Source organism: Saccoglossus kowalevskii, chromosome 9, assembly GCF_978046115.1.
Source record: "Saccoglossus kowalevskii chromosome 9, keSacKowa6.1, whole genome shotgun sequence".
Classification (NCBI taxonomy): Eukaryota; Metazoa; Hemichordata; class Enteropneusta; family Harrimaniidae; genus Saccoglossus; species Saccoglossus kowalevskii.
Window position 1 is genome coordinate 24,355,599 of NC_140649.1, and position 72,089 is coordinate 24,427,687.

General features: G+C 36.5%; 1 protein-coding gene across 3 annotated transcripts; it reads left to right on the forward strand.

Annotated features, from left to right (window-relative positions):
• Positions 1-38,485: 38,485 nt before the first annotated feature.
• Positions 38,486-60,274, forward strand: LOC100372720 (GTP-binding protein Di-Ras2-like). 3 transcript variants are annotated; one of them, XM_002734129.4, is made up of 2 exons: positions 38,486-38,756; positions 58,602-60,274. In XM_002734129.4, exons 1-2 carry the CDS (start codon positions 38,700-38,702, stop codon positions 59,229-59,231), a joined length of 687 nt encoding a protein of 228 aa, XP_002734175.1. In that variant the 5' UTR covers positions 38,486-38,699; the 3' UTR covers positions 59,232-60,274. The 3 variants fall into 3 exon arrangements, with proteins under 3 accessions (XP_002734175.1, XP_002734176.1, XP_085359447.1); XM_002734130.4 differs by lacking the exon at positions 38,486-38,756 and adding an exon at positions 56,271-56,417; XM_085503321.1 differs by lacking the exon at positions 38,486-38,756 and adding an exon at positions 57,764-57,778.
• The last annotated feature ends 11,815 nt before the right edge of the window (positions 60,275-72,089 follow it).

Consider the following 72,089-nt stretch of genomic DNA (forward strand, 5'->3'; position numbering starts at 1 on the left):
TCGTGACGACATTGACTTTCGTGTTTGTTTAACAGTGTTGGCTTTTCGTTTCCCTGATATTCAAGTGAATAACGATCATTAAAGTGGGCGACTACGACGATGACGTCAACAATTTAAACTGTTCGATATGTTACTATAGTATTCAGAGATTAGGGGCTTAACTATTAATTTGGCAGGGGTGCTAGTATGAAAGACAGAAGGTATTTCCAGAGAAAAGGGCACGGCACGGCACCCACCCCATCAGAAATAAAGGTCCGGCCCTAAGGCACGGCATTTGAACGCTCATTAATCACTGGAAACATGGCAAAACGGTATTAAGATTTGGTATTGAGAGCACGATTTCACCTACACTAATATCAAGATTATTAATTCCAATCCAATCTCAGCACGTTTCGGTCCGCGCTCGGGGATTCAACTCCAAATCGCCCGTCCCCCAAGGGTCGTTATTTTAAAGCGATTTTTACGAGACACGTGTCCACCACCGAGGTTAGGGCCATTGAACTAAGTCAAGCAAGAATACAATCTACATATGTGTACGTAAAATCACGAAATTAATCAGTAAAATCTTTATCATGGTACTATCTCTCGCAATAAATAGATAGATAGGATATTGTAAATCTTTCGTTACACTCTCGGTATATATATATTGCGAAACGCGAGTCACGTTTTTTGATATGGCTCTTAAACCATCACTATTGCTAAATAATACCACGTGAACATCGTTTTATTAATCACAGTACATTTAATTGTTCGTCACTTTAGAATGAATTGCGATGAGAACGGTTAAACAGTTTACCATATATGGGTGGGTGGCACTGCTAGTACACGGGTACTTTCAACGAATCAAATTGCAAAATTAGGGGTGCGTGAAATGTTATGATCTAAATGCAATTCAATTCTTTTCCGTGTACGGGTAAAAAGAAATAGCCCATTTTATCCCCGTTATTCGCGGAGACGGGGTGTTGCTGTACCGTGACATTTAAACAGAAAATCGAAACGATTACTTGAAACAAATGCGATTTCTTTTTGTGATAAAGATTATAATGACACTTTAATATTCTGATGGTCATCCCATGGTCATATCTTTTCTCAATAAATGTGAATTTTGATAACCCACGTGTTATACATTTTCTAGTCGTTTGATAATCTTCATGAAAAGATGTGCTTTGATCCACATTTTGGAATCTGTGTCAACTTTACTTTAAACCCTTGAAATTTCCACTAGAAACGTTAGGTGAACTTTTTAGCTCCGCTGTCGAAAGAGTTAATTACTGATTGACCGTCGTCGTCCGTCGTCGTCGTCCGTCGTCGTCGTCCGTCGTCGTCAACTTTACAATTTCAACTTCTTCTTCGAAACCGCAAGTCAGAATGTTTTCAAATTTGATATGCAAGTACCTTGGGTGGTTCTTTCTCAGATTTGTTAATTTCATGTCAAAATCTCAAATTCTCAATTTTTGGTGAATATTTTTGTCATTTTTTGTAAAAAGTGATATTTTCGTTTTCTTGTAAAAAAACAGATTACTTTGATGTTACATGTACAAGTACTACATGTGAAACTCTCTCAGATTTGTTCATTTCGTGGTGATATCTTCAATTATCTAATTTTGATGAATACTTTTGTCTTTTTTGGTAAAAAGTGATACTTTCGAATTCTTGTTGAAAACAGCAAGTCCGATTGCTTTGATACTATACATACTGTTCATTTTCTAATGATATCTTCAGTTCTTTAATTGAAATGTGCATCGCTAACAGCGGAGCTATCTCAGCCGACAGTCTGCTTGTATGATACATGTGTTATTTATAATTCCTCTGCAGACTGGGAATGTGTTTGTATTTTATAATACTACATCAAAGTTGAAGTTTGTTTTAGTTATTTTGTATCTGATTTGGAAGTTATAATTAACCGTCTTAGGAATCAGTTGTGATTATTTGAAATGAACAAGTGCATATAATGCTGACTAATGGTGTTTTTTTAAAAATATAGGCCCATGAGTCGAAATCCGTGGAAAGCCGGGACTCTGAAAATGACTGATAAAATATTCCTTTATCGATTGTTGTAAGATATATCTCAGTGGTCTCACTCATAGCCTAATATCTTAATGAATGAATGAATCTAACGCAATATCTATTTCGTGCGAAAATGTTCATAAAGCAAGCAGTGTGATGGAATTACCATTTATCCAGTGAATATAGTGAATACTAAAGATGGACATTACCGATAAAACATTATTGTAAATGAGTCATATCATTGATAGGTGTTTGGCACCACTGGGAAAGAGTACCTACCTTTTTAATTTAACAATTAACAATGTCACAATTTAGTAAGTATTGTTGCATTTTCAAATTTTCCACCTTCAGATTGTATTTCAGTGTTTCTTATTAATATTAAAGAATTGTTAAATAAAGAATATACTATAATATCAGAAAGAAAAGGTGAACCATATTTTGATAAATTTGTTTAAAAAAATGGCATTCATGTATTTTATATTTTGAATAGATTCAATCACTCCTCTTATTATTTTTGTAACTTTGTGATTTTTTTAGTAATAATGTAACTTGTTATGTACCTTTGTTTTGTCTTGTTAAAACTAAAAATAAATAAAAGAGAAAAAAAAACTATGTTTGATAAACAAAGAGCAAAACATTAGATACAAACACGTATAAAAATTATAACAAATTAAAACTATAAATATCACGTTAATGTTTTGACGGAAAGATAAAGGAAGTATTGTAACTTCATATATGATATGTTCAATTGGTTGTGTTATTTGTGCATTTAGGAATTGGCTGGTGAAGATTCCGTTTTTGGAAAAAGATGCACCGAGAATGATTGAAAGCCGAGACCATAATTTACCAGCATGCATTGCAGTTTATACTATTTTTTTGTAGTAAAAAAAAAATAATCATTTCTACGTAAATGTTTACTACTAAACACAATACATAAATATATTCATTAACCGATAAAGAAATATATGTGTACGTAGGTTAAACAAGTGAAACAGTTCAAGGGTTGTTTCCTGACTACAAGCTTGGAGTGGACTGAGAAGTAAGTAAACTATAGCTACATTGTGCATCAATAAAGTCAGCGTTTAGGTTTTGGGTAGATAATAAAAGAAGATTATCATAATCCTGTATATTATTATAAATGTTGAATAAGACAACAATTGTTAATTTATGTTCGCATTTCTAAACATAATACAAGTCCGGATTTATTGAGCAATTTCGAGCAAACAACAAAGAGATTTGGCATGGCTGTAAAAAAAAGCCAAAAAGGCGTCACAAATGTGGCAAAATCCTTCAGTGTATATACCCGACTACCTGTGTGAAATTAAATTACAGATAAATTATTGTAATTGAAGCTATTTATTTAGAATGCTGATGCCAGGCACTTTGATGATTGGAAATGGGACGCAAATGTTCTCATAATCATGTATTTTAATGTACGTGTGATCCAACCGGCTTTTGGGAGATCGCGAGAAAGCACTCTCACGCGATAGAGGTTAAATAAAACATGCAGACGAATCGTCTGGAGGGTGGATGTGAGTGTTGTAGCCGTAAGAGCAAACTATAACCCTCTAGTGATACAATTTTGTGTGTGAACATGTTGATTGTGCAATAATATTGGAGAAATCCAGGTAACGGGAAATATTCGTAAAATATGAGAAACGTGAAATGTAATTTCAATTTAATACATTAAATAACCTGATCATATGTGTCATTTAATAGTTTGTACGACTTTTCCAAAAAACATTATCTTAAAAAAAAATTATTAATTTTATGAACAAATGCAGCAGCAAACGGTCTTGTGAGCAACTGGTCGGATACAAATCTCCCTATTTCCCGAATTAATCATGCGAAGACCTAACGCCCGCGCTCAGTAACTATAACAAGAGAACTCTATGTTCCAATAACACTATGAAAGTTGGTTCATTCGCATATTTTTGCCCTTTATTAAATGATTCTCTTTTTGGATGACTATTTGAGTACTTATGATGAATATTAATCAATTAGATCTCATCTTCTGCAACTCTAAAATGAAAACCACAAACAGCAAAAGACTTACATCCGAGCCAGCCGACATGTTGTGTGTTCAGAATGTTTGTTTTTTCTGCATCTAAAATTGATTTCTGTAGCTATTTTCTGTAGCTCATTGCTCCCATGTATATTCCCTGTAGTACAATTCAATTTGTTTAAAAGTTAACCTGAGGAAAGAACGTCAAACAAATAATAAATAAATAAATAAATAAATAAATAAATAAATAAATAAATAAATAAATAAATAAATAAATAAATAAATAAATAAATAAATAAATAAATAAATAAATAAACAAACAAACAAATAAATAAATAAATAAATAAATAAATAAATAAATAAATATAAATAAAGAAAGAAAGAAAGAAAGAAAGAAAGAAAGAAAGAAAGAAAGAAAGAAAGAAAGAAAGAAAGAAAGAAGGAAGAAAAGAAAGAAAGAAAGAAAGAAAAGAAAGAAAGAAAGAAATTGGTCACGTGCCTACCCCGCCAATTATCGTTGTTGAATCGTGTCGACTCTTTGCAATTGAGTGCGCAATATGAAAGTCTGAATGCACTTTGTGATGTCAATTAAGACCTTAACGACTACCCGAGAGTACTTAGACGTGGTTCTCCTGCCACTCGATACAAGCATTCAATTCACACACGTCTCATTGTATGGGTATGCACGCAATAACCAACGTTATAACTTTAATCATGCTGGTATTTCCCCGAGGCTGTAGCAGAATAGGTCATGATAAAATGTGCATTTTGGCTAAGAGAGAGGGGGGACGAAAGAAAGAGAGAGAAACAAATGGTTTCAAAGTGATTATACAATTAGGTAACTGATATGCAATGTCGCCATATATTTATTTTTTGCGATCTAACCATTCATAACTCAAGCATCGCCGTACAATCGCCAGATTCGCTGAATGTAATGAAAACTCGTCGCCTAAGGCAACTCTCAAAACCTTCTGACGCGATTTCCGTGGCTGCCATAGCAACCACCAGAGTTGCGAATTAGTCGCAGAGGTGATTGTTCTTGGCTCCTTCGCAGATTGCTTGTCATTTTTATTACAATCCCATTAGAACTGAAGTTGCTTCACCGTTGCGGTTTTCAACAGAGACCATCGCCAAATACGCGAAAAATTATAGAGAGGAGGGCTCGCCTTTGAAGTTAGCCGATCGTCTTTGGAATTCCTTAAGTCTTCTCAACTCTTCTGCAAATATCCCGGATGTTATTGGCACAGAGAATGGTACTTTTATCACGCTGGATTTTATAACTTGAAATACACCTGTGAGGCAAGCATTGCGACATAACTACTTCAATATCGACCAAACACAGTGTCGAAGTACCACACATTGTCGCCAAAACTTTATACAAAACCTTACATAATTGCGAGATTACAATAATTGTATTTGTTTAGCGAAGTTGAGACAACTCACTATTTTATTGTGTATGCGTATTCACGTAACTGTACACATAACGCTGCTTGATACTATCTTCAGACCACTTCATGAACTGGACAGTACTTTCCAAACAATAGCGTAATTTCAGGACGTATACGGTAGGTGTGTTCCAATCTTGTTACATTATTATTTAGGACTGAGTACGTAGCACGGTTGTATTTGACTCTAAAAATGAGCGTATGTGCATTTTAGTTTGAGTATTCACCGAGTCAAAAATACTCACATTAAAAGAAACGTGGGTGAATGAAAATGCCACCGAAGCTTGCTGTCCTGAATGTGTCATATTTTATTGCAACATAACACTTGAAGCACATGCATTTCACGAATGCTAGTGATTCCGATATTATTAATGAACTTCTATTAAATAAAAAGTAAGTTTAAAATTTTATTTTACATCAAACTCAGTCGGCATTCCACTAAGCAACAGAAGCGCCTAACTTGCGTATAGTGACAGTGCAGTTCTAAATAAAAAAAAATATAAATTGACCAGTGGCCACTGTTTCGAGAAGGAACAATTGCAACACGCATCATGGAGTCCATTAGGAGTATTTTTGGGTCACGCATCTGTCTCCGCCATAGTCCAGGAGAGAGTACGTTGTTATCTGGGTAAAGTACACGCTTCTAAAAGTGCTTCTAAAAGCCTGAAAAGCCCAGCATTTCCTTAGTCAAACAGTCCTTAGTAACGAACCTAGGTTCACTAGAAAAACAAAAAGGTTGAATATCGAGAAATTAAAATAATCATTATAGTGTGAAAAATCACAGAAATATAAATAAAGAAATGATAACCACATTTAAAATTTCAAGTATGTGCACATCTTTTCATTTAATTGTATAAGAACAGGAACATAACAATGTTGCGTATTACGCACTCCTCAAAAATATTACATCACGTGTTGGCAAGTACATTAAAAAAATGCGAAATAATATAACGGAATGTAAAAAATGGTATCCATGACACCAACCTAGTCTCAGAGTTAGCCATACCATTATTTAACAACCAGCGTAGAATTGGCGAATCAGACATGGTGACCTTGACATACTTTTAGTAACGTTCGCTCAACATTATCATTTTGAGTAGGTTAGTATTTTCCAAGAATCTACTCTGACTATTATTCCGGCGATAACACGACCGGCGTTAACCCAATTATATATATATTATACCCGATAATGTAATAATACATTTTCCATTTTTTATACACTAACGTAATTACACTGCGCGCCAATAAATTGGCACAGTCACTTATAGATCGACGATGTTTGCTGAAACTATATTAGGAACGCCGTAATTAAATTAAAAAAAGAACTTTGTTTAACTGGTATGCGTACCTTATAAAATTATTCTTTTGTAATTATTCGTATGTGACTGATTGGCTCGCTGCGTGTCACTCGAGACAGTGCAGTTGAATATATGAATACAGAGCCAATACGGAGTTACGTGCAAAAGCATGCCTGAATGGATATCTAATCTAACAACCTAACGATCCGACCAATGAGAGAACAGCTTGTTTGACGTATCAGATTGGGCCTTGTTTATAAGCTTCGATCCAACTACGAATGGACGACTTCGTCGTGCAGACTTTGCACTCTTGTTGACCCTAGTGTGTATTCAGTTGCCGAATTTATTATTCAGGGGACTGTATGCCATTTCTCATTTTGGGTTAGTTTGGGAAAATTGAAACGATAACCTTGATCGTGGTGAACAAAATAAAATGCATGTACTCATAGATACAAGAGAAGAGCTTATGATGTACCACGAAATCGGCTATGGACGCGTCTGACAAAAACAAAACAACCTCACGACAAAATGTCCACCTTACACGCCTCAATTGGCACGGTACCTTCTTCATGTGGAGTAAAATCTATATAAGGCAAAAATTGATACGTCGAAAAAACTGTCAACAAACAAGCTTCTCATTGGTTACGTGTTAGGGCTGAGTAGCCAATCAGACACAATCATGTAAGTATAGCTTCGCGTTGACTCCATATCTTTGATGTCGTGCGTATCCTGTTACAGGATCGAACGTAATTTATACACGATTACGTCGGAATTTCTTCCCTGCTGTGTGATTGTGGCACCATTCATGTTGCAGAATACTTTTCCAAAATTTTGAGATACTAATTTCCCAAGGTAAATGAAAAATAGTGAGAAATAAATTCAGTTAACGATCTGTTTGGGGCCTCGGTTCTAGTAAACTTCCTGTGGGCGCAGAGGTTTACTAAAACCCCGACTACAATCTACCGCTAGTGTCCACATAGTCGTACTTTAACTATCAGTAAAATTTTTTTTTTCATTATTTTGTATGAAATTCACCAGGAATCTGAAAAATATACACAATATTGTTGTAAAATGCATACGTTTTTATTTAAAACATTGCTATAAAATATTGTATTTTACGTTTTGACCAAAAATGAGCAAAATATTGGTTACAAAATTCAGAATTATACTCAAGCGATGGAACAATCTGGGAGAACCATCCCACGTACATAAATAGTAATTATTATGATTTTTTATAAGAAATCGAAAAAAATGCTATGGCAAATAAATTATTAACTTGAGGGATATTCGCTGAAAAAAGAAAATCAGAGATTGACACTATCGAATTTTTAAAAAAGAATGTTACACTAAATTAAATATGTAAATATTTCCTGCCCCGAAAGCGATGGAAAAAAAACACTTTTTATGATAAACAATTATACATGTTCTCAAGGCCAGAGTTTGCGTTGGATCAAAGTCTAAAGTACGATCGTATGAAATGCATTTGTCACGATACGATGATGTGTGCACGGATCAATATTAACATGAATTGCTTTTATTCCTATGGAACTACTTCCTTCAATTAAACTTTGGAGAGCGTTTTGGAAGATTCAATAACTTTCTTTTACAAACAAAAAAATCGATTTTTTCTACGAATAATGCCACTTAAAGGCGTACATTTTGGTTCTCAATCCATCAAAACATGTCTAGGACAAGCTGGGCTACGCCACTACAAACAGACAATATTGTAAAAAAAAACGAGGTCAAAACGTTTTGCCACAAGGGAGTCATATTGACCTGATTTTGCAGTTTCGCTGACTATGACTTTGTTTCCATGTCAGAACTACGATGCATGATCAAGTTGTGTGGTTGTCTCATCCTGTGCAACTATATAGTCTAATTACCATATCACTGCCCATATTTGGGCACATGTGTTACGTCCGTGCCTTACATTGTCAGACAAAGGAAAACAACGTATTAGTCGTACTCGCTATGCCGTTCTAACGCTACGGCCTAGTCGGGGCATAAGTATGGTTTTGGTCGTAAAACTAGCTAAACCATTCTAGATTAGACACGTAACACATAATAATATTAGATTCAGGTCGAGTCTACGATCGATATAGTGTACCCACCCCGGTGTTCCGACTATCTTGACAAGGCTGCATTGCAAAGTGTGTTGGGGGGGGGGGTATCAGTTATATATTTTTACGCAGAAGTGTGAAGTCGATTCTAATTCAGAACGTTAGTCGACAGCTGCGTCGTACATATTTGACATTACCCAGGCCTAACTACGACATTTACGTCGTACATATTTGACATTACCCAGGCCTAACTACGACATTTACGTCGTACATATTTGACATTACCCAGGCCTAACTACGTCATTTACGTCGTACATATTTGACATTACCCAGGCCTTACTGCGACATTTACGTCGTACATATTTGACATTACCCAGGTCTAACTACGACATTTACGTCGTACATATTTGACATTACCCAGGTCTAACTACGACATTTACGTCGTACATATTTGACATTACCTAGGTCTAACTACGACATTTACGTCGTACATATTTGACATTACCCAGGTCTAACTGCGACATTTACGTCGTACATATTTGACATTACCCAGGTCTAACTACGACATTTACGTCGTACATATTTGACATTACCCAGGCCTAACTACGACATTTACGTCGTACATATTTGACATTACCCAGGTCTAACTATGACCTTTACAGTAGATTACATGTATCTGTATTTTCACATGTAATGTAATCTGAAGGAATTAGAAATGCGCAGGAATCCACAACCAATGAATATTCGATAAACACGCATGCGTGCAAAATTGAAAGCAACGACCATGCAACCTCCCGCTTGCGTGTTAGAAGCAACTTGCGTGTTGAGACGAGGGTTTCTAGGCAGTACAATAATGCCGTCTTATTGCAAAATGTGCTATTAATGGACATTATAGAAGGATTATATCAGAATAAACCTTCTGTCTTCAAGCATTTCAACTTTGCGTCTTAGGATAATACGCTCGCACGTAAAAGCTTTTCGGGTCACTGAATACTGACTCCTGAAGTCGTTTCTGTTCAAATGTATGTAATATAATAAAAGAAGATTGTATATTTTTAGTTTTTTTTTACAACACTATATTGTAAAACACGATGACAAGTAAATCCTTTGCGTGTTTGAAGTATGTTGTAAATCTCAGTGGGCATTACTGCGCCACAGACTCGTTCAGGGGTTTATTATTCGCATTGATGACTTTTTAATATTGTTGAATCAAAGATAATCACATAACTATATAACTGAATATCGACAACTTGATTATGGCTGCTCGCTGTTGCATATCTGTTAATCAGTCCTGGTCATGTTTGTTAAATTTGGGACACGCTGGTGTAATTTAAACAACAAATTCAGAACGTAATACTATGTTTGTAATGTTTATTGACGTTGAACAAGCATAATTTACAGGTACTCCCAGACATCAATATATCCTTTGCAGTGTCTTTCATGCGTGTTATACGTATTATAAAAACGGTGTGTACACTAGAACTGAACATACCAAATTATTTCAAATATTCATATTTATTTATTTATTTATTTATTTATTTATTTATTTATTTATATTAATTAATTAATTAATAATCATAAAGTTAATCTTGCAACCATGTTGTATTTAAAAAAACACAATTAAAACGAGCCGTATTACTTTCACTACAAACGTTCGGCTTCTATTCAGATACGCCATTCTTTAGATTCAGAGGATCTACATAAATTAATTTGAATGCATTTTTTTTTAATTTTTGGAAAGGTTTGGGCAAAATTTACAATTGTATGTTTTGCTTTTTATTTGGAAATTCACAGAGATTGCGTGATGACACTAAAGCGACTATATAACACCGTCATATTAGTTTATATGTTCAAATCTACAAAATGTTATGATTACTCAAGCATGAGACAGCCAATGTTATTGGCCAATAACCTCTCGCAACTTATGTATTGCTCCTGGCGCCATTTTGTGTTTTGCTGGCCTCTGATGTCATCATATATAGATGCAGATGATATAGAAATGGATGACACTTTTGAATGCGTTCCTTCATTTCGACTAATTTTGATATTATTTCGAAAGGTTTGCGTTTTGGCTCACTGTGTTACCTCGCTTACTAATTCGTTTTTTTTTGGGGGGGGGGATAATAAAACAGGTATTGGTTTTTTTTCGACCGTAATCAAGAATTATCGTCCCCAAGTAATTGTTATTGCCCTCAGCCTTCGTTTTCGGTCAGACGATAATTCTTGATATCGATCACGGGGGGGGGGGGAATAAGTAAAGTAATACTATACGGGAGATTTGAAGCAATGTAAACGAGAATATAGGAAAGAAGTAGTAGTAGATACAAATAACAAACGTGGGGAGTAGCTTCTCAAATTTGTTCAATGCACCAGGTCTGGATAATAATAAATAGATTATGCATATTTATCGAAATCAAGGATTTGTTTGTCAGCATTGATGCACTGGGTGACAGTGATGATAATGATAGTGATAATACTTTAGATAATAAAGTTGAGTGGTTAAACTCACAATATCAACAAATCATAAAGGTAGTAAAGCACCAGGATCGATGGACAGGTATATTACCTGATATTTCTAAAGAATTTCCTCGTAATGTTATGTAAATTATAAGTGAGCTATTTAACGGAATAGTGGATGTATTAGTATACTACCATACTACAGATATACTGGTATACTACCAATTGATATTTAATATATACAGATCCGAATCACTAATTGGCTTACAACGGAACAATTATACAAATCTTGTTGTAAATAGAAAGTGGGAGTAACTCACTGTAATAGTATTGTGTTTAGAAGAAGGGATGAATCTTTATGAAAATTGGGTTTACACCAATGTTTCTGTGACTTCTTCACAGAAATACCTTGAAGCCGTGTTGCCCTGGTTATTACACAGACCATATGATTTTTTTGGCTATATAAATCTAATGCTGTAATGAAAAGACCACACAAGTGCTCGAATTCAACAATGTTGAATGCGATGCGTGACGACTGGCGAGTTTTATATAAACGTCGCCTTCGGAGTGTAACCGCAACAAATTCTTCTTGAGAGACGTTTTTCTAGCAGTATAAATTTACGCTGTAGTTTCGGTAGGTGAGTTTATGTTAAACAAGGATACCAAAAATTGTATCCCACGCAAGGGAAAACTCACGACTTCGTATTTATTACCCAAGGTACACAAATCTTGATGTTCATCTATACTGCGTAGGTAAACAAGTCGACTAGGGAAAACGGAGTTGTTTCCCCCGTATCGAGTATCAGCATTTTGATATAGATAGAAGTTGCACCGTCTACGCGATACTTATCGGAGGAGGGAGATTTGATAGTACGTCGTAGGTGGTTTGTGATACTATCAGTGAAAGCGATAAATGCGTATTATGTATCCCGACTAATATTGGAGCTGTCGTCGATTTTCACCTGATAACATTTTGCTAGCAGATTATAAACGTAAATAACGATTCATCAAATCTTGTCATTCGTAAAGAAACTGCAATTATCTGCAATATCACTTTTAGGTTTCAATTAATCTATATCGATTTGTATGATGCATGTCGGAGCTGTATTCGTATATTGACAGCCAACAAGCTCAATTTAATATTTAACAAAAGACTACTGAAAAAATACTGCCTTAATGTAATAAATTTCACAAGCAATTTTTAATAAAAAAAAGAGAAATAGGAAAAAAGAACACTGTCAATCGTTGTGCTACATTGAAAATAAGCGAAGTTAATCAACTTCTCGGACCGATTTCGATGGAAAAATTCTTTCGAATCTTCAGTATCTTTTATTATGTACAGAACACAGACAACAGCGCCATCTTACGACGGTTACTGCTAGAAATAAAATTAAAAATAATTTTGTTCGCTTGTTTGCAGCACGGTTTCCTCTACTCTTTAGGTAGAAGTGTGTTCCGGTCACATGAACACAACCAATAGTTCTACCATAGGCAAAGTGTCTTTAACAAATCGATTTGCATAGCAGTCAGAGTCACTCATATAGTTTAATTTTGTTTAACTCGCCGACTAAATGAATTTACTCTAATTATGATTTCATATTGTTAATATAGTATTATAGTATTGGGCGAATATAAATTAGATTTCGTTGAATGTTATAATAGATTTTGATATGAATCGGTTGTAGTGTTTTATTGCTCGTACACCTGGTTTTCTAAGTCGATATACCCAGTTATGTCTTGTTGAAATCTAATAATAACCCGAGCCAGAACGGCAACGTCATACGTGACTACGCCTCGAAGGCAAACATATCGCCTTTAAAGCAGCGCGTCTAGCGTTTGTATAGAGGTCAATAGGCTGCTGGATTCAGTAATTAACAAGTTACAAACCGCTTGTCCTAAAAAAATTACTAACGTGCGCTTAGTCTGTTAATTACAATTCAAATATTCACCAATTATGCAAATCATGAAACGAATCTGCGTGCTACAAGTTATCAGTACTATATTTTAATGTTAGAACACCGTATCATTGTCGCGTTATCTTGGCTCTATAGACTTGGTGTTAATCCTTGGAGATATTTCACCTATCTATGCCATTGACCCAATTTGCTCCGGAGAGCTTTATAATTTTCAATCACGTGTATCAGCTCACTATTCCGCCATTGGCACTTTGATTAACCTTGAAATTGCGCAGTTTAATTTAAAGTGTCGACTTTTTATTACTTGCGGCATGTTCAACTTTGACTCGTTGGTAATAACGAACGGCGATGATATAGAAATGAACTTGTATACCAGGGACGAGGATGGCAATTCTGGCCGTGGGACGAGGATGATCATTCTGGCGGATCAAACTTGAGTCATAATACCATTAGAGTATACTCATTTAAATAATGTTTTACTCATACATTATTGACTCCATGTATGGCCAATACCAATTCCGAGCTAGTCTATTTCATTAACACACCATCATAACTTGCAGAATTCGTAATCGTGATATGGATAGGGAGCATTACTTATATCGCGGAGCATCTCAAAATATAACATTATTATATTCTAGTAAAAGAAAATGTAACGACACATATTACTAATATCACTACAGCTGACAACTGCAGGAAACCGAACCGCAGCGGAAGTTTGCAAAAATAAATAAATAAATAAATAAATAAATAAATAAATAAATAAATTAATTAATTAATTAATTAATTAATTAATTAATTAATTAATTAATTAATTAATTAATTAATTAATTAATTAATTAATTAATTAATTAATTAATTAATTAATATATAGATAGATAGATAGATAGATAGATAGATAGATAGATAAATAAATAAATAAATAAATAAATAAATAAATAAATAAATAAATAAATAAATAAATAAATAAATACAAATCTTCCATAAATAATTTTGCCATTCGTTTAACTAAGCAGTCAACTTGAAAATATTCAACTTGCAAATTTGTCCGTGTCCATTTCCAAACATCCTTTTACGGGCTTTCCGTTTATGCACGCTGCTCAATAAATATTTACACAAGGAGAACTGAGTAATGGAACGACATTTGTTGCCAAGGTAACCAAATCGAATTACACACGAATTACGCCCCAAGTTAGCTGTCCAATGACGGTTATTATAACATCACTGGGGTTACGTACTTCCTTTGGTAAAATTAAACTTCCTTAATCTGCGCATGTTCCCAGCCGTATTTTTTTGTCAGACGAAAAAATAGATCAACCTCGTCGACTCCAAACTAAAGGAAATCTACATAAATGTGAAGAGTGTCGTCTGCTACAGAGAAGCCAGTTGAATAGCAAGGATGTTTTATACGATAAATGCATTACTCCATTAACATTCCCAGTTAACTTGATCCTTAGGGTGTTCGCACAATAAATTATTCATAGCCCTTACAAAAACTGCAAAGAATAAATGACCAGCGTTTTTTTTTTTTCGTTTTTTTGTGGATGAGCTAATAAAGATGGAGGAAGGCGCCGTTGCACGTTTTAATGAGGGCAACCTTTAGATGTGATGGTGTACTATAATAAGTATAAGTAATCCTCCGTAGCAGCAACGTTTAATTTGCAATTAAAAACGTAGTAGTAATTGGGTCACTCTTAATTCAGTCGTATCCTGTATGAATGACTTTATATCAAATCTCCATTTTCTTTTATTATTATAGTATAGTAAAGTAGATCGATTGAATACAGTGTGTCGATTTTTTTTATCTGATTAAAAATTGCCGACGGCAGTAATGCTAACGCGGAATCGAATTCTCACAATGTGGCGGTGATTTTTATGGAATCCGACGAATCGAGACAATGTATGTGTTCCAGTTGTAAGAGATCGTGGCGTACTTCTTTGAAACACGACTTCCTTCGTTATTACATTACCTACGTGTACTTGGAAAAGGCGATTGGAATAGCAACACACAAATTGAAGGGGGTAATAAATGCGGCTCGTAACCGAATTCATATTATATCGGGTGTGGAGTAAATGAAGTTCGACTGCATGAGAATGATATCAGCTTAAACGTTATATTTCCACTCGATAGCGTATTCATGCATGACTGTGATCACGGATGGTATTTGGGACAACCTTAAGTAGTTGAAAAATTGGCATACACCACTCGATTGGACACTAATGTGGCAACAATCCACTAGGGCAATATAAATAATGACGAAAACGATATTTAGATGACATCTGAAATGTTTTTTCTGAGCCGGAGTGAATCCGGGCCATTTAGTTTCGTTAGATATCCTACGATAGTCACGCGATTACTCACGAGACTGAGGCCGTTTCGAGCGGCGCTAACTCGCGAAACGTCATCAATATTGGAAAGCTTAAAACTGCAAAGCAGCCAAACGACAGGGAAACGATTACTTCAACACCATTTTATCATTTAAATTAGTCGTCATGTCTGTTGCCAAGAAAACAAACTACTCATCTAACAAAATAATTGCAGCTGGGCGAGTCACATCTATTTAGAACTTGGGGTAAAATAAAAAAAGAATGGGGAACCAGGACCCCTTTTATCATATAGATCTCTAGTTTTGAGTACAAGAGAAATTGTACTTTTTAAGATAGCGAAATATTGACCAGATGTTAATTCCACGTACAGTGCAAGATACGGTAGCATATTGCTGTAAAAAAAATAGTTGAGGCACGGACCCATATTTCACATGCATGTATAATAAGTAATGCTTATTCCTTCAACGGATAAAACAAACATTAATTCTTAGCCGAAAACATGTCATTCTACAGTATTATAGCGTTCTGTTGATTTGTTCATTCACCTATTGTAATTACACAATTCCCACATCGGCCGTTTGTTAAAAGGTCATATGTAGTTTAACTCTTTACGTAAATCATTGAAAAGCAATAATTCCACTGAAATCCCGGATACACGATTGCAATTAGTCAATGAATATCGTGACGTCACACTGCTGTCCCTCCGGATGAATATTAATCAAGTGGCAGTGCACTTAATTGTCATTTGTTAAATGTCAATCGTATCATGGTATCTTATGAAAGCAATTTAAAGCAGTCACACATTTACATTCCGTTTTTTTGTAATCGATACATGCATGGATTTATGTAATGGTGACGTGTGTACGACTATATTTGATTTAATTGCATTGTACTAAATATAGTTCACTCGCATACTTATCTATATATACATCAATGTTAACTTATCGTAAGTAATTATCTTAACCACCGGCACCATCTGCTGTGCTCTTACCTTCATACAACATAATTCTGCTACCACACATTCAAAGCATGCTGCCCAAACACACTGCCCGGAGTGATGAAATTGGATGGATGGGAAATGTAACACAGGAGTAAACTAACTCAAAATTGCACCCGATACATGTAACACAATGCCCGGATGTTGACCGCTAGTACAGGGTTCAATGTGTGGAACACGTTTAAACTAGTTAGCTGATACTACTTGCCCTAACAATTGTAGTGATGGCGATTCATCTCTGTATAGCGGTCCTAGTTCCTAACTCTCTAACTTCCGAGGTTTCATTTCTAAATCATTCAGACAGATGGCCTCTCTGGAACCGTTTGACAAGCTTATAACATCGCGCGTACACGCTCAACCTACCCAGACACCATTTAATGTTTTCTTCCCAATACCTCCAAACATTATTTAAATAGACATGTGCCTATTAATCTGAGCATACACAATTAGCCCTAACAACATCTTTGACACAGTTTATGCTCGTCCTGTCCACTTTACATGTGATATTTGTACATTTGTCATTTAAGTGACACTGGCATTATCGACCTGCTGAAACACTTTTGCTCTATTTTCTTCCAAAAACTTAATGCAGTTCGAGCTTCATCTGCCAGCCACCATTTAACTCCATTTGACATATATTGTGTCCACCATGGCACAGTCAAACACACATTGAATTCTGCCTATCCCGAAACAACGGACTATGCTTAAGCCTTGTACACACTCAATTCACATTTATTATTTATTTCAAAAATTATGAATATAGGTGACGAGCAGAATGAAAACACACCAACAAAGTCTGAATCAACGTTACTTTATTATATATATATATATATATATATATAATTAGTAATATAATTAGTAAATTAGTAATTTATGAGTACAGATTTATTTCGATTCCTTATTGGAAGCCAATCTGTATCAGTGTACTAATAACAGCCTGATTTGACTTTTGGCCAACTGTCCATGTACCCTGGTTTAATTTGAAATTACTTGTAGTAATCAGCTTTAAAATATGCCTTGTAATCTTTAAATTAGTTTCTTTGAAGAATTATTTTCAGCCCAGCAATTATTAAACCTACACATAACTGGTTATGGAATTTACCAGCTGAATGTTCACAACAGCAGCTACATTTAGTAATTATGCAAAATACATATATTATACATATATATATATATATATATATATATATATATATATATATATATATATATATATATATATATATATATATATATATATAGTTAATTTGAAATAAACACATCATCAGAAATCCGTAAGTGTTGCAGCAGTGGTAACATATAACACAAACTAAAGGTAATACATCTATCACCTATTCTGTTACCAATGTCTTCTAAAACCAGTTCATTTTATTGTAGCTCTCGTTACCTATTCGTGATATAGTACACACAAACATACATCTTTACCAACTAAAGTGTTTTGTTTTCTGAGATGTCTATATAAATATAACATAAATCATAAATTTATGGTGGAAAACTGAAAATAACACTGTATTCGTTTCTGGTTATATTTTAAAGTACTATATCAAATTATAAACCAACATTATTATTAGATCACATGTATATTGATTCCAAACTTTGTATAAGTGGCATGCTATACCCTTCTAAGACTGAAATAGTAAACCTTGTTACTGACTTTTAAAATGAATCGCACACTCTTTAAAATACATTTCCAATTGCCTCATTTCCCTGCATAGATAAGGCGAACAATTGGTCGTCTACATATATGACATATATTTAGTTTCTGTTGATATCCTTTGCACGCACACTATTCTACACACAAAATGCAAATCATACAATGCACATGTTTTAACGACGTGGGCGCCTACACGATAACATATAACTCATTAATCTCCTGGAAAGTGTTAAGGAGTTGATCTAGTTTCATACAAACTTAGAATTATTCAATCACCCCATTAACTACCACTTCATAAACTATGAAATAAAACAAATTCAAATAATACATACACCATATTAACCAGCCATAATCTATTCGAATCTTCGAATTGTCTTCGAGAGACAATTACAAATATCTACGTGTGTGTCAAATTTCAACTTCATGAAATATATTAATATTGTTAAAATAGTAATAAAAATAAACCTCGTAAATTTGACACAATATATTTGAATCACTTACGTCCACCTGAATTAACACTTTTTCACACTTTGAACGGCAATAAACCAAATCAGAAATATCCTTGTTCCAGTTTGTCTCATATGCATAGTAGATGATGTATGAACTAGCTAGCGACTACGTTGAAACGTCAAAGAGGCTTCGACGCTCTGCACTCGGACGTTCTGAGTATCGGTAATGTGCCCAAAAGCTTTTAAATGTGCATATGCGAGCGCTGCCCAACTCGAGAGGCAAATGGTATTTAATTTCAGCTACAACATGTGACATATTGCCTTGGCCGTGTTTTTATTTCTGCAATTTTCTTTCTTTATTTCTGTAAATGTTGTTTCAGGACATACTATTAAAATATATTTTTTCATATACAATGTACTGTCTTCGGTAACACTGCCGTATCTCCTTTCCATAGTGCCTTTTTATATATAGATTAGTAAATAGCACACTTGTATTCATAATCACAGTCAATGGTCAGAAATATCACTGAAATAACACGATAATTATATGGCTATTTAAAATCACAGATTTAACCTTATCGAGGTAGGCAATGCATATGTACTTTTATTATGTTAAAATGAGGATGTGATGCCTAATTGATTTAATACAAATCAAAATATTTTTGTATATATGGACCAGCACGCTAATGTACAGATACGCTGATTATAACAAATATATACACTAGAAAACTTGAAATTGTTCACATCGAACAAGCATGCTTCACATAAATAACATATAAATCTGGAAGACACGAATGTACATTTGCACAATGAAATGTATCATCCGTTTTTAGAGCTGTTTTATGTTATTATATATTAAATGAAATGTATATTTATGTTCGATTTGGATGTAATTACGGAATTATGCAACTCAGCGAGCACTGTGAATTATTAGTACCTACCAGTTAAAAGACACATATACATTTGCGAAGCAATTATCCTGTAGACCAACATGCAATATTAATCCAAAAGGCGTAATGAGTCAATGGCACATTAGCTTCCGGTGTGTTTTCTCGTTGCCATGACAGCGCAGATGCAAATTTACGGGTGTATTTATGTTCGAAGTCATTTGCACAGCTTGTATTATTCTTTGCACCAACATGTTATTACATCATTGAATGTAACACGGCCACATGTTTCTATGACAACTGTTTCATCCTGGTAAAACGTTTTCGGTCGCTAGATGAATTGTTAAATCATACCACGAGCCGTTAAATTGCCTCTATGATTTGTGCAGTAGCTCTGACGGGAGTCTCTAAATAAGACCCATTCTCTGATAACGCCCCTAGTTTCTTAGACCAAGAAACATTTGACCATTTATAGAATGAAATAAAATTGTATTCACTGACATTTATTTTTGTAGTTTTTATGTATACCATAGTGTCCATAGTATCTTTTTTCTTATTATTTGACTATATTTTGTACTTGACAGTTTCCAGTACTGTATTCTCAAGCAAAAATATCGGATTATTTGATTGCATAAGCATATGATGACGCTATCGTCAGGTCATACTTGTGATTCAGAGTCTCATAATGACAATGTTCCGGACCGTTTACTATTACTTATTTACTTGTAAGTGTCTGACTGGTATATACAGCCAAGCACGTCAGAATAGTAAACAAATAAGCAAAAAATCAGTTGCCCGTGCCAGGAAAGCAGCAGATTGAACCAAAACAATCTGTCAGCCGTCGCCGTCCACAGCAGCGATATGATTTTACATTGCATAGATAATTATAATATAATAATAATTTATTAACACTTAACACATTTATTAACACATTCCCCGGAGGGATTGACAATAGTTACAAATAAGAAAGAATAACAAGTAAAAACTAAGCTAATACAAACCAAGAAAAATTTTCATTGAGGTTGCTGTCTTATTTCAAAACTCTTCTTTAGTTTTTGCCACTTCAAATAAGACACTTCTCTTAGGGCATAACTTTTGCATCATTAGATGATACTCATTTTCTACTTGATTTCGATCACAAAAAGCAAAGCAGGTTTGAAAAGCGAAATTGAGTTTTATCGCTCTGTAAGTTCTTGATTTATTTTTTTCATTTTGTTTTGATCGATTGCCGTTATGTAATTTATTTTTCAAAGTTGATATGAACGATGTTTGTATATTTTTGTTAATTTGTTCTAATTGCTTTGCTGTTAAAATTTCATTGCAGTCGACCAGGTTAGACTGGTTGATGTTATTCAAAAAGGAGTCTACATTTGTGTGTCATTTACTATTAAGTTCTTTATTTCTTGGAAAGCTTGTTTTAATAATGGATTTACCGAGTTCTTTACACGATTACAATATTTTATCATTTGTTTTCCTATGAAAGTCTCCAGTGGGTATCGTCCAAGTTCACTGTATAAACCCATTGTTGTGGTGATTTTGGATATTCCCAAGAAAGAACGGAAATAATTTACATGTACATCTTCAATTGGTGATTTCAGTGCAATTTCATCTCCCAATACATCACTACCATATGTGAGAATTGGTCTAATTAGTTCAAACAGAGAGAGTGGCAGTGGTATACTAGGTTTTTACCACTTTTGAAGAAAATAAGGCATTTAAAGTTTTTCTTTTTATGCTTTTTAGACCTTCCTTGAATTTCCCATTAGCACTTACCATTAATCCCAGGTAATTAAATGTTTTTACTGTATTTAATTCACAACCTTCAAAGATGACAACATCATTCTCTAGAAGTCTGTTTGATCTGTTAAAGATCATATTTTTTTCTGTCTTAACAGATAGATGCAATTTTCTGTGTATATGGATAAATTGTCAAGGTAAATTTGTAATCCCGATATTATTTCAGGAAATATTCTGATGGACAATCAAACAATCTTGGTCAGACCAAATTTTCTATTTTTATGTATGCCAAAAAAGTTACGTTTTTTATTAGAGGCGCCCGGGAACCAACATGTGGGATGAAAATCACTCTGACGACGAAAAATCAGTGAAAATAACCACAGAGGGACTGTGTAATAACCAAGTGAATTCGGCGATAGCTACATTTATTGCGACCCAATCGATATTTGCCATATTCCGGGAAACGCGATGACCATTGAGGACCAAAACGACACAAACCCTTGTGAATTTGTATAGAAGACATGGGTTCATTTTTATTACAGGCTCTCGGGAACAATTCTTCGTGATGTAATTCACTCTGGCGTGGGAAATGTCAAGGATAATTAAAACATGGCGACAAAGGTAAAAAATATTGTTACGCTAATTCTTATTTTCTTTGATCACGTTTTTTGAATTTTCTCCGCGATAGCTACGTATATCGGGAGCAAAACTTTATCAGCAAGATTCTAGGGACGACTGTGACGACCAGCAAAACGTAATTGAAGGCAAATAAACACGTGCGACATAAACAAATTCAAATCGAGGCATAAATTACGGGAGTGAACCATTGTTTACCCTTGAGGGGAATTGAAATTCCTTATTTTTGAGGGTATCATAATAAGCGTGGATTAAAATCGTGTTTATGCTATGAAGACCATTAACGTGCTTTATGTACTTTAGTACAAAGTAATATTTGTTTAGTAGCCTAACGATATTATGTTCATGTGCTGCAAGTTAGTCCCTCAGCAAAAAATTTAGCCAAGGCGTTTTCCGTGTAAAAATCGCAAAACTATCCGGTTTTACGCAATCTTGGAAGTCCGAATCCCTAAACAAAGTACATGACGACGAAGCTAACATATCTAAGAACCAACACATATCAAAAATTATATCTCAAAAGTAAATATTCGTGGTATATTTTAAGTTTAACCGGACCGAAAGTGAGAATTTGTTACTACTCTAAATATCCAAACATATTTTAGTAAAAAGGTAGGCACTTATCTCGAATACGTCGCGTATAGCAATCTGTTCAATCGGATATATGAGTCATACCATTGGATTGTGCTCTCTTAATCAAAAAATATAGGCAAAATGTTATACCAAAACATTTTGGCTGATGGTGCTCAAGGATAAATTTAAAATCATTTGTATATTTCTTTTATCTGTACACATACTGGGTAGTCGCGCTGCGCATGTGTGACATTTGTGTTGATAAACATTGAGTTTCCCACAATTCAATGCGCTCTTATAGCGGACATCTCAAGTATGAGGTTTGACCTGGGCGCGACTTGCACTAATTACCGCCGGCGACTCATTCGACACCTTCAAATCACCTAAAATACCTAATTAAAGCTAGGTAGCGTCTCAGTTTGATCCGCCGTCTTTGTTTATATGAGACACATACATCTCGCGCATACGTGGCGCGACGACCACCGCCCCTTAAGATATATAATTGGTTCGTTCGCTGATTTCGCGCGTATTTCGACCAACAAGCGCGTACCCGTTGTTAAAAGCGCATGCGTTTTATGTAGTTTTTTTTCCCCCAAGAAGCACAAACTAGCTTATTGAAACAATGTTTACTTTTATCACAAAAAAAATACAAGTTCTATTACAGTGGCGTGTCAGAAAATTTCATTGCAATCCTGATACACACATTGCTGCTTTGAATAGTATCCGGAAAAGGTCAACGTCAGGCTGAACGACGTGATAATACGTACGTTGCATTGTTGTACACGTTTGCCATGGAGACGGGGTTGCCTGTATGCAAATTAGAGTCAATAGCGGAAACTACCTGTCAACAGTTATTATCCGTTCAAACGCCGTTTTCTTTCGTGTTTAGGGTTGTTCAAGCGCGAGGTCATTAATAGTAGTAGTGGACTAAAAAAACACAGTTAGAAACGAAAGCCAGATTAGTTGTTTGAACGTCGAGAACAATAACGTCCCGTGACTCCAAGGTGCAATCCAAGGTGCAATCAACTGCGCTTTTATCGTTCTATTATTTGTACTTACGTTTAACTATTTCAAACGCCTTTGTTCACGCACATGTTCATGTGCATTTGGTTCAAAATTAACAAACATATTGCACCAACGTTTGATGGGAAAAACTGCACATCTCAAGACAGCCACAGGTTGCGCGCCCACTACCAGTCAACATTCGTTTTCTTGCGCCTTATTATAATGTTGAATGGATCCGTCGAAATATATCCACCAACTCACCGCGTATGTGGAAGCAACTCGTAATAATAATAATATTATTATTAATATATTGAATGAAATGCAGTACTTTTTTGTTTTCAGTCGGAAAACAGAGTCAAATTGATCTGGGTTTTCTGTCATCAGAGCAATTGACTATTTACATAAGCAGGCATTTTACCCCTGATTTATGAGTGAGTGACCAGAGAAAGGAAACGCGCACATATTTAGCCGGGAGTGCTGTACCGCATGCGTGTGGAGTACTATACGAAAGCCACACTGCTCGTCCGCAGTCGGGCTTTGCTGAGTTCATCCCCAGCGAGTTCTCAACTGAATTAGTGAATGTTTCGTTTCAGTATATTAATCTTTGCTATTGGGCTTGAATAATTCAACAGCGATAGGCATTGCGTTTAATTGAGAGTCGTCAAGCACTGATCAACTGCCCCAACGAGCAAGCAGCTCCCAGGCTATATCAAATCTCCTTGCAACGGACAGGTACGGAAATATACACCACAGCAACATGGCGGCTGGATCAAGGCGGCCTGGATCCGGGGCGAGAGATAACGGACTGGATATCTGGCAGGCTCGAGATAAGGTAGAAACAAAAAACAAACGAAACACATGCACGCGTCGTCACACGAACACCTCACAGAGGCCAACCGCCACTTGGCGCGAACGGCCGACAATATTGTATAAAACGCATTTTGGCTTCAACTATCTCATGCCCAAATTCCCTACAGAATACAATCTCCGAGAAGTAGAATATATCTTATGTTCATATTGCGAGCGGCAAGATCTGAATAAGATTTTACCGCGAACTCTTTGTACATATATACATCTCATCAAATCGATGTCTCGCGCTGGGTAGCACGTCTCGCGGTGGTTAACACGTGAATCCAAAAGTAAGTCAGGGACGCATTTTGATGCGATCACGCGATGTTTTTTATATTAAACCACTTTAAAATTAGTTCAGCCTTAGGCAGATAGAACAAAGGTCGACACGTAGACTATCCGGAACTATAAAACACTGTTCATATAGTTGAAATCCCACTTTCTATTTTTTGAGGTTGAACGAATTCCGTTGCTCACATCCAATTTTATGGTTTGACTAACAACGTCTGGAGAAATAATTATTCGAGAACATACCCGAGGTCAAAGGGTAACCACACCGCCTTAGTAGATTGGTATTCAATCGTAACCAAATCATGTCTATTTCGATTTTCTTGACACGAGGTGTTATCGTGAAACCAGTCAAGTAAATATTTTCCCGCAAACCATTTTTTTGTTGATTGATTTACAGAGCTTATTTTGCGTATTCTAAATTAGTTTTAGGGGCCAAAGTCAGAAAGTCCGCATAAGTAGAAGTGCAAATTAGTGCTGCACATGGAATTGGGAATAGGGTCTATATTTAGTAATGATTGTAATATACGAGCGCGATTAAATAGAATATGAATAGTGGTTTCAAGGACACGTTTTGTTCAAATACAACAGTCAATCATCACCATAATCAGCAGCAGCAGCATGACCATGATCATGATAATGAAGAGTTATGATGATCATGATTATGGCGAGATATGATGATGATGGAATATGGCAATGGCAACGATAATGAAGATGATGATCATGATGACGATGATGAAGTATAAAGTAACCCGCCGGGAAGATAACTATATCCCCGTATATCTGATTTCACGCCAATCAGGCAATATTGCCAAAGAGGTTAAATACAATTTTGTTTTCGTTTACATTTGAGGGCTTTACAGAATAGCTAGGAAGCTGTGACGTCATTCACACACATGACTGACGTCATAGCGTGAATATTGCAAAAACAACGTTTTTGTAAAACAAATATACGACAGCTAACTCGAGTACGTGTGTGTGTTTTTCTATATATTATAATGTCTCAAATATAGTATGTTAATTGGTATCTCAAATATCGAATGCAGTCAGTGTGTTAGGACATGGATTTGTTTTCAAGAAGAGTGCAGAACCTGTGAAATAATCCTCAACTATGCTTTGAGTAATGCGAACAATATTTAGAAAAAGAAATAATGTCAACAAGTTTGAGTATGCGTGGTTGTTTTTTTTACCTAAGGCTTTATAGCGACCAGAATGATTATGTTAAGAAGATTTCATTGTTGTCATTGTACTGACAGGGATTCAAGGGTTAACCTGAAGAATTCGACTACGCTAAGCTATACTTAGTTTTTATACAGTCGATAGAGAGATATCAATTGAACCATCTTGGGCATTCCCCGATCTATGTCCAAAATCGGAAATTACATTACCATGTAATAGGAATAATGCCGTTGTAAATCTAATTCACAGCGCCGAAAATCCATTCGAAAGTCCACTTGGAAGTCTGTTTTGAAATGATGGATACTCCCCTAAGAAAACAGTAAGCTACTGTGTCACCTTTGGCTTCAGTGGCCAGGTATTTCAGTTTATTTATTTTTTGTATTAATGGTAAAGTTTGGAAATATATGCACATTATAACTTTTGTGGCTTAGCACGATTGGCCATTGTATCACGATACCTCGTGATTGGGTGAAATCTTATGATTATTCCATCCCGATTTGCTATTCCAGTTTATTCAAATATCTAAATCATCAACAATTCTATCCAGAGAAATCATGCGTTGTCTGAAAAAAACATTTGATTTATTTTATTTAATTCATCCTAATGTTCATAAACATAATAAACAGGGACTGGAGGTCGAATCTAGTGCAAAACAGGTTGAGATGACTCATACTATAAAGTATAAAAAACATAAAAGTAGCAAGTCGGTAGCAAATGGTTGTGCAGCGAGAAAGAAATCATCACTTGGGAGGGGTAAACAACAGAAGCGCCTGTACACACACAATGACTCGCAAGTCCCCTAACATGTCCATCATGTGGGTTATAGAAACGCAATGTCAATATATTGGACGTGTATACGACCCCCAACTGCAAATTCGTACACTACACAACCAGACTACACTTGTCGCTTCTGGTAGCAAGGCCGGTATACCTACTAGATGACCCATCATACTGACACAGTAAAAGCTCACCGTGAGTGCCTCCCATATTGCAATTATATGCTTGAAGGCTCTCCAGTAATTGGCAACTAGGAACGTTTTTTTTTAACTGAGTGTACAAAAACATCACCATACTCCAACGGAATACCATCCTTTGTTTGTTTGTTTTGTAATATGTACGGGAAGCGGTTCCTCAACTGGTGCAGTGGAGACAGGCAGACCCACTGGAACCATCTGTCCCCTTGGAAGAGGGTTTTTCGATTTCTTGTTTCACACACGAAACCTCACGCCCGCCGCTATCAAAATATATAATTATTCAAAGCAGAAACTGCAAAAACGCTGTTGTACGTTTATGGACTGGAGCATCATTTTAAACATGTAGATTCAGAGAAACTTCAACATAAACTTGCAAAACAGTCTGTCAGCTTGCTCCACTACCAATTGGAGTAAATCGGATGCAAAACTCAACTGTAATCGCAATATCTAGCTTCTACTTTAACCATCGATAGACAATTGGCTGGTAACTTTGCTGCTTAAGCTGCCTTCTGTAAAAAAGTAATTGAATTTAACTTCCCACAAAAAGAAAAATTGAAGAAACTATTACTTTGCCCCATGTACATTGTAGTTTGACTCAAACAACCTGAATATGAGATTTGTTGAAATTTAAATCATATAGTTTGTATACAAACCAAGTCACTATTTTCTAATCGATACATTTAAAAAAAAACATTCAACTGTTCCATTTCCTGTAGACAATTCCATCTGTAGCTGGTTAATGACTTGCTGAGTATGGCTTCAAATGTTTTTTATTTATTGAATTTAGTAAGCATATCAGATATTACTTTGTTTTTATATACTTAGACTTGTCAGTAAGCTAGAACTGATGTGTTCATTCGTCCATTCGTGTTACATATTTACGTCACGAATTGACAATTTATCGCTGTTTTTTTCTTTATTTGTTGCATAATGTGAAAAATTCATACTCTAGTTTAGGGTATAGTCTGACAGTTATATTGTTTTTTTTTCTATTTACCATCGAGGCGCTGTAGTTGGTCGTTTAATTTCATTAGAAAACATCTGCTTTACTATTTTGCTGTAACATGTTGTCAAAATGTATATTGTGTCCATTATCGTATTTCTGAGTTCTTATGTTTATTGTCAATTGTATCATGAATTGTTTTGCATTTACCAATTTGAATACTAATTTATTGACGAATGGTGTAATATTATTTTCATTTTATCAAACCTAATAACAGTTATATCTATCAAATTGGACGGCGGTGCGTGACATTGCTCATATCCGCATTTAAGAATGTCTTTAAGTATTCAAAAACACATTTAAGTTTATTGTTCACTGATGATACTGGAATTATGACTGCGCCATATTTTCTTGGTTTAAATATCTAGATTTATTTTCGTGTACACAGTTTCGATTTCACTGCCTAGCATGAATAGTTGTATTCTATTACGCGAGTCGTTGACTCAGGCTTCATTTCCCATATGGCCACGAGATATCGGCAGTCATTACTAAGGCGAGGGTATACGCACGTGACATTCGCGAATTGCATCCGGGATGCACAGAACTGAAGACGAAAAATAAAGATGAAAAACAAGGTTCAATTACGTAATGATATTATTGTCTATTAACGACTGCCAAGTAATAGCAGAGTGTGTGAAATTCACGATTATTAAAAGCAATGTCCTTTAATAAACCGATGAATAGTAATATGCACAACGGATATTGACGTGGACAGCGTTTCTATGGAAACTATATACGCCCGATCATAATATCAACCGTTCTTCAACAGACGTTAGAACTTCATGTACGTTCAGCATATGTTTTAAATTGTTTACACGTGAAGAGAATAAATCTTGTTGTGTGCATGCGTTATTTCTATTCTTACAATACAAACCACGCGTGTGACGTCATGCGGACTGTACATATGCAAATCAATAATTGCCGAAGGCAGTTTCTGATTGATTGGCGTAATATCATTCCGGTCGAAATATCAGCGTGATTATAAATATCGGTGTTTGTCAATAACGATTCCTGATATTATTAATACACGCAATACTAACGTTACTAATATAACCATGACCTTCCGGTTTGTGAAGAGCAAAGCGCACAGTGTGTTTTGTTTAGATCAATAATGTATAGACATAAATTAATCTTTTTCTTAATTGGTAGATGAGTTAATCATGTATTGGACATTCAGGAAGATTGAAATGATTAAGTATTCATGTTTACCTAGTTAATTGTTAAACACGATATTTAAAGAAAATTATCCATATATGGATTTATTTTAACATGATGACGTTAAACCAATATTTATCTTATGACCAATTTATAAAGCCAAACCTTGCGATGTATCTAAAAAATATCTCGTTACACGACAAGAAATTATTTTCAAACACATCCTGAGTACTTATTTATTCAAATATATTCTTTCTTTATGTATGTGTTACTAAATCAGCTGCTTGACAATCGATTGACTTAAGATGTGATCATAAAATGCGCTCGGTTATAAGATCAGATTGTCTGAGCCATTTTTTATTCGCATAAGCTCCTAGAAAACTTAGCTTGGGGCGGGTCTCGGACCGATAAACGGAAAGCCATGAAACTACTGTGCGTTAATATCTGATAAAAATAAACCACTGATACAGAACGACGCAGTTCTTCTGGCAATAATCAATGAACACGTTATCCTAAATCACTTGGTGTGTTTTTAAAGACATTCTGTTTTACCGACCCCGTCAAGCGAAACGAAATATATACGACGTAATAAAGTAAGATACAAGACGTATAGACACGGTGAGGTGGAATTATCAGTGCCGCTTTAAAAAGAATGCGTTAAAACGTGCGCACGCACATACTATATGGGTCTTCATCGTCGAAAATTGTAGCAACATCAAATTGTACATTAAATGGTGAGATCTATTTTTAGATCGTTCTAAGGCAGTAATAATATCAAATAATGACTGAATGACAAAATTGCTTTGACTGAGACATACTGATGCGCACTGGGGTAATTGGAAAACGGTTAAAGTGGACAGCAGTAAGATTCTGGTACATGTGCTTTAGATCGGCGTGGGTGGGGTTGAAATGGGCAAGGGATAAATCACGCAAGAGCAGTGCTCGCTCATTTCCCATACAATACCCTTCAGTTAACGACGGAAAACGAAGACGCTGCTAATTAAGAAATACATGGCATGATATACTATCATAATGGTTGATGCCTTGTAATACTCAATAAACGAGGTCATTGTACGTGTTCATTGCGGTAACGGGAAGACACATGTAGTCATAGCAACCGAAATATATTTGTTAAAATATTTCTTTTTCAACCTTTTCTTTTTAAATAAAGCATTTAATTTCATTCAGTTTGCCGTCAGGTGCCTCCAGAATCGTGTCAGTGTATTATAAACAAACTGTCCGCGTGCATTGCCGTTTTTCACAATTTAATCACTGACATTCAGTTTGTAGATAACCTGCCATTGTGCTTTTCTGAAAGAAAGTAAAATGAAAGCTATCAGTTGTAAATATTAGCATCAGAGAACCTTATCTGTATTTATTAATAAAACATTGTGATATCAGCGAACTCGTGGCGGAGTGTGCAGTCAGCGTCCATCGTTCGAGCGTAGTGATCTCTGTAATGTGCCTAAGTACGTACGAAAGCTTGACCGATATTCATAACGATTATTTTCTCTTGTATCAGTGCGCAAAGTACACAACTCAGCAATAATTCGAAGCAATAATCTTGCCATATACCGTTTCAAAGCAAACTGGGTAACCATGGCGACCGATCGTGATAATGCCGCTCTTGCATTCGCAATCCCGTATTTTCTCGTACTCTATATCAGTCTTCGGTGTTCCGAGCACGTAGTCCGACTCTGATGTTGCAATCATTTGAATATCACAACCATTGTTCAAGCTTTATCAGACATAGCTTTGTTGAATCATTTATAATGTGGCACGTTTTATTCAAGTAGAATGCAGCGAACAGTTTCAGTCGAGGAGCTTTTGTTGCTAGGCTGAAACGTATGTTTGTTGTACCAGCGAATGATTTGTTTTTTTTCTTTCAAGTATGAACAGAACAAGAAGCTGGGGGTGGTCTCTCTCAATTGATAACACATCGTATCATTTATATAAATAGCAAAACCAATATTCGTGCAGGATATATATATATATATATACATATAAGGCTCCTTCTCACATCAGCCATAATTGTTCAGCTGGTTTATGAGATATTACGTAATGCGCCGAACAAGTATCATATGATATCAATACGGAGAGATTAAACCTCGGCCGCCGAATAATTAAATGGATTCCCACCCGTGGCACGGGCGATCAATTAGCCTAAGATTAGTCTTGCTTGTCCAGTCATTGCTACGAAAGAATTAGCGATCATCAAGAAAATGAGTAAAACAATTGTCAATCATGTCACGTGTCTAAAGTGCAATAGGTTGGATATTTAAATGATTACTGTATGTTGTTATACATGAGATATCCGGGCCTCATAGATGAAGACATACAATAAGATCAAGCGTACTTGCTCGGAATATATAGGGTGTATATTATGGACGCATTCCATACAATTTATACGATGATAAACTTTGGCAATGCAAAGCCTTTTTATTTTATTTAATGTTCAATTCTATCAATAGCAGAAATGCAGAAGTATGGATGTACTGTTGGTATATAATGTGATACGACCAGTCTTTACTGGTAATGTGTTGTAAAAGACCGAGCATATTTGGTTGAATCGCTAATGAAAATTAATGTCCTGAATTAAAACCTATTTCAATTTATTGTAGTTGTAGCAGCTTAGGGACGACGTCAAAAGATCGATGTCGGATAAAAAACTTATTTCCTTTAGTTTGGGGGTGGGGGGTTTTGACCTCAAAAAGTTTCCATCCTACAAAAACGATTTTATTTTTTAATGAAGTCAAAATAATCTTGGAGTATTAGTAGTTCTTTTTTTCTATCCAATCATGGACAGAAATAACCGAAAAAGGAAAAAAACAAACAGAAAAATGGTTTGGTTCGGGTGTAAATCTGTGCGTCAAATGAGGTGCATTTGTAAAATCTGTTTACACCCACCCGACAAACAGCTGCTATGCAATACTACTGTCCGATTATCAATTTGTATTTAATGGTGAATGTAGTCTGACGCCATGACCAATATTTATCAATTAAGTTTCAATGGGGGGTAGGGGGGTTTGGAAAAAAACTAAAGGAATTAAGTTTATTATCCGACATCGATCTTTTGACGTCGTCCCTTAGACTCTGCAGGAAACGATGAATTGTATGCAATTAATTAAGACAAAATAATAATAATAATAATAATAATAATAATAATAATAATAATAATAATAATAATAATAATAATAATAATAACAAATGATGAGTTGCATTAAACAGCCTGTTAGAAGCAGCAATATCTGCTTATTTATACAGGAGATCATAGAAATGTTTGCTTAGAAAATATAATACATAATAAAGTGATTCTAGCGAGAGAAAAAAATTGCCGCCAATCGATCATATTTTTATTTCAATCATCAGCAAATATGTGATAACTATACCTAGTCTGACAAAAATCACTTAAATGGTGATTTAAAGTAAAAATCAATCCATTAAACGGATTAAAAGTCATTGCATTTCGGAGAAATTGGCATAGACGCACTAACAAAACGTTCACTAGTCGGTCATATACAAACCTGTGCACCTGTACCCTAATGAACACGATTATCATACCAACTTAAACCAATATCGCCCGGTCATCTATATGACAAAGCTCTGAACAAGTTTGAGCATTAGTATATAGCAAATTGTGTTTTAAAAGTGGCCGCCAGTCAGCCAAGATTGCTGGGATATTGTTTGAAAATAATCGACCAATGCAATTAATTGTTCCCGTTTTCGGTCATATTCCGAACGGCGACTAAAACAAGAACAAACATATATATATATATTGATTTAATATATATTTCAAAATACGTCCTGTATAATAACGTAGGCAGATGCTCGGGTGGCATGTGTTGCATTATATATATTGAATTGTAAATTGTAGCTTTTTATACACTTTTAAGATTTTCCTGTGCGTCCATCCTTGGCAGCAATTCCGGTTTACTTTAAAATTTTCCTTAGTCACAATCATTTAACGACTACTCTTGTACCCAATGTCTGGACTGGCATGACACGCAATTAAAAGTACATATATACAAGCTAGACGTCGCAAAACTAATAATTCCCTCACTATTAATATCATTGAAAATATGCGTCTAGTCAGAAGTTGATTGTCTATTTGACATGGGTCATTTGGAGAAATAGATGCATCGGTTGTGTTTTAATGCAGTAGACTATTCTTTCCCCGTGATTCATTGGATATTCGTGTAGCGTCTCTTGGTTCGCCCGTCATAGATCTAGACTGTTGTTATAAAGGCGTAGTATTTGTCAAAAGTATTTTTATATTATGCAATCACGGAGTTAGTGAACCTTTTTCACTTTAGGTTATTCGGGGCCTATAAAAAAGGCTTTTAAAAAATAACACAAAAACAGCCCGGTTGTTTTGACATAAAATAGAGCCGGAGAAAGGTATTCACATTCGATGTGTGAAGAAAGCAACAACAACAACAACAACAACAACAACAACAACAACGTATTAGTATATCCCGTACACTCTATCATTTTCGAAGTCGGCGCCATACAGCGGAGTCATCACAATGTCAGAAAAAGCAAAGAAATTGTTTAGACATTTCAGTCCAGTCGTGAAAAAATAAACGTCATTACGGTTTATACCGCCACTTATGGAACAAATTGGAGTGTGACAGAAACGAAGACGACAATTTAAGTATATATAGAAAGTATATATAAGTTAATATGAGAAGATGCACGCATTAATGCTAAATTGTAACGAGGCACGTACCTGTATTATATATATGGGGCAGGGTAGTTTCCTGAAATAGCCCAATATTTCACAATATTATTCCATCGTATTTTATATTTTATTTTACGTTTTATCATACTTCTAATTTGTAAAGATTGTTAGAATAGCAAGAATATATCTGAGGTAGTAGCTAAAACCTAAACATTATGCGACTTGCCATGTTTCATTTCAAATCTTCTTCAGTGTTAATGTCAAATATTTCACGTTATGGAAATCTTATAATTCTTAAAAATAAGACGTAATAAGACGATAAGATAAGATTAATATATGCATCGACTACCAGTGACAGCTGACTTGATTGTCGTGGATGTAGTATATCATGCAATATGTGTTGCTTCATAAAGTAGTAAATGAAATATACAACATATACGTTCTGTGAAAAAATAGGCAATCCATGCAAAAGTATATGACATTTGTGTGACATTTATATTGATAAACATTGATTTCCCCTAAAATCTATAAAAGCGCTTTTCTAATGAATTCACGAGTACAAGAATTTTGCAGTGGACGTCACTTCTACTAATTACTGCCGGCGACTCCTTCGATACCTTCCAAACACCAACAAAAATATCTAATAAAAACTTGGTAATCTCTCAATTTGTACTAATTGTTTATACGAGACTCATATTTCGCGCATGAGTGCCGCGACGACCACCGCCCTTTAATTACCAGTAACTGATTTCACTTGCATAATGCCATATATGGCAATCACACTAATCATTTCCGCTGGCTACCATTATACATGCTGTATTGTCAGAGATGATAAAAGTGGCAGTGACATTCAGGCCTGACAAGGGAAAAAAAACTATTTTGCATTAGACACCTACTCGTCATCGACAAGTCATTGAAACCTCAATTTGTCAGGAGGCCAAACTAGCAGCCATCAAGCTAAATGAAGAACACGTGTAACCCATCTCAAGCATAACATGACAGATCCATTTGATATTGATTCACATTCTTAGAGTGTTCTACTCAACATATCCACAGATGTACATGTCACACCAGCCATTCTACTGTCACTGACTTCTGCATTGGATTTTGGTCAAAAGATGGGGTTAACATTTTAAGAAATGGTCAAGAAATCAAAGTTGCTGAGCAGTGGACATATGATCACAACCAATCTGAAACCAGAATTGGTGTTTCGAAGAGCAATTGCACTAGAAAAAGAAGAGATTAATAGGATTGAGTTTGTTATGGGCTAAGCTATCATATATGTTCATCACTACTCCATGAAGATGGAAGCATGCGGAAGACAAAGCTTGAAAGAGTGGATAGTAGTACTGACTGATAAAGAACCACGATAAAAATATTTTACGAGATTCCGTGGTCGTCATTAAAGCGATGCAATTTGCATTCGAAGACGTTTTTCAGAACCCACTTAACAGGTCTGTTGACATGTTTTTCAAGTGCAAGTGCAGTAGTTGGTGGTTTTGATCGATATAACATCAACTTCCTGTGAAAACTGCTGAGAAAAATGGACATCAGTCTAACACAGGACCGTAAGTCCATGAAGTTATTCCAGGGCGCCCAGTTCACAAATAGATAAAGTGTCCTGCCGCATCCTGTCTCACGGAGTCCCTGTGTGAGTACATAAAAGAACATCTAATGCCAGACCATAATCTGTATATAGCTGGAGGTTTTTAGAATGGAGATGTAACAAAGAAAGTCATGTCCCGTGGTAACTTAGATGCAACTGATATAGTTCCTAGGCAAAAAGAAGCACACACATACTGCATGGCATGCACATAAAAAATAATTAGATGTTTTCGTCATGTTGGTGTGTTTTTTCACAAAGATACATCATGTTACGTCTAAAGTTTAAAACGTTCGTACATCCCAGAGCCTGATGTCTATATGCACTCACTGTGTGTGATACTGTATATTTAATGCAATCCGAGCAAAACTAAAACCAAAATACCCTTCTTGTCAAATTGCCACCCTGTATAGCAATGCTTCATGATAGACTCAAGATTACCAGTTAATTATGACTACATAAGGTGAAACTATGATCAAACCAAAATCTGCGCGATGGGGAATCTAGTCTGCTTTTGTCAGGATTGTACATCTACATTATACAGTCGGAATATTAAGTGGTTACGCTATATTAGTACATTTCTTAATTGAGTCAATTAATTAATAGCAATGGTATTGAATAAATATTAAATTTACGTATAGAAATATTTCCCAATTTATACACCGCACACCAGAATCCAAACTCTTAGGATAAAAAACTGTGTGATTGATAGGTAGAATAAAACTACATTTTCGTGAACTGCGTCACTTCCGATAACAAGGGAAATCACAAACTCGGTATGTCGGAGATTGAAATGAGATAAGTAGTATTTTTTGCACACAGGGGTCATTCAGTTCATCAGGGACCCCCTTGGACAATTTGGACTATTTGTAGGTTTTTTGTTTCAGTGTCGTCACATCATACGTTGTCACATGGCCATAACGTGGCTTTGCTGTGTGGCCACAGCCTGGCTTTGTTGCCTGTCTATAACATGGGTTGCTGCGTTGTTTTCATATGTAGATTGTAAACCACTATAATTTATTCCAATGTAGATTGTAAACCGATGCGGTTGTTTTCATGTGCAGATTTGTAAATCACTATATTTGTATTCATATACAGATTGTAAATTACTACAGTTGTATTCATATACAGATGTGTATGCGACTACAGTTGTATTCATATGTAGATTGTGAACCACTACAGTTGTATTCATATGCAGATTGTAAACCGCTATGTTTGAATTATTATCGAGATTTGTTAACCAATATGGTTTTATTCATAAGCAGGTTTGTAAAGCACCACAGTTGTATTCATATGCAGATTGTAAACCGCTATTTTTGAATTATTATCAAGATTTGTAAATTAATAAGTTGTATTTAATAAAATAATATTTTAATGGAAATAAGTCAGACTTCTGATTAGCCTTACAATCTTCCAACAATGTAAAATACAAGCTTGGCAAAAATCGCCGTAACACTCTCATCAAAATAGCAAAAATATAAGCATATTGTAATAATTACAGACATGCGAAGCATTTATCTGCATTAGTGTTCCATTTATTGTCGGTGTCATTGACCTTTGTCGGGTGGTTAGCATTACAAGATCATTGCGCCGCTTCGTGTTTTACCTGTAAACGTACTACAAAACGTAAAATAATTGTCCCTGACAACCGAACTATTTATTATTGTCTAAATTCCGGAGAAACATAAATACAAACGCGAGGTAAAGTCACTGGAGTGAAATGTCGCACATGATAAACTAAAAACTGTGGGAACTGTTTATTATCCAATTGGGAAAAAAACATCAACACTGTTCACTCAAATATATTTCCAACTCCGTTTGTCTTGTTTTCTGGTAAATATTTCAATAATATTTCTGGCTTGAACAAAATCGAATTTTACGCGCATGTCAGTTATGGAATACAAAATACCTAGCCTGTTTATAAATTTAATAATTTATTGTATAATTTAATGACTTGACAGTTTTGAGTAGGCTACAATATTGAAAGCAAATTATACATATTTGATCAAATTAACTGACGATTTCATTTAAATTTAGGGCATAAAAACGTGTTATTAATCTGATTTATGGTATCCAGGTGACTTGAACATAATTGCGTTAACCACAAGGAACATGTAGTTCAAACATATATGGATATGCAAATGAATTTTATGCAAATCGTCTTTGTGCTGTGATAATAAATAGCGCATAATAGACTTTCCGGGGTTCGCGCCACCGCCTTCTATATTACACATAGCGTATCCACTACGTTAAGTTTTCCCCACTATCAACATATAGAATGAATTGTTTGAAATAGCACAGCAAACACAATCCTGAGATCAGTCTCACACAATTCAGGCAGTTTTCTATATTCTAATTTACATATCTGTAATTTACACAACATCATTCACTCAACTGCTCAGCATAATATGAAAACTGCAGATATTAAATATACCAATAAATATATAGAGGTAAACCACGTGCGATTGAGCTAACAAGTCAAACTGACGATTTTTTTTTAAAGTTTAATATAATTAACAAGCATCCGGGTCTATAAGTGATTCCGCAAATCATGTTTATGCTTTTCAGCGATCGTTATAGATAGCTTCAGGGTTATTTTATTGGAGAAATGAGTACTCACTGAACGCACAAACATACACACGAAAATTGTACCAATGGCCAATTCCTTTTATCGACGGTCTCAAAGAACATTGCCGACTACTCTCATATAGCTGTATGTTACAGCAGGACGCCATTATGGTAAATCATTTGATGGTAAGCATATTTTGGCAAGAAGTTAATTTATTGTACCGACATAGCACTTACGGGGATCGCAGAGACATTCGGGTGCTAATAATAAATAAATGATTTTTGTACTACTTTAGACTGGCCTGTTCACCTTGTTATGTACATGACATGGAAATTACATGCATTAATTATATCAGTCAGCCATGTCAGCTATATTCGAATTAGTGTAGTGACTAAAACTATAGTACACAAGGGACATGTAAATCCGTTCAAATGATGAAGATCGAAGACCGTGCTCAACTCGGTTGCCTGGCAACCATCACTATGGATATTTGGGGCTTAGCTATTTGGAATACACTTATGTAATCATTTTGAGACGAAACGGGGGTAAAACGAAGTACTAGTAGGGCGATGACAATTGTAAATTAATTGCATTCGGGTTGTTTTTTTTCTAACTGATGGGTTGGATGAAATCGTGCTCCGTAGCAGGCATCGCAATCTGCATGACAAGCGCCCGCCGAGATGCAGATGCGCGATTCAGGTAGAGCAAGTAGTGCAACTGTATGCAAATGAATCAACGCTCAGTGTCGTTACACTACGGACTGTAATCGTTGTGACTTCCGACAGCACAGTGCGATTGCCATTGCTCTTATTGCCAGTCAGTTACATCGGAAATGTTTCACTCTGTTATGGTCGCGAATCTCTGCTCCTAATCATTCTAACGAGAATATAGCTCTCAGGGCGTATTGCGTGAAACAGTGAATACATCGTGCATGTAAACTCGTCTAATTCATGGCTGAGGACCTCGCTAAAAGGCATCGTCAACAATGGCTGGACATGGACTCCATGGTAAGGGACAACAGTTTTTGTTGTGCACGCTATATACACATCGCATATTTCATACGTCTTCCGGGAAGCAGCAAACCGCTTTCTGTATCGCCATGCACGTAATCATCCCCTATACTTTAATCCCCTACTCTGGTGTTTTACAACATGATATGCGATCTTCTCACCAAAATGTGTTGAGTCTTATACGTTACTTAAGCTCGTCCGTGTTGTTATAGCCAAGCACACCTCCATTCATTCTAAGCTCAGCGTTCACCATGTGAATGGAGTTCTATTGACGCCTTCGTAGTTGAAGTTCATTTCTTAGAAAGGTTTGAATCACGGTTGCAATATACCGGTAACAGATTCAAAAAAACAACGAAACAATATATTCGCATCACCACAATCTCTAACAGTTTTTTCCGGACCGTTCAAGTAAAAACACAATAATAATACACGAAATTCGTTAGAATCAATCAATTATGTCAACAAACACACGCAGAAAAAAAGTGAAAAAAAGAAACGATTCGTGAAAAAATGGCTGGTGCTGCGTTTCAATGTTATTAGTGTGTTATTATGAGATGTGAATGAACAACGCTCTATCGCTAGCTGGCTAGCAAGTATGTTATGTGTGCAATCTCGGCGATGACTCTTACCAGAGTATATGCATGTATTTTTAGTTTCCCGGCGTTATCCACCGCTGCAGGGAAACGAGTTTCAAAGCAATGTAATGGTCTTTTGGTAATTACCGTGCCCTCTTATGGTGACGCAATACGCTTAATAATTATCGCCATCCCAATATAATCCTACCACCATAAGACTGAACGTCATTGATATATAAACAGTTTTCTTATCTCAGACTTAAATCTCGTGTTCCAAATAATATGAAAAGCATTATTCTTCCATTGGTGCTGCTACAACGCTAAACAAAATCCTGCACTTCGTCTGCAGCGAGAAATGTTTTCTAGATTATTTTCTTTCAACGTAATGGATTATGTGACAGTTAATAGAATTCTTAAATTAATGGCGATGTGTTTTCAATTCCATACAAAGCGAGTCATGACGTAGAACCACAACAATATATATTTCTTATGTATTTTACTTGGTAGCCTTGGAGTCCAATCGGAAACATGGCAGCAAAGAAAAAATACTTGTTGTCATTAAACATTAATAAAGGCACTCGTGTCAATGTTTTTATTGTATCCGTGGAATATTTACATTACTGTGTTTAATTACATTTTGCAAAATTCATGAGTCAAATTGCATGCGAGGTTGTTTCTAAGTTGGTACTCTAGTGAGAATATAATATACACTAGGATATGAGAATAGAATAAATCATTTCATCATAGTCGATGGCTTCGTTATATTACTTCGCAACTAATTATATTACTAATTATGGGAAAATATTGAAAACACATAGTAACACCGGCAAAATCTATACTCTTTCAGACGTGACGTAGTCAATGGATACATTAGAGTGCCCCGAATTTGCATACCAAATTATGCAGCTATCGCACACCTCGGTTGGAATAAGACGCCAAGGCCTACGTCACACTTCGCGTCAACATGTAGAATTGTCAAAAGCAATTAGACTGTTGTTTGGAAAAGAAACAAATTTAAAGCTAATATCGGGCACCATAATGTCTGGCTCGAACTGCAAACCAAATAGTACCACCTAGTGATCTTCTAGTGCTTTCTTTGTCACATTGTGTCGTCATTAAACTAAATAACGTTGTGTTGCACTTTTGAAAAGATTTTTATAAATCCAATTTGGGAATCCTATTTCCAAGTTTTCAATTAACGTTGTTATTGCCGGGTTAAGATTATGTTATCTTCTTAGTCGTAGACTCTGTGTTTATAAAGGTCTGTGCACGCCATATGCGCTTCCATTTTTGTTTTTAGATTTGCTTCATGAAACAATATTTGTGAAAAAAATATAGTAAAATTTACATTTTCTTAAAAACGCCGATCTTACCTAGTTTAATAAAAGGTCAAAGGTGGGACTATTAAAGTCGAACTAATAATAATTCATTTTACCTAAGGGTGTTGCTCTATTGCTTTCGTGAGCTGGCGAATAGTTGCTGTAATTAGCATCCGCAAATGTGGGACAAGTCGGGAATTGGATTCGCAATAACTAGAGGTACCCGGTACAATCGACGGGATATCGTTGCTTCCGGGTACGTTTAGCACGGTGATATCGAGTTGGAAATATAATATTTGCGGCTGAAAGAAATGATATTTATTGTTGACATATCTGCGCGGATACAGCTAATATCCATCATAAATTAACCTGCTCAAATGCCTGCCGCTTCAGTCTGCCTTTAATAACTGTTTGGCTCATCACTGCCCCCCCCCCATCTTAACGACATTTTCTACTAGTTAATTGCAAAATGTCTCGGCGGGAGTTATAAATTTATTGTTTTTTATTTGTTGCCCTTTGATCAAATGACGTTAGGTGTCTTGCTAGTAACGTACTCTCTGCTTCGATTCTATCAACTTGTCAGAATACTGATCACGAATAACGCAGGGTAGCTGATATTAAACCGTAGAACGTTATTCCTAAATACACTGCATGGAATACATACAGTTTCTTTCATGGCGACCAAGTGCATACTCAAACCTCGTATGAGTCGAGTATGTCAAGTGTAGTTCTATTTATAAAGGCAATCACGTGACCCGGCTTGACAAGTCACGTGGCTCAAAACGCCCGATCTGATTGGACAATATTTCAGTATACCCGTGCGGGTTACGATCAATAAATTAAAGTACAATACATTTTCACTCTGCCGAACAAACAAACAATCTCAACTCCACAGAGTAGAAAGGCGTATTACTAAATATAAAACGGAACTTTACAGGCATATATAGCGGAGTCAAATATTTGTATTCTCTAGGATTAGTCACTTTCTAATTACTATGTTCAATGCGCATACACACATAGAGTAATATAAAATATAATTATTCATCTCTTTGTCTCGAACTGAACTTAAAGAAGGCCTCCGTGATAAAAGCTACTTTTTAATCCAATATTACCACATATACTATTAATATATGACAAATGAAACGTCACTGTGTGCAACGAAGAGTATGGATATTATGCTATGTAATATATATTACAATACATTTCTATTAACAAGTGTGTCCCTATTCTGAAATGATAAACGTTTAATTATTAATATGGAAAACAACAACAAAAATATAGTTACTAAAACAATCCTTCACATTCTTTCTTCAAATGAAGATTAAAATTCTGACGGAATGCGATAAAAATAACCTAGGGAGTTTGTTTACAGTGCAAACCAACCAGAATTTTAAATTGATATTAGGTCAGCGGATAAGTTAAGTTTTTAAGATTATGAATATTTCATAGGTGTTTTTTGAAAGACGCCATCTGCTCGGGAAATGGATTCAATACTTGAATACTTGTTTCCATAGAAACCATACCACATGATAACACCGTCAATGAAGTTACTGTGCTTCTTCTTTTGTGAAAACACGTTTTAACTATAAATTGTATACAATTACCTAGTGAATTTATATCGCAGGCTCATTAAAATTTGAGAATACAGAAACTGAGCTGTCAATAGATTTCGATTTTCTGTCATATCTATGTTGGGATTCGTATGATTTTCTAGTTTCTTTTTCTACAATTTTATACCTGCGTGGACTTAACGTGGTTACTAAGCCTATATCAGTTAAACGTGACAATTTTGCATTTAAACGTTACGAGAGTTTGGACCGAGGTCAAGTTTTGCACTACTGCGCATGTTACTGATCATTTGTTCAGTGAGCAAGTGAGATAAATTCATGTTTTACAATTTCTGTGCTTACTGCTGGTCATTTATAAAATTAGAGTCTCACTAAATAATAATTGAAATTGTTTCGTTTCCGAGCATTTTTTTTAGGATATTTCGAAAGGATTTCACGATTAAAATCAACTCAAAAGCGAACATGAAATTTTAATGTTGATCCTCTTGTTGAAGTTCAACTCAATCGTTCGCTCGACTTTGAACTTAGGTTATAATACGATTATCAAAATATCTTTAAGTGAGCTGTCACGTGACTGCTTTTTTGTAAACACCTTAAACGTTTCCATTTTGGATATGTTGTAGATTGCGCTCGCTTAACAGAAGTTCAGTTAAAAATTGATTTAAAAAAAAAACTCAAGGGACCCATAACAATGGAGTGCATTACGTTTCAATGTATCGATTGCAAAGTCACCCTAGGTTATAGTTCTGAATTGAGTTCTGATGCATAACTATTTCTGAGTACGAGTAAATATTTTTGTTTCATATTGCATATTGATAAAAACATTCTTAATACGATTCATCGTAAAATCAAAATATTGTTTCAGCAAACATGCAGTATTGGTTTGATGAAATACTGGAAAAAAAAACATTAGATTTAAATAGCCTGTATTGTGAGGGACGGCGTTTTCACGTTTATTGCAAAAACTTCGTTTTTATTTCATAAACAAATCATATCTTAATGTGTTTATCAAAGTGTAATACATGTACATTAAATAATTATTTTAAAATGCTCAAAAATGTAGAAATAACAACATAGCCATACAATTCGTGAATATTATTTCAAATTAATAAGTACAAGAACACAAAAATAAATGACTGACAAACAATCGACAAACTATTCCACAATCTTACAGACAACTGACAAACAATCTACAATGCTAAATCAAGTACACCACCGTACATTGTCAACTCAGTAAAAAAAGATTATATTGACCCCATCGTATATATGAAGATATTTCAGGTGGTATCTTCACTGTCCCTTTAATGTGGGTATTGACATCATCACACATGTTACATATGATTTTCGACACACACAGATATAATCAACTCACCAACGACCACAAACCAAAGACAAAAGAATCTCTTTCTAATGTCTTTGCACAAACGAAGGTACAGTCTCAGTTAATGCGGTATGGCCGTCACCTGCGCATGCGGCCTGATCGACGAATAACAACGCACACTAAAAACGCAAAGACTCATGGGTGGACGTTTATTTGTGAACGACGATACCACTTTCCATGCAAGATGGCGCTTCTTCAAATCACCTCTTCCACAGCTTGATTATGCATTTATGCAAATCAAGGGTCACTGGTAGGGTCAAACCCGAACTATATTTAAATATGTCGGAGTTCGCGGGAACTTTTAATTAACACGTATTCTGAATGAATACAATTATGGAAAGTGTATGAGAAGAGAAAGATTTAATAGTTTCCTTGCCAACTGTGTAGGGGCCGCCGTCTTGAATAACCGAACAACACCTGCGTATTGATATGAGGCAAATCATAGTGTGAAAAGTCATGTGTGGCAGAGGTCACGCGTAAGCTTCCCTGAGCTAAGAACTCTGGGATGGAGAGTGCGACGATACGTTATGGCCGCCTGCCGCGTGTGCAGGCGATGACTCCTCCGCTTTATCGTGATATTGGAATTTGTATGGTAACCTGGGGATAACAGAACAGTAACCCGACACTACTCGTTTTATAAACTACAATCGAATATGTCATGAGTTGATTATTATACAACCCCAGTGTCTAACCTTCCCCTGACACCATTTTCAACATGAGAATAATAGTAGCAACACTTCGAAACGCGCAGTGGGTTTACGTACTACTAGTTTACGCATGGTGTAACCATTATAGGGTTGATATAGCATATTTCATTTGGAAATAGGGCCAAGGTAACTTTACGTCAGAACGCAATTCGTGCAGAGATGTTGACAGCATTCGCTGAATTGCTATACTCGTTCTATGGAGACACTTACTCATTTATCAGTGACCAACCACGCTGCAGTTACGTGGAATGTGTCAGAGTTCACTCCGTAAACTAAGCATGTATCTTAAAGCAACAAATTTAGGAGCACTATAATCATTTACTTGTCAATTTTAGGGAGTCCATAAGAACAATATCCGCCGCCAGTCTACCTGACTCATTTCAGCGTGTTTATTATTCAGATTCAGACACTCTGGGTCAACGTTATTGAACTGTTCTTTTGTGATTAGGATTAGGAGTACAAATGACTGCGGAGATCAGCAGTTCGGATCAATGTGACGACGAATACATGCGTATTTCCCGGTATGCACGCATAATGAAACTACAATATATTACGTACTTAATACATTGCACATCAATAAATATCTACAGTAACTGCAGTCTTCTCTCTTCGAGGTAACCTTAACTTCTTGGCAAACAATTCAGTTAGATACCGATGAACTTAACCCACGTGACTTTCTCGTCAAAACTGCGCATGTCCATGTAGCCCAAAAATTTGCATAACAACTAGGGACACTGATGTACATACGAGCCAAAATACAAATGTTGCACACACGCACGCGCCATGAGAGACGCCGAATTGTTAGAGTTACGAAAACATCGAGTTACAAAAATGACTACGCCCATATTTCTTAAACCACGCCCACTTTTGCGAAACCACGTCCAAAACTATAACTCGATGTCCAATGATCAGTTAACAGAACTTCGATTTACGGACAACTTAGAATTTCATTTTTGTTAAACGTTCATATTTAATAATTCGAACTTTATATAACAGTTAACCGAACTTCGATTTCACAGAGGTGGGCGTGGTCACAGTATGGGCGAACTATTTTTGTAACTCGATGTTCGTACTCGATGTCCGTAACTCGAACAATTCAACGTCTCCGCCATGACGACACCGTCCCCTTAACATTCCCGAGCACGTTCATATCAATGCGCTGTTCAAGCTACGCATACTGACAAAGACGACGGGAATCAATATTACTCAAGCAGTCCCAATTACCCGCAAACATCTGTTACTATAACTGGAACGGCGGATAATTTAAAAAAAAAAACTCAGTCCACACGGAATTATCAATTCATTGTTCTGCAGGGCGTCCCCTCGTCTTTGCTGCTTCTTCAATACCTCACATATTGTTAAGACCGTGACGAGGCTTGATATACACATCTATCTTCTGCTACATGTTTTAACGGAGTAATTCATTGTTCGCGAAGTAATGTAAAAATAAAATAATCACAGGGTGTATAGTGCCGATGTTATTAATACGATCTCACAGCGATGTAAATAAATGGATTTAGGATCGTTTCCTTAATTACAAAAATAAAAAATAAAGAGTCATCAACCCCCAAGACACCACGTATACGGTAATTGTGCATATATATTTGAGAACGAAGAACTATTCATACATTTTACAGTAATGGACTTACTCATACTATTCATATTGTATTGCATACAATGACAAATAATGTTTTTTTTGTTATGTTAAGTTATATATTTGCCCCCCAAAGCCAAAATCATTGTTTTGATACTGATGAATATTCATGAGGCACAGCCTAATGGCACACGCAAACAACTTGAACGCCCGGGAAACAATAATAGTACGTAGTAGTCGAATACAAAACATTTCTAGTTACCCGTACGTGTTACCCCATGTTATCTCATTTGTTCGGGTATTCATTTTCTTCGTTGAAGAGGTTGAGATTATGTTTTGCTGGCGTTGGTTTATTTTTCTTGCCAATAAATTACATTTAAAAAGAGACCTGGATTCGGTTGCCAAGGTGACAAGATTCGTTGAAAGAATTGCCAGATAACTAAAAAAGCGGGCGAGTTTTCATGTTCTTTTCGCAGAGGTTACCTTTGAGACAAGAACAAATCGATTAGTTTATTTTGGGAGAGATTGTAATCCGGATACCACGCCATTATAGCCAGGTAGGGTCATTAGAAGGACAAGTACTTTGCTGCTGTTGTGGTTGAGGTTTGCGCTCTCAAAGTGCCTACTATCTAATTTCTCATGCATTATAAACAGATTATGAACTGTTATCTTACAATATAAATGTATACTGTTTGTGTATAAGTGCCGTCGAGGAAAAGTATGCAAGATATAATGCACGATTTACACTGCTGTGTTTTGAATGGTTCTGATACGATATAGTGACATACTAAAAGATCTATGATGAGTATAAATGCTATTAAATACCCACAATTCATAGCTAGTATGTTTAATAGCATGATGCAACTCTGAAACAAGTCTACTCTTCAGTAAACCATTTCCAGTTGACTGCGAGTTCCCACGTTATGCGTGAAATCGAACGAGAAAACACGACAAACAAAGTTTATATCGTTATCATAGCGGCTTCAGAACATCGCGTTGGATTCACCAAACGCGAATATATTTTGGGTTGTTTCCCCGTTTAATAATGTGCTATACACATTTGAATATGATTAATTTCGATGAAGTAAGCGTATATCAACGCAATATTTCCCTCTCAAAGATAGCCATTACGACATTGAGCTATACAAAAAAAAAAAAAACATAAATTCAAAATCAATCCGTTCGATCTCTGTGACAGGGGTTCGGTCCGCGCCTTTCACGCATTGTGCGAGATCTCGAGGTGAACGGAAAATTACGTATTCATTCACTATTTATTCGTCTCAATTCAACGACCCTATGGTACAGTCTCCACGCATCACATATAAGTCACATGCCGTCGTCTCCCATGAGATGGTGGCCCTAATTTAAAGAAAGCCATTCCCAATGTACGAACGGACGCTTTGGAATTCCTGTATAAGTACTACGAAGCATTAATTTTAAATTACTGAGACTGTACAAGGCGTCAGGCGGGAGTTATGTTGTTTGCCGTGACTGCGACCTGTTCTATTACAGTCGACTATTTCATTTCATATATGGCAATTTAATAAAGCAATTCCCCAGCGTTATTTCCAGAGACAGGACAAAATTTTCATAAATGAGTCGGTGCTCAGTGCGACAACCCCGCGGCTGGTTGCTTTTCAAACTGTCTGTATAGTAGAAATAAATAACCGTTGCAGGATAATTGGTAAATGACTGAAATAGGTCGTTAGTTATATCCAAATTCGCTACTATTTGTTGAGTACGCTTTACGCATGGCAGTTACTTCTTGCAATCTCTTCCCTCCGGGAATACACGTCCCAGAAGGAAGTAGTGACCCCATTATGATTGATGGACGCCTGAGAGCGTGTACTGAATCAGACTTATCCCCTCCCCCTTGTTACTACAGCCCAAACGTAGGAATTTTTTTTCAACGCATAAAGGCAGTTATTATGTATCTCCTTAGAATCATTCCACGATTTTTCAATCTTCGTATATACTAAATATATTACAGTCCCCGGAAACTCTCATAAAAATCTGCGCCGAAAACAGCCATCTGATTAAATAGGTCTGGCGAATATGAATAATGTATTTCAAACAATGGTTTATGACAATCACGTCTTTGCTTCGCGTGGCACAAGAGAACGTGTAACTAACTTGTTATACGTGTTCTCTTGGCCTTGCATCCGTTGTCATGGTAACGGCGGAATTCTTTGACGCGGACAAACCTCCGGCATTTTGAACGATTCAATGCGCGCGTTATGCAGAAGGCATATGCATTTAGACAAGTGCTTTGGCGGACATTGCATACCACAGGAATTATTACCTATTCCGCTTGGCCAGTATTGCTGCCACTGGGGGCGCTGTTCGCTGTTCTGTCTCTTACATTATCGAAAAAATGAAATCAACGAATTATAAGACTACATATAGATTTTTGTGCGTTGCTAAACACGGCAAAGGAAGTTGTAGTAATTGAGTCGGAATCGAGAATAAAGAGAAGGAACGGACAGAGGTGATCCATAAACCATCTATTTGCAGTTATCGATCGATAGAGTCGATAACACGATCGCTATGGAAACGAACAGGTTTTATAAAACATTATGAATATTAAATGATCTTGAATTATTTCTGAACAAGGAATATTGACACAAGGAAGTATTTAAATAGAAAAATCGGTGAGTGTTTATTTGTCATTGGCCCAGTTTCCTGTGTATTTTTAGGCAAATCATCTACTTCAGAAACACCTGTTGAAGCTTGGATACCGGTTGAACAATTCGGTCGCCGTTCTCACGATTTCCCCGCGCCGACTCCACAATCTTTCCGGTGCTTATCGAAGTAGTGTATTTTTACCATCATAAGAAGATCAATGTAAGACTCCATTTGTAAAGTCGCCGGAAGTTAATTTACAACTTGCAACTGATAAAGTCACAACTTGTCTCTTTTTATATCATATGGTACTAGAATATACTGTCACATTTGGAAAGACGTATATCCCACCGACTGCTATTCACGGTCACCAGGTTATGAGGGTTACTTTAAAATCAGACACAACAATGGTTTGAAAAGAAAAAAATCAGAGGAGACGCTTTTGACGACAACATACCCAGAGTACTTTCATCTGCCAAACCAAATTAGCAACCCCATTATAAATTATGGCTCGACCCTCACTCGTGGTTGCCGGTGAAAAAGGTCGTGTTTTGCGAAGGAAATAACAGCTACTTCAATGTTGAGGCTTGCTCAAAATGTTGGATCTGTTCAACTGCGTATTCTCCTGTCCCGAACTGTCCATGTAGAAACTGTTTGTTTCAAGTGAAAACTCTTTTCCGATTACAAACCTTCAGATGGAGTGAGTTGAAACAATGGGTACGTGGCAACGACGCAGCCCACTACCACTCCAAAAAAAATAGACAAAAGCCATTGCTATTCAAATAATCACTGCAAGAAAAATGTCAAGTCAAGTCAAGATGGAGTTAAACTGGTGATACCATGATTGGAATGTCATACGGTAGAATTTTAATCAATTTTTGTGTGTTTGACTGGTGATGTTATATAATGAGCCATGGCTTTACTAGGGTCAAGAACTCGTCGGAATCACACACACATATATATATGGCGTTGTCAGGGTGCACGTTATTCAGTTACGTAATTAAAGTACATATATCTAGTGCCATGTCTAAGAGTGCTAATATTGAATCTATCTTGCCATCTGACTAGATTTGAACTACTCGTTTACGTCACAGTGTTGTAGTCATAGCAACCTTGTGACTGGAAACACCGCCCGACTGAGTTGAATGCAAAGTAGATCTCTTTTCCAGACCGTACCCAGTACATTGAAAGATTAAAACACTATACCATTTTGCCAGGTTAATTCCCTAGTTTTTAGAAGGTTACATTTCTGTCAGAAACTATTTACAATAGTGAGAATAAGTGATTTTAAACATACACTGCGATGTAACCTGTTATCATAGGTAAGAATGACAATTTCTCACGGTTAAAGCGCGGTGGTCGTCGCGCAGCGCGTGTTCAAATTTTATGTAAATAAACAATGTATTTTGCACGCGTTGTATACGTCGCTATGAGTCCCATATCGAACAGGACGCGGCACGACGACTGCCGCCATTTAAGCACAGTGTTATATGGGTGATCATTGTCGTTGAGGTAATATCAATATATTATCACAGAACAGACAATTCAAGTAATTTACTGGCAAGTCAGCAAGCTACGTAATACCTACAAAACAAGAGTTGATACCCATAACCCCTACTCTACAATCGATTTGGCCCATATTGCTATACAATTGAAAATATTTTAATAATACATTCGCCCTCACGTGATATGCACGTCGATGCACCGTGTAGAGTCCCTTGTCTTTATGCAAATGATAACGTTCTACTGACAGCAATCGGGTCAAAGTACAGCTAGTATGTGCTTCTATTTCGCGTTTACGTCGGATTGTCGTGTGGTATGAGTTGTTGATCGCACGTCGTAGCCGCGTCTTTTCATGTGTAACAACCATACGTATGGGACGCATCTTGTAAATGACACGCCTACTTTTGCGATTTTTACACAACATCACGTGGTAATTGTTGGTATCGCCGCCAGTCAGTAGTTCCAAGCCCATCTTGGTACATTCTCACTTATTTAGGTATTACGTTGTCTGATTCTTATCAACTTATTTTCTGTTTTCAAATTTTAAACATTGTTTGCTTCTTGAGTTGTTGTAGTGTTCAGTACCAGCTCTACGTTGTACTTCATGGTAACATATTGACGCGATGGTTCATAAAAACGGGAGGGTCGTCAACTGCGCACGCGCGGGAATTGAGTCCCAAGCGACGATAACAACACACGCTAAAAACGCAAAGGCTCATGGGTAGACGCTTGTTTGTAAAGAATGACACGCTATGGCCATCTCACTCATGCGTACGTGACGACCCCCCCCCCGCTGTAAATGAATGCATTTGTTACACAGCGCGTTCGTATAAACAAATGTATTTCATACGCACTAGAGACGTCGCGTGGGACCCATATCGAATAAGACGCGTTCATGCGTCGCGGGGGGGGGGGGGCAAATTGAACACGACACGTCCCGTCACGTAGTTATTGGTTTGAAGGGTGATGGTCTTCGCGATTTGTGTTTATAAACAGTGACTTTCCAACAACCCATCTGCGCGCTTCCAGTGGCAAGTATTACTGCGAGTTTTGATCAGGTCGCGATGTACACTGAATACTGATTTTTGCCAATTGATGCGTTTTTATCATTTTTTTTTAATTATCCAGTTTTACCATGACATAGGTTATGTGTTTGTGTTTGTATAGAAGTGGAAGTGGAGCCAATGGTCCGGATACACACCAACAAAGTGGAGCCTTTTGTACAAGTGAAGCCTCAAACATGGGGAGTCACAATGTTTCATAATTTAGATTAATATTTAATCGAATTTAAGTCAAGTTTGTGAAGCTTAGGTTTAGTAAAGTGGGAAGGTATTGTTCAACTTATATTAAGATTAATATAATTTATATTAAGATTAATATAATTTATATTAAGATTAATATAATTGTACCATACCTTCCTCGTTCAACTTAAGCTTCGCAAACATTTCTATGTTCAGTCACGGGATATTCAACTTTTATTTAATTAAACTTAATTAAAACGCAATTCTACGTTGTATTGCATTGTAATTGAGTTTAATTAAACTCCAATTAAAACGCAACCCTATATAGGAACGTGTTTTAATCGAGTTCATATCGCAACTATATTAAAAGTTAATTCAACTCTATTAAAAATTAATCCAATGTGTGACGTCACAACTAAGGTTACACCTGTATATATGTGTGTGTGCGCGTATCCGTCGTCCCTGTTGAAGCAGGCCCCATATATCACGCATGCGCGGCACGATGACCGCTTTGATTTGAAAACTGTAGAAGGCTCCGCGTTCTTGACCAATTATCCTATTTTTTGAATTTCTACTAAAAAACGAAGAATATCAACACTCAATTGTTCCAGTATAGGAAAGCATGTAATATACAATGCGCATGGCATGTGACGCCGCTCGAAAAATAACTGTGTCGTCCTCATTTATAATGAACCGGTGGTTGATGCTGACAATTTAACAATTTGAAAAGATATAATATTACTGGAATTGCCAACCTTTGCGGTGCATGTTCTGATAAGTATCGGGCGCGGTTTGGAGTAAACCTACCAAAAATGCATATAAACATACCACCACTTTCATCGACAATGCCGCATGGGCTATGGATTGTTAGACAAAGCGATCAAAATACAATCTGCCTCGACGAGTGCAGCTTTTATTACTTATTTCCGTGGTAACCTCTACGTGTGCGCATAAGCCAGCACGTGCATTCTCGTCAGTATTCCCATTCAATACTGATGTAGTTAACGGTATATCGACAATACAGATATGAAAACAAGCCCTTCTTATTAATTAGAATTCACCACAGCGTTACACGACACTGCATGTTGATGTTTGGAAATATAGTTACGCTAGTGACTAGTACAGGCTGATGTAACCTTCTCATTTCACATGCCAGTGCACGTACGTCACGCGCACGGGAATGTGTTCGCCGTATAATGCGGGCCAAACATCACGAAGTCTTTATACAAACACGTGTGTTACTAGCGAGAGTCTCAGAACAGGCTAGGGCTCCAGGAATACGTAGTTGAAACTTTTTTAACGTGTGAATTACAAGCTTATATATAACAAGAATAATAATTTCGACATTTATCTCAGAATAAGAAATCTAAAAATAAAAAAAAAAAAAGGTCAATGCTTTTATTTGAGCACGTGATGAATATATTAATAATACCTACGTGTTATCAACAGACACTGTAGGGTTAATAACCCAAGTAAACGTACTACTTGTTTTATCGCTTAACATAATACTGTACTGGCCGCACAACACAAGTATAATGTCTGGTTGAACGACTTGCCCAAAACATGCACGATATAGAAAGAATAGCAGATTTATTCACTAAACGTTGGTGACTTAGTCGTCTACGTCTAAGGAATGTATAAGATACAACGGTAGTTAGACCTGTGTTTAGCACTAGTTGTTTACGTTAGCGCACATAGTCGGGTTCGGTATGAACGTACAAACACAGCTGAAACATATCGTTGTATGTACCGTGCACGTCTCCCTCAACAATATCAGTGTCACGTGATCGAGACGCACAGACTAAAAAAATGATTCAATAATTTGAAAGCGTTTCACTTCATTTTGCGACCCATTGAACCGATGGTATGTAAATAAGTATCTACGTCATCGCCCCTTCCCGTTTCGTGAAAGCCAGATCAAAAGTGCAATTTAATCCATCATCCAGACTGATTGTTTTTTTCTTTTCCTGTCGTTCTTCTCATTTCCTTGTTATTGTGCTTCCCATCGAGAATAGTTGAATCAGTTTCCCACTCAGCGGATATGACTATAGCAACGCCCAGTGATGTAATGAGGAAAACAGGTCATTTGGTTTTTATTTATCTCCAAAGGAAAGTACAATTACATCACCAACCCGGTGAACATAGTCACCGGCCGCAATTCATTAACAAACAGAGTTCGACTTCAAGGGCGCCATCTCTTGTTTGAGTATGGAAAGTGGGTGAAAGTTGAAATCAACAGCAGCGCTACATGAAGGATGTACTGGCATGTTGACGGTTGGGTTTATTGCAGTACTCGCGTTTGAAATAATTAAGTTGGTATATTTACGCCTTTCGATTCAACGACTCGTTGGAAATACACCCCATTGCAACATGTGATGCAATTTATAATAGACAGACTAATCTGAGCACCGACTATCAATAAAGTTCCCACCTTGAAAGAAAGTCATTTTATGATGGCAGTATTTTGAATCGTCCTAAGTTCAAAGTAATCACAATGTTATCGAAAAAAAACACATTATTTTTTATGAACATAATTTTAATACATGATAGCAACATTAAAGAAAACGGAAACCCGTTAATTTGTAATATATGTTTCAGGTACGTTGACTTACCGAAAAACACGGAAAGGGGGAATGACCGCACGTATTATTGGGTCTAAATAAGATGAAGTGTGAGGTTTCCAGTTTCCTGGCAACCGAATAGAGAAAATACAACTAGTAAAACGAATGGAGTTTCTCCGTGTATTTGAAATTGTGTATTTAACACTTAACGAGCGTCGCCGCTATCACCGAGTTCACCCCGAAAACAAATGAACTGCGGCATTCTCCCTGACACGTCGTTCTTACCGTATCCCTGGACGCAGTTTGCGGGCGTTTCTTCACGTACGCCCAGCGGTAGAAATTATATACGATAGTAATTGAATCAAATCAGTTTTGATGACAATGGTCAAATCTACAATTGCATAAATAAAAGTTTGTTGGTGGTTTGGGGCGAATGTTACTCTAGAATTCACCCACTAGACCCCCTCCCCCGTTATTGGCTATGAGTGTGGGTGATTAGTATAGCCGACCGTGTCTAGTCAATTCCTCATCGGTTGGTCACAAGTGTTTTATTCCAGACCGCAATTTACTGTGTTCAACAAGCAATCATATATTGATTCTTGTTATTCATTGGTAATAGCACCCCACTCATGATGCGTACTCACTGAACTTGCCAGGCCTAATTGCAGAAAAAATCGCCATGATTGGCCAGAACCGCAATCACGTACAATAAAAAAAAATGTCTGTCACCTCTCAATGATTAACCGCATTCGCATTTACTGGCAACACACTGTTGTGCCTCTGCATTTAGGTTGATTATATTGGAATATTTGGACCTAACATTTCTGTAAATATTTGTCCATTATTGGCTTTGAACTCCGATTATCAGTCATTTGGGCCGTAAATGGATGATATCATCAAACAATTACAGCACGTTCACGGCTGTGCTGTTACTCCGACACTCCCTTAACAATAGGCCATTTTCCGTTCACTGCGAGAATCACGCGTTATGCGTGAAATCGAACGTAAAAACCGGACAAACAAAGTTCATAGCGTCGTAGTCGCGTCAAACATCGCGTGGGATTCGACAAACGCGAAGTACTTTGGGGGACATTTCCATGCTTAATAATGTGTTGTCCACATTTCATGATAGGCAATTTCGATTAAGTGAGGGTATTCGGAAGCAATATTCCCCTGTCGACTGGTCGGTGTGAGTTACGAAATAAAGAAATTCTAGTTCAAAATCAAATCGTTCGATTTTTGCGGCAGACGTTCGACGCGCGTTTTTCATACATCTCGCGAGATCTCGCAATTGTACGGAAAATCCCCTATTATATTCGATTCTATGTCATATATGTACGAGACTTGACCATTATTTATACTACTCGTCTGGGATGTGGGAGGATATCAGGAAACAAACGTGAACTGAAGACCGTGAATAGCAGAAGAAATTACACCAATCGATCAATAAACGGCGTGAACAACAAACCTCTCGGTAAAAATGACGTATTACAAGTGAAAATATCTGGCACACCAGCTGTAAAATATTAGATCCCTTAGTCAGACAGAAGGGATTCAATAACAGTTTGAACATTCGCGCAAAAGGTTGTCTGATTTACGGCTACTAATTTTAACATGCGCGTTTGAACTTTAATTATCAATAGACTGGTTAGAAATAGAATACCATACTTGTTGTGCCTACACAAAATACATTTACATGATATTTGTAAGGAATTTAAACCATGCCATGATCCAGTAAACGTATAAACAACTATATTAGTTTGTCCCGTTTTCTCCAGAAATCTGAGTAATGAGAAACGACCGCGATAGGCAGCATGGCGAGTAACTGCGTACGCCACACACGGTACGCGCAATGAACCATAGTTCGGGCATTACCGATTTCGTGGCTTCATGCAACAATTACAAAACGTCGCGATATCGCTTCATTTATATTTATTTTGTCGGCAATTTTAGTCCATCGGTAGGTACCTTCTTTACATATTCCCAGATACTGCATCATAACGTAGTTAATCATTAGACTGTACATCAGTTTATCACATTAGTGCACGTGTGTCGCACGCAGACTAACGTGTCTTGTGGCAGCCTGTCATTGGGTCGTGACTAGCCGCACACGTTTCATGAGAAACTACAGCAGACAATCAAATGGAGCTCGAATTTCAGATAATTGCCTCATTCTGACGTGGGTAGACAGTTACCATGTCGAGCCCCGAGATTGCCTTTAGCATAATTTTGTATCGGCTGGTATACAAATACTGTTGATTTCTACTACGAATCTCGTATCGATGTTTCTGCTGATCATACAATACTGTATTACAGTATTCACAACCACATACCCGACTCGCCCCATTCGTAATGAATCACTATGAATGGAACAGTCCGCCAATTGAAGGCGGTCGTGACGTCACTAGAACTGTTTTCTCGCACAGTCTTCAATATACACTGACTGTGCTGTTTGGTTCGTTTCATTTCGCACGAGCGACCGTGTTGGTTTCACAACTGTCTTCATCCGTTAACAGTTCCACGTCGTCGTTACATACAAGTACGGACAAACACACAGCAGATGACGATCACGAAAGCTTCTAATACAGTAAGTGTTGAATAATCAACGCCTATTTATATTTTACCGCTGTACTCCATCTCAATATTCCGTGAAATTGCGCCGCGATTATGCCGTGTTATATATTTCATTCCATTTACCAAGTATATCGGGACTCGCGCTTTCACCCACAAGCTTCATTAATCCCCAGTTTTAATCTTTATTGGATCTTTTCTTCATTCCTTGTGGACATTTTTGATTTATTTAGGAACATTCAATTTTTACTGTTCGTATTTCTGTATACTTTGATGTCGGTGTAATCTAAGCTACCGTTATTTGTTATATTGATATAGCGGGTCGTAATATTTCCCGATGACACGGCGTTTTCATAATTGGGTTTCCATCCCCACCCTCCTTATAAAACACACAAACCAATTCATAGCGTATTATTAACGGGCGTAAACACTTCGAAATGCTGTAGTGACGTATACCGTCTCAATGAATGGATTTGACGGTCGTAAACACGGGCTAATTGCTACGTCAAATCCTTAATGCCGATCAATTCAAAACGCCTCAATATTCAAAAAACAGAATAGTCTGACTTATAATCCCAACCTCGCTATATTTGTAAAATTTCAAGCCTTCTACAAAAAAAAAAATCGCCAAAGTAATCTTTGCTTTTTTAATACTTAAATGGAATGTTCAATATTAAATTTCCCCTTATCATTACGATAAGCGAAATATGTTCTGTTTTTTTTTTTGGCCATTAAAATAAGCCAGACTATTCGTACATCATAGATATAGATATTGCAACGTTGACGAATAACAGTTGTCCTGTTATATGTGCACATCAACTACATCAACAATATAATGTATTAAAACGCTGTCAGCTATTTGGTACTTTTTCTGGCGTCACTAGGGGAAATTCAACCTTGCCGACTCTGACGTAATTCACTTTATCATTGAAATATACATATTTGTATGTCTACATCATTTTTCATAAAAGCAAACAGTTTAAAGACATGCGCCTAGTCATGCGATTCAAGGTGCAAATGACGACAATCACTTCATTATTTGCTCGCTCCAACGCGTCTCTGGCATAAATGAGTAATATTGATTTTAATAGTAAGGTGACGAATGACGGCAATGGCTAACGAAGCTGAATGGATGAGTGTATAAGGTCAAACAAACTAGCTGCTTCAACGCAGTATACACACTAAATCTTACCTGTTTTCATGTTTAATTCTTTGAAATAATAATTCTCGAGTCGTGACGCGCGTTTCTTTTATGGTGGTCTTCCCTTTGTGCTGTATTTATTCCCGGAGGGACGCTATACCCATTACTTGCTTGCTGCGCGTTGTGTCGGCGTTAACGTTGTTACCACACGAGCTAACCCCAACTACTTATTTGACGTACGTACTTGCTATATCCTTACGTACGTTTCGTGTGTATAAATAATCTTTTGTCAGTAAGGGACGTTGTCACTATTCAATCCAAGTTGAAGACCTGGGATTCGAAAATGACTAACACACGCCAATACACCATTTCCATTTTAAAACTGCCTTGTTTTTTTGAACAAATTAGAGATACAATTCAGTGAAAACCAGTAATATATTTCCAAGAAACAAACGATGATGGTCGTCGAATATCGGTACCTAATAATTGGTCTATTATTCTGAAAGCATGAAACTAAGCCTAGTGCCTGCAATTACTTACATTTTCAAAATACCAATTAGACTGATCCGGAAGATCGGATTACATATCTTTCGTGGTAATATTGGAAAGTTCAGAGAAGCAGTGGCGTTAAACGTAATTAAACATTCAATTCTCCATGCTGTATTCAAGATAAATATGTATTACATCATCTTTGAACAGCGCGGTTTCCGACTTCGCCGGCTTTCGCATACTACGCGGAGCAACGACGTGAAATAAGTTCTCGGTTAGCTTACAGCAGGCTTTCGCTAAAACACACAGCCTTGCACAGTGCGAGTTTACACCCATATCTCCATTATTAGGAAGAATAAAATGGAATTGGAAGAACGAAATATGTTGTTATTGAATAATATAATTGGCTGATTTGACTCACGTGACATAATCAGCATATCATAGTATGGTTTCATAAATCGTCACACTGTCACGTGACATCAGACTGTTGGACTGTCAAACTGTATGTGTTTTGACATTGTACTAGTACTAGTACCTAACCAAACGTCTCTTTTTTCTTTCTCCTCGCAGCTGCCCAAAGACCGTAGCATCAGACTTCGAGTCATGCCGGAGCAGAGTAACGACTACCGGGTTGTGGTCTTCGGAGCGGGAGGCGTAGGCAAGAGCTCCCTGGTTTTACGATTCGTACGTGGAACGTTCCGGGAAAGCTACATCCCAACTATCGAGGATACCTACCGACAAGTGATCAGCTGTAACAAAAACGTATGCACGTTGCAAATCACTGATACTACGGGGTCTCATCAATTCCCTGCCATGCAGAGACTGTCGATTTCTAAAGGGCACGCATTCATTCTGGTATACTCAATCACGAGTAGGCAGTCGCTGGAAGAGCTGAAACCAATTTTCGACGTTATCTGTGAGATTAAAGGAGACATTGATGGCATTCCGATAATGCTGGTTGGTAATAAATGCGACGAGTCGTGTCGGGAGGTGTCAACGAGAGACGGCGCGGAAGTAGCTAAGCGGTGGGGTTGTGCATTTCTGGAGACGTCGGCCAAGACCAATTACAATGTCAAAGAACTGTTCCAAGAGTTGTTACAGCTGGAAAAGCGAAGGACAATGAGTTTACAGTTGGAGAGCAAAAAATCGAAGTCACAGAAGAGGAGAGAGAAATTAAAGGGCAAGTGCGTCGTCATGTGAGCAAGGACGCGGATTTTTATAATTGTCGTGGAAGTATTAACAGTTGAACTAAACTCGTACTTGAGGTTGATCTTACAATTGGTTTGATATGCGATACCAGCGCTGGACCATAGTAAAATACAGTTTTGCATTGTGCAGAGCCAAGCAAAACAGGAAATTTAGTGTTTTCCGGATGCAGGCTATTCGGATATGATAACATGTACATAGTGCCTATTTACTTACGAACATTTTTAGACATTTTTACAGAATGTTTACCATTTGTACCATCACTAAATGTTATCTGGTAGCCAGAGATAAAAAAAAATCTGACCGACTAAAATTGTCGCATAAATCCGACAATCTACATTATATGTATAAGTTTTATTATCCTTTTCGTTGGCAGTTTGAGACGCGAACCTTAGTTTGGGTTGATATTTGCTTTTTATGCAAATGTAGAAATAATAGTATGCAAGAGTGCGAGATTAGGATACATACATTTGTATACATAGACGTACAACGTGAATGCAGGCATTGCAATGAACGACTGACCCTAAATGGGAAAGGAACACTCGGCGGGATAATTTCGGGCGCAAGATGAACTATATAAGTGCCTTTTGATGGTTCACTGTGTTTTTACCGGAGACAATTTAAATCGATGCGAGTCATGCGTGTGACCTTACAAAGTGCTGAATTATGCAAAAAGTCATTTTATTGAAGCATTACGTCATAGTTGCTATGTCCACAGACGTATATTATTTATTAATCGTTTTACCCATGGTGCATTGCATTTCCAGGTCAACGAAAACGACGATGTAATGAATTATAAACAAAATATTCTTTGGATTCAAATTATTATTTGATCAGAGACAGCTGAGACATTAAAGTCAGCGCTGTACACTCGCCTCGATTTTTCTCAATGTTATTCTGAAATGATTATTTTAATTATTGGGTCATGTTATTGAGTTTCTAATCAAGCAAAAACTACTACTTTTTACGATGAATTATTTACACTAATGTTGTCAGCAAGTAATATGTTAAGGATATCAATTATATAAAGGTATCGACACAGTGCGTTTTGTCTCTTACTTGAATCTTGTACGTTTGAGTTCCCGAGTTTTAGTCTTTCGTTTTGGCCAAGGAAAATCGGAGATTCCCGAATGCCTCGTAGCGTTGTCCATGCGACTCTAGCACCCGGTGATCTTGCCAAATACCCAGTGCCACGTGACATCTATGTCCGAGTATGTAATCACGTTCCCCATTTTGTTCATTCTAGTTGGTAACTGGTTCTACTGTTCGCGTACTCAATCCGCTGAATACTGATCGATCAATGGCCTTGACTTGGCAGACAGGCAGGCAGGCAATCATTTGAATGTAACAGTGTTCGATTGGTGATAATTTGGATAAGCGAATGGTAACAATTTGCTGATGTAATGTGACTTTATATATTATGTTATCGCCTTCATCTTTTGAAACACAAAACGAGATGTTACTATTAAAAGATATTGTCACTTTACTCGGGTATTGTTGACTAAATGCAATTCAACGAACTTGCATTTTTTGCAAAAATTCTTTCGTTTTTTGCGCGAGCAAATTCGAACAAATACTCGAATACTCTCTGGTCATTTGTGAATATACATATATTTCACATACAGTTGCAACACTAGTAAATTTATTCATTGCAAGGGGCGATTCGCCAAAGAGGGCGCTATCTGGCCTGGATGATATATTCCAAAGTTGATGGTTTAATTCACATTTAGTACCTCAGGTATGTGGTTACGTGTTATCGATGTAACTACATTATAAAATCCGGATTTAAATTTGGTTTGTCCTGCAAACGAGTTAATATTTGGAATAAAACGGGTAAAAGATCAACCTTGATTTTTCGTGCGCAACACTCGTTCACTTGATCGTTTTTAGATAGAACCCCTGCCAGTTGGTGTAGATAGTGAACGGGAAAAGCTATCCAGCAATCCTATCTCTCTATGTAAAGAAGAATCAGCGAACCTGTACCCTGTCCTCTGCTAATCACCGTTTTAGTACAAGCCTGAAAATACCTATGACACGGTTGATTTGGATGCGATATTCGTGTCAGAAGTTTCTGCATCCAAGGACTGAGGAGAGGAACATTATCATGCTAATAAGCTTATCATTCAAATACAAACCACTGTCTCGCGTGATTTACTCCGTGATTTACTCTGCCCCACACAGGAAGCGTGTTGATTTAAAGCTCATTAATATTTCAACCAATCACATTGCGACGTTCCTTATATGAACGCAGACCGTTCACGGGGAACGCTTTTCTTTTTTGACATGCGCCAATATCAGATGAAGCCTTTTACCCTTACTACAGTTGTAGATAACATAGCAGAGAGAATAAACATGCAATGCAGAGGAAGAACAAGGATAATTTACAAAGGGAAATTTAGACGAAAATATCCTCTCCCTACTATGCAGTAAAGGATTATGGAAGAAAAAGATACTATACATATGCCAGTACAGATATTACTCGAACTCAAACAGGCAGGGTAGACTCTGTGCTAGCAAAACAAACAATCACACCACAAGTACAACACTTTACATTGTTCATTGTACACATCTTTCTTTACAATGGTTTAGATTAATTCCAATTTCAATAGATTTCTGATACAAAGCACACTGATTTTAACATGATGCTGAATCCTGTCGACCTACCTGTCAATCAACCAAAGCACTCAACACTGATTATTATGGATGACTAATACCAGGTGGTTTGTACATGCGCACAGAGCTCTAGTACCCACACAAACCAAGTAAGAATCATCATTGTTGCCTAATATTATACTATATTTATCAACAACACGATCGAGCTGGTGCATTAGGATTGGCATTGGACCTAACTACAGTATGTGAACAGTCAATCCCTATCAAAAGCAAGATCTCCAGCTTCTTAGTGAAATAAGAAAAACGCCATTAATCATTATAGCTACTTTGATAAATGAGTCAATTTCCTATCTAAAAACTGTTCCATCATTAGACTCTGGTTCTGCAAGCATCATATGGCACTACTTTGGCAACCACTTTATTTTCAGGATTTAACTCCTATCCTGGGAACACAGAGACGATGTCAATGTCTTCACACAACAACAGTTCAGAATTCTCAGAACTCAGAACAACTACAACCCACAGACACCTATACAGGCATCACACCAGTAGTATCTTAATGAGGTAAGCACTCACTCTTCAACACAGTGCTTTTGCAGGTAGGTAATAAGTTAGCCAGAGCCAGTGACCCAGTGTTTGTTCTGTCAGCTTAAAAGTGATTAGCATCCAACCTTTCTACTCTCTGATGATGTTTGGATATGTCTGGCACATTCATTCGTAATATTTTGGTTTTGTAGTTAGAACAAAAGCTACTATTAATCTCCCTCAGCTAGGCTTGCAAATGATTTGCATATGACTGTTGACCTATTACTTTTGTCATTTTTACTGCCTGTTGTAAAAAAGGCAGTCCAGTGGTCGAATGAACAAATACCCCTTACTGTACCCGAAAACCGTTTCAATGTGTGTCCATGGTATGCCGTTATAACCACATTCTTTAGCAAGCTCTGGTTGAAATATACTATATTCAAATTGGGGCTTGGTTGTTTATTACCCTTATCAATAGAAAAGACAAATTAAATGCTTTCCGCGTTTAATTGCTATCTATTCATATTTAAAAGATTCGTCGTTGAATCTCCGATTCTGTTGAATGAATACAGTTGCGGAGGCAGAGGGGGCGGTCGCAACCGTCGCCCCTCCACAATCAAGCTGAAACATTTTGTGTCAGCAAAATTTACCCCTCAAAATAAAGGAAATAGCGTTTCAGAGGGTTTAGATTTCATTTTTTTAAGGAGAAGCATGCCCGGACCCCCTAGTAAGGTTACGCCTTCAGCGCAAGGTTGGTGAGCAGATCTCGCCCCTTTATGCAACATTGCATTCCGCCGCCTCAGGAATACTTTTCCATTCAGAAAACACATGAGAATGTATTTGAATCAGAATGAACGTAATTTTAAACCACATTCTATCAAAAGTCACAGTTCAGCTAAACACACAAGGAACCGAAAAGGCTCTGTCGCGAATTTACATTGAATTGTTCGTAGATGCATTTTATTTAATTTACATATTGCTTTCCAGTACTCCTCGTTTTGTCAAAAACTGTATGTACAAGCTGACAGAAGAACCACCCGCGCAATTCTTGAGTAACAAATCCAAAATTACGTTTTATTTAATGTTACCTCAAGGTAGCGACTCACGTTAAGGTTTTTTATTTGATTTTCTAAATAATCCAAATAATATTGTAAGTTAGGGAATGAATTTATTTTTAGATATTGGAGAAATATAATAAAACATGACATGGATCTATCGACTTCAACTTCAGATTACGATAAGCAATACTTGGCAAACCACTCTTTTTGAAAAGGATCACGGGATTTCGAGTATGACCTTGCGTTTCCGTATCCGAAAGTGAAGCACCGCTTTTTACAATATATGGAAAATTCCGAAAGCGCAAACATGGTAGATCAAAGAAGAAAATACCAATGTCGAAAGAGGCAGCTCTAAAATATAAAATTTCTCGATCACAGACTGTCTGTATGTTTCGAATACTGGTCGCCTCATTGCAGTTTCTTCGAGAGAGAAAAACCTACCGAAGACTAAGGTTTGTGAATTTGGAGCTAATTAGCCCTATGCTTAGAACCACGTTAAATAAAGATTGGTTGAGCCGATACGTTTGAAATGTTAACGTCTTGTTCAAACTCACCTCACGCAAAGGAATGTGTTTTTTTTTAAATATTTGGTCACGAGTTATTAGACTATCGAAAATTCTGGTTTTGAAAAAAATAAAGAATTACCTAAATAGAAATTGTGAAATAAACAGTCAGCTGCTCATGTAGAGTCAAACACATTCACACACATAGTAAACACTAATTGTTTAACCCATTCAGCGCGTAAATCAGAGTTTTCATTTCGGTTAGAAAAAAACGGGTCAATCGTTGGAAATTTTCTAATGATATAAATATCTAATGTTATAAATACAAATTGTCCGCAAGGAGTGTTGTTAGCCAAAAAATAAAAAAATGAGTTTAAAAAGGGAGACCACGAACGTAAGTCGCTACTTTAGATTAATATTCATACAGTTGTTTAGATTGTTGTACCCTGCCTGATACATTGAAAAAAATCCTGAAAATATTATGCGGTTTTTATTAAAATACATCGAGAATCATTGATTTAATGTTAATTTCGATTGTTTTTTGCAGTATACTATATTTAATCAAATTTTAATATTTTCAAAAAGCTTAATACTACATAAGAATGCATAATTTTATTTGTGCATATCATTCAAACGTAAGAACAAGATTTGTCTGCTACAAACCTAACTCGCCCCCGAAACGTGTGGGCGAAAAATATTGAGTTGAAAAAAACAATGAGAGATACCATACGGCTCAAAATTGCAAGAATATTATCCCCACACTGTTCTGAATCAAATAAATACGTGATGCATTCCTTGTTTAAAATTGACATTTCAAACACCTACATACAATTTTCATCACCGGCAGGTAAAAGAAATCCTGCGAGTACAACGCCAACTTCTGTCTAACAACCTCCCGGCACCACAGCATAGTGTGAAGCGGCTGTCTTTAGACTTACAAAACTCGCACTGACAATTTCGTTTGTACCGTGAGGGCTCTTATAGACACGAATTTCCAGGATTTCCTCAGAGAAATAGTGTGAATTGTATTGGAAATGTCACGGTTGTTAGTTCAAGTCTAAACTGTATGTGACTCGCCGTCGGGGTTGTACACGTGCAGCCCTAGTCAGATGTAAGCGCTGGGTGTTGCAGATAATCAGGCAATAATTGTCTGGAACATTTTCAACATCTAGAGTTCGACAACGACAACAAGTAAAAGTAGGACGTTTTCACTCTTGTTAAATACGAAAATCGGAGACTGTCTACAAATCAGATTATACTCGCTAGTAGGGTCATATATAAGACGACATGTAGTCACCCCCCCAGAAAGGGTATCAAATAAGCAACGTAGGCGGTGGGGGGGGGTAACATGATTTTACATTCTGAATTAAGTCAACTGCCGTACGAATAATTTCTTTGACGATATACGATACATTCTTGACATCTTGACATTTATATATTTATATACTAGACAGTGTTAACGGCGTTTCTGATATTTTTTGTTAATAATTAATACACGGCATTTGCGATTCTGTAATATGAAAGAAGAGAATAAGCATAGACAACTGGACTGTGAAATGTAACCAAGATAATTTTACAAGGGCATTGAGTGTTGTGTACATGCACATACAGTTTTGTGACCTGAACGCGCAGTGTCATGTTTATTCAATTCACAATGTCAATCTAGCAGTTTGGTAAATTAGAATATTTGTTTTCGCAAGATGCTTTGAAGGGCGGTGGTCGTCGCGCTACGCATGCGCCAGATATGGGTCTTATATTATTTTAAAACACTGACTATTAACGAAACATACATACATAGTCGGACAGCCTGTACACGCCTGATGCATCTCAAATTTTCCAATCCCGTTGTTCAGTCAAGACGAGCAGAGTGTCTTGCTAATGGCGAAATTTACTCGACAGATGAAAGAGAAGACACGATGGTTGAAATACTGTAAAACATGTCTTTTTCGCGAGCATGTCTTTTTCGCAAATTTAGCGAGAGAACTGATTTGCTTATCAATTCAAAATGACCGCCAAACAAAGAAATAAACAATGACAAGAGAGATTCGCTAAATCAACATTTCGCTATTACGTCATTTTACCACAATTCGCTAAAATTGCATGCCGCTTTTTCGACATGTTTTACAGTAGTTTTCAAATTGTTCTTGTCTATATGACTGTAGCTTCACAACGTAATTGAACTCGCACAAAAAGCAAAACTAAGTTCATCTTCGCATTGTATTTCCCGTAGCAGGCTGTATATTAGCCTTCGGGTCCAATCACGTCATGATCTCACTCAACGTCTGTCTTGTAGTTTAGTACGCGTGCATCTGTTTAACTTCATGTCAAGGCTTGTCATTTGAAAATGTTGTATTTTCCGACTAAATTAAACACCGTTCACCATTTTACCGGCATTTTATAAGACAAGTCGTTACCTTCACTAAACCCAATTAAATACATCTCTTATTAAATGAAAATTAAAATGCTTGATCAACAAATATTTTTTGCCAAAAAACGGACGAATCTGATTATCTCCATCGAAAAAAAAATTCATTAGGCAGTGGCATAGCGACAAACATAAACACTAATTAAGGTTGATCCGTTGATTATGTTAATCACATTTCTAATTTCTCTGATCTGTTGGTTTGGCGTATTGAACGGTTTTCTTGGCAAAATGTGGGTTACTGTGGAAAACTGTTATAGTGAATGTACATTGTACAACAATCCACATCGATAGACTATTATGAATGACTTTCATGGAATTGTCAACAGTACAGTATTGCCAACAAATATCGATGACGTGGTGTATAATCTCCATACTGCTAAAGCATAACAGATTTCCGGTAAAGTTTACAGGGTATTTATCCATGAAAATATTTCCAATCACCTTAGTCAACTGCAGCAATAAATTTTTTATACGGCAACCAGTCTGGTGGTTAAACAAGATTGTTGTAATTTAGGTATTGAATAATAAAATTATGAATATATCGTTCAAAGATTTTGGATGTCGTAGAAAGAACACAGAATGGTCCATAGTTGGGAGGGATGTTAAATTAGTGCTTGTTATGAAAAAGAGTCAATTTCACAGTGGTAACTATTATAATGAAAAGTTGTATTTAAATTATTGACTGAAGTTTGAAACATATTTCTGGTTTGTTATTTGCAAAATATAATAATATATCTTACATTGACCACTTTTTACCCATGAACAGTGTGGTGCACAATGACTGACTGGTATGTTTTACGGTAGTACAGTATATAATTGAAGAAACGTAGAGTGACGTAGAATCCGATACTTTCTAGGAATTATGTTAAAGTGTTGGGAATTAGTCAGTGGCATTCCTGATACTTTTGCATTCTGTTGAAGGGGATGGAATAGGTCAAATATTCATTCTGAAACATTACTGTCTTGGGAAACCGCCAGAGGAGATCGGATACATTATTGAGAAATATCCTAAGGAATTATCAGGTGAAATACACAATGTTTTGGGCCAAGCCTGATACGTACGTACTACAATTTTGTAAATTATGGATACATTGTCTAGAATGCAATTTATACGACACTTTTATTGACTTTTCGAAAATTACGTATGACTTGAAGTCCCACAGGAAGAATATTGACGCACTTGTGGGTACTTTTGGGTGGGAGATTTCTCTTTCACCTTACATGACGTTACATGATATAGTCATCCAGCAAGTTTGAATTATAGGTCAATATGTATCAGGTACAAGTGTCAATTGATGTAAGGTGTGCAGAATTCATTCATCAACTGATACAATTTTCGGGCGGATCCAAAATGTTATTTTATCTGGTTGGTTTCCATGCAACAACAAAGTAGAAAACAAACACGATTATTGCAAACCAGTGACCCCCCCTCGGAACATTGAGGTAATCCTTAATCCCAAAGTACACTACGCAACTTGTGTCTGCAACTATAACCCTTGACCTAGCCTCGTGCCAACTATGAAAATTATATATAATGAAAGGAAGGCCCCTCAGCTACCATTATTGTGATATAAACACTAATGACTGAGTGAGATGCATCAGAAATTAACACTAAATAGCTTAAAACGAACTCGTGTTTGTTGTAGGAAAGAAATATAGTTAAAATTCATTAAACATCGAGATTAGACTATTAAACAATTGAATTTTAATGAATAGATATCCTGCACAAACAAGGTCAATATTGTTTATATATTTTTTATAAAATCAATTAAGCATGTAAATCACATAATTATGTAACTTGAATTAATTGGATCGATATTATTTCATGTAAACAAATAACAGTTCTTGAGATGCTGCCACACACAAGTTGAAAACATTTCTCGATTATGCAAATTGGCCTACTCTAATGTGCACAAATGTTGGCAATACAGCCAGCCTCTCCCGTCGTAATCACCAAAGTTGTGAATGTAAAACTGTAACTGCTTACAAATGTAAGCGGAAAAAATCATTAAATTTCTGAACAGGTACCAAGAAAGTGAAAATTGTCAATGGAGGACATTATTGTGTTTCACTATATGTGAAGGTTTCGTTTGGTAACAATAAACCATTTTCCCGATTTGCAGACAAAAATATGGTTTGAAAAATATTGTCAAAACTACTGAACGTTGAACAAATCTCAAGTTGAAATAAAAATATTGTGCTCATGTCACGGTGTTCTCAGAAACATTTCAAACATATTTACTGTGCATAGATTGTTTGCGGAAAAAGTTGCACAGATTAATTCTTCGGCAAATTAATTCCAATGAGAAACATTCACTAAGAAGATTCACCATTTCAATATAACAATAATATTGATTAAAATGAACCTCAAATTTGTACTATGTATTCAAATACGCAATTGTTTAACAGCCAAATATTATAATTATAAAATGTATTTCACATTTCAACAGTCTAATGTTCTTGTACGCCACATCAACCATATGCGTCGTTGATTTAGAACTAGCATAATGAACATAATTTATAATTAGCTAGCTACAAATCTTGGTATATATTTTAAATAAAAAGAATTATGAAGATATACTTTTGAAAAAGGTGACAAAAAACGACTTTTGAAATGTTACATTAAGTATGAAACATTTATAATGGTCCAAACCCGCTCCAATTTGTGTTGCAGACAAGTTTCACAGAAAAAAACTGCTCTACTGTTACTATTTGTCTGCTGCATTGGAAAACACATTTCTTGCAAACACGTTGCAGACAAAAGTTCATATTTTAAGACTCACACGTGCTTGTATTCGACTGTGATTGATTAGACACTAGGGTGATATTAATAAGTATCTCAAAAAATCTAGTTTATGTGTCAAGGACTCTACATATAGCATAAGTACTTGCAATTTGCGAATATGGAAAGGTCAGAGGAGACACCAGTTAAATTCAATATCGTTGACTTTCCATGGCCTGTATGTATTTCATAAATTTCATATAAGCACAGAATGGAATGAAATACCTCGAAATGTCGACATATTCAATATAAATATATTGCTTGAGAAGGAAGAATAAAATAAAAATAATTTCCCAACATGAATGAATCATGAAGGGCTTCATCTTTAAACGTTTTGACAAATTGGATGTTGCTAAGTTAAACACAATATTGTTCACGCACTGACCTCGAGCAGTGCCCAGTTATTGTTTATCAACAGGGATGCCCGGATACTGAACGGCCATTAAGAACGCTGTATTTATGGGCTGATTGGCAATGCGTTGGACATGTGCACCATCATTTTGTTTTGTGAAATTTTACCTGGCAAAAACATAAATAAATAACAGAAAGGTTAATACAAACAAACAAGTCAGTAAGCTGAAGGGCTCTCTGTAAGGCTTTACAATACATACATTGGGCGAAATTTAGAAAATGTTATTGTTTGGAGGTCCATTCCATAGAGAGCCATTATTGTTAAGAACGCAGTTCCCACTGCTCATAAGATTTATCACATCTACGACTTCTGACTGGTGCTCTATGGCATACAAATCTGCGATAGGCATTCAGGAAGGAATCAGTGGTGAGTGAATAGGCAACTTCTATGTGTACTGCTCTAGATGTAAGGCAAGTGAAAATAACATCCCATCTATTTTGATCACTTTGCTCGCGTATACAAGGGACCACAATAGTTAAATGTGAATTGCGGATTTTCTCCTAATCAGCCTTATGGAAAGTCAGACATCTTTTTCTGCTACTGGTTTGCCGCTGAGCTTCTTGACATGCATTTCCAAAGGCAGGATGCCACTACACGTGATTTCAAGATCCGATACCTATTGGCACGTATTTCAGATAATGTGTGTGTTCTACCTGCATGTGCTGTACGCTCATGGTGGTTTCTTACTAATACAGACGTTACATGGGATCTAGTTGGTAACACGAGAATGCTTATTGTTATGTGGAAGATTTGCTTTTCGTATTCGGCCACCAATGTGTATCACACCATCAAGGGTAAGATATAGATCTAACTTGAGCAACCGACTGTTGCCTTTCAAACGTGACAGTTTTTATGGTCAAACTATGATGCTCTTCCACAAAGTGTGCAGCGTGCAGTTCTTTAAAAATTAACATTTCTGCATGCTGGAGCTCTTCAACAGCAATACTGGTGGTATGTATAGGGCAAAGTTGTTGCATATTTCCAAAACAAAGTGCTACAGATTTTTTTCATTCTGTGCCATTTTGTGTAGATAAGACAACAGACTTCTTCACTTCAGGATCATCTGTATCTAAAAAGTAGAACAGCTACCAGTATTTAGTGGTAATAGGTCCGAAAGGAAGTACTGGTTCTGTCAACAATAAGTCATGGTTTACGAGATCATCTCCTGTGGAACCTTTTGATGCTAAATCTACTTACTGGGTTAGACTTAGAGTCGATTTCATTTGGTTCCACTGCAAGACTTTAGTATGATTTTTGTCTGTTGCATGCGATTTGCGATGAAGATGTATAACTTGTGTGCTGCTTTGGGAATGTAACCCATTACAACCAGAAATTATGTTTGGCATCATAATCGAACTCGCGTTTTAGGAAATCACTAAATTCACTGCAGCTGTGAGTTCAAGTCTGGGCATGGTTAGTGGGAGCTACATACGTAAGTTTAATGTGTAGATATGCACAGCTTCCATATCCATCCTGTGATGCATCTGAGAGTGATGCATCTCTGTAACAATCGGCTCCTGCATACCTTCTGGTTTTTTAATACAGGTAGCTGGTTTAAAGCACTGTATACATATCATCTCAGGAACCTTTGTCATCCCAGTGATGTCAATCCCGACAAAGACTCACAGTATCTACTTTTCCTCTAGGAGGGATAATTAGATAATTTGTCATTCATGAGATCGTAAAATTAGATATCTTTATTCAGTTAAAAACTAGTACTCTCCTTGAACAACAACATTGCTTGTTGTGCTGTCTTTACAGACTTGATACTATCATCTACATAGAAGTTAAGGCGCAAAAAGTCCGCCTAGTTTTCCACATTCTGCTTGAAATAAGTCTGCTGGGAGACATAATGCAAATTTGGCTACTCCAGGTGAAAGATGAACTCTCAATCGGTATTCTACTATAGGACCTTAAAGGTTACTGTCCTCAAACCATTGCAATCAAAGATATTCTTTTTGTGGTAGGCTTATCAATACTTGGTGGAACATTCTCTCTATGCTGCATACTACTGCAATCGGTTCCTGACGAAAGCGACTTAATACTTATATCAAACTATTCAACAGATCTGGACCATTATAAAGATACTGGTTCTATTATATTCACTCCTACAGTTTGCAAGCAACCCCCATCAGATCAGTAGGAATCTCACTTCAGGTAAAGACAGATGGACAGTGATTTCTTCTGATCTAATTGAACATTGAAACCTGTTGCCACACACATTACAACCCTTTTTTGCTAAAATTTTTAACAAGTCGAGTTTGGTTCATCAAACTTCTCTAGTAATGAATCAGATATAAAACAGCTGTTTGACTGGTTACCCAGTACAACATACATCTTTACTCAGTGTGCAGAATCATTCTCATGACAAATAAAGACTGGAATCTCCTTAGTATTATTTTTTTCTTCATTGACACTGCATGCTTTTGCATGTGTACATTGGGTTTACATTGAGTACCAGAATTCCTTTGACTGACAGACTGGCTATACTTCTTTCTCAGAACTGGACTGAGTATCTCGTATCCTACACAGTG

Excerpts from the sequence above, each read along its gene's own strand:
- LOC100372720 (XM_002734129.4), top strand. The coding sequence starts at position 38,700 with ATGGCTGAGGACCTCGCTAAAAGGCATCGTCAACAATGGCTGGACATG. Across the intron at positions 38,757-58,601 it reads GGCTGGACATGGACTCCATG|CTGCCCAAAGACCGTAGCAT; the intron begins GTAAGGGACAAC and ends TTCTCCTCGCAG.